The 71,594-nt window shown below is 39.4% G+C and overlaps 1 protein-coding gene across 2 annotated transcripts; it reads left to right on the top strand.

Annotated features, from left to right (window-relative positions):
- Positions 1-45,562: 45,562 nt before the first annotated feature.
- On the top strand, positions 45,563-70,866 carry PRRG4 (proline rich and Gla domain 4). 2 transcript variants are annotated; one of them, XM_033208029.1, is made up of 6 exons: positions 45,563-45,686; positions 46,712-46,836; positions 53,023-53,186; positions 55,803-55,851; positions 56,935-57,067; positions 67,278-70,866. In XM_033208029.1, exons 1-6 carry the CDS (start codon positions 45,586-45,588, stop codon positions 67,507-67,509), a joined length of 804 nt encoding a protein of 267 aa, XP_033063920.1. In that variant the 5' UTR covers positions 45,563-45,585; the 3' UTR covers positions 67,510-70,866. The 2 variants fall into 2 exon arrangements, with proteins under 2 accessions (XP_033063920.1, XP_033063921.1); XM_033208030.1 differs by lacking the exon at positions 45,563-45,686 and adding an exon at positions 46,239-46,382.
- The last annotated feature ends 728 nt before the right edge of the window (positions 70,867-71,594 follow it).

Genomic DNA, 71,594 nt, shown 5'->3' with positions numbered 1-71,594 from the left:
TAGTGAGTACAGTGAAGGATAAGGTGAAAGGGCTAAAATACAAAAATCACTGAGTTTCCAAAGAGATCAATTATAAAATCAAGTGTAAACCTGACCTTGTTAAATAAATTTCAAAATACCAGAACAAAGAAGAAACTTAAATCCTGAAAATATTAATGTAAGTAAATAAAGGAAACAAAGAAAATGTATTTGTTCATTTAACAAATGTTTATTAGTCTCTTCTATATTCAAAATGTAATTGATTTTTTTTTTTAAATACAGATATCCAGGCTGGGGGTGTTGGCTCAGTTCTGTAATCCCAGCACTTTGGGAGGCTAAGGCAGGAGGATCGCTTGAGGCCAAGAGTTCAAGATCAGCCTAGACAACATAGTGAGACCCACGTCTCTACAAAAAACAGAAAAATTAGCTGGGCATGGTGGTGCACACCTGTGGTCTCAGCTACTCAGGAGGCTGAGGTGGGAGGATGGCTTGAGCCAGAGAGGTAGAGGCTACAACTAGCTATGATCGCACCAATACACTCCAGCCTGTGTGACAGAATGAGACCCTGTCTCAACAAAAAATAAACACAGACACCTTTTTCTCAAGGAACTCTAGTAGAGAGATACAGATATACAAAATAATTATAATACAATGTGATCATGTGTGAAGATGGACACCCAGCATGAGAAAATCAGGGGTGGCTTGGGAAGGCCAGTCAGCCTGAGGAAGGTGACTTCTGGGCTGAGACTTAAAATCTTAAAAGACAAGACATTAGTAAAATGAAAAATTAGATAACAGTATTTTAGAGGGAAAAACAGCATAAGTAAAGGCACAGATGGAAGAAACATCATTTTAAATGAACTAAAAGTAGCGTAGGGAGATTGAAGTCTAACAGGTAAGGCTGAGAGAAGATGAGATGAGGCTTGAGAAGCAGGCAAGTCTTAGGGGGTCTTTTATGTCATGTTAAGGAGGCTGAACTAATACCATCACATATTCTGCTCTATTATACCAAATGCCTTGCCACATATTCTTTGTTTAAACATATTTTAAAATCAGATCAAATTCCATCTCCTCTGTGAAGATTTTCTTACAAATCCCATTCACACCAATTTCTCCTTTTCTGAACTATACTTACTGTCAGATCATATGGTTAGCACTTTATTGTGTATATTGCCCCATTCTGTTATTGTCTATTCCACATACTTTTGCACTTTATTTTATCCATTTATAATACTGCCCATAAATAATGTTACTTTTTCATTAACTGCTTCATGTTTGAAGAAGGCTTATTAACCTCCAAGTAGGGAAAAACCTTGAGAGCATAGTGAATACTTGATAAACATTTTATTAAATTGATATAAATTATATAAAATTACAAAAACCACTTTTAGTTTCTTAAAATATTTACACTATTATGAGTAAAACATTCTCTATTCATACTAAAATCTTTACCAAATTGCTCCTCGTTTTAAGAAACAAAGGGAAGATTATATATATAAATTTTAGAAATTTAGAAATAAACAAAACATTAACTGTATGATATGTGTGAAGAGATTGAGAGAATTAGATATTCTGTCCACAAAGATCATTATGAAACCATAACATAAAATAAGCTACTAAATGCACTGTAAATTCAAACAATCTAAGGCAACATACTAGAGACCTTTGGATCAAGTACATAAACACTAATTTTGGCCACCTTATAAATAAAACTTAGGAAAATTCCTTTAAGGATTTTATAAAACACTTACAACTTTGAACTAAACTCCAATTTTTTTTCAAATATGAAACAAGAATTGCCAAATAGCTTAATAAAAGTTGATTCCAACACAGCTACAAATATACAGCTCATTGAACTTAACTGAAAATAAGCTTTAGTTTTTTTTTTTTTTCTTTTTTTTTTTTTTTTTTGTTGAGACGGAGTCTCGCTCTGCCGCCCAGGCTGGAGTGCAGTGGCCGGGTCTCAGCTCACTGCAAGCTCCGCCTCCCGGGTTTACGCCATTCTCCTGCCTCAGCCTCCCAAGCAGCTGGGACTACAGGCGCCCGCCATGTCGCCCGGCTAGTTTTTTGTATTTTTTAGTAGAGACGGGGTTTCACCATGTTAGCCAGGATGGTCTCGATCTCCTGACCTCGTGATCCGCCCGTCTCGGCCTCCCAAAGTGCTGGGATTACAGGCTTGAGCCACCGCGCCCGGCCAGCTTTAGTTTTATATGAAATTAATCAGTGCCAGAAAATCTCATAAAGGTTTTTCTTGTTACTAACAGAAAATTTCCATAGGTCATCAGGAAATTAAGAAAGCTGAATGACTTCCGATGTGTTTCTCTGTCATGTCAACATTAGCAAATAAATGAATTAGGAAAATGACATGAATAATTTACAACAAAAATTTTCACCTAAATGTACATTACAACAAAAACATTTCTGCCTTAATTATCTACGTGATTATTTGCCAAAGTATGTTCTTTTTTTTTTTTTTTTTTTTTTTGAGATGGAGTCTCGCTCTGTCGCCCAGGCTGAAGTGCAGTGGCCGGATCTCAGCTCACTGCAAGCTCCGCCTCCCGGGTTCACGCCATTCTCCTGCCTCAGCCTCCCGAGTAGCTGGGACTACAGGCGCCCGCCTCGTCGCCCGGCTAGTTTTTTGTATTTTTTAGTAGAGACGGGGTTTCACCGTGTTAACCAGGATGGTCTCGATCTCCTGACCTCGTGATCCGCTCGTCTCGGCCTCCCAAAGTGCTGGGATTACAGGCTTGAGCCACCGCGCCCGGCCCCCAAAGTATGTTCTAAAGGGCACAAGGCCCACAAGATACATTTCTAAAAACAGGTTCCACAGTCAAATAAATCTGGGAAATCCCATACACTAACTCCCCATTTCAGAGATAAGCAGTCCCATTAGCTTTGTTAGAGCCTTTTTAACTTTAATCCACATTTCCCAAGTTTACCTTGACCATGAAACACTTTTTTTCATAATTCAGAAGACAAGCCAGTATTCTGGAGAACATGTATTCCAAAGAACATACTTTGGAAAATTCTAATCTACAAAATTGTTATATGTTCTTCCTTCACTAGTGGCCTAAACTGATTGTAAAGAATAATTTCCCAATTAAAAAAACACCGTTCTCAGACAGGTGTGGTGGCTCATGCCTGCAATCCCAGCACTTTGGGAAGCTGAGGCAGTGCAATTGCTCGAGCTCAGGAGCTCAAGACCAGACTGAGCAACATGGTGAAATCCTATCTCTACTAAAACACAAAAACAAAAAGTATCCACTTGCGGTAGTGTGCTCCTGTAGTCCCAGCTATTCAGGAGGCTGAGGTGGGAGGATCACTTGAGCCCAGGAAGTGGAGGCTGCAGTAAGCCAACACTACGCCACTGCACTCCAGCCTGGGCAACAGAGCCACATCCTGTCTCAAACACACACACACACACACAATCCCCACCACTGTTCTCATTCAACTGTTACCAGGACTGATAAAAGAACATAATCCATCAACAAAGACATTTACCATTGCATCAATGACTTATTTCAACTATAGCCCTAACACAATTTCCCATAGTGTGTTCCATTAATAAGTACAACACAAAAAAAGAGGACCCCACGGTCTAGTGCAGTAAAACTGTAGACTGTGACTCATTCATGAGTCAAAAAAATCAATAGAATGGGTCTTGACCAGAATTATTTTTAAATGAAAGGCTGGACTAGTAAAAAATAAAATAAAAAACATAGGTGTACACTGCTTATGGAAAAGGTAAGTATTGACTCATGTGTAAGTATTTATTCATATGGTAAAGGTAAGTATTACCTCTTCATGTCGGCTGTAATCAGAGAAGTTTAAGAATGTTCAAAAAAAGTTAGGTTAAACAAGTTCCTTTACCGCAGGACATTTTAGAGCCCTTTAGAGTGCTTATTTCTGGCCACAGAAACCTTTTTTTATTGAAGCATCTCACAGGACTAGTGCTCCCTGGAATACAATTTAGGAATAATGCGTTTTGGAAACGGTGTACCTCCAACTGTCTTGAGGTACACTATATAAATAACAGTGCCCACTTTTCACCTCCTTCAGAAAACTCACAATCAGACTTCTCATCTTACAGCATCCTTCACAATTTGGTCAAACTTGCAATAACTTTAATTTGGTTAGCATGAAGTGGTAGTTAAGCATCTGGGTTTCAATTCTAGTTCCACCACTTGTCGGCTGTGTAATCAGCCTTGCATTGTTATTTAATCTATTTCCCATGGTTTTCTCACGAAGTGTAAGGAGAATACTGGGAATCCCTACGGTACAGGGTTTGGGGTTTGTTTTCTTAGGATTAAATGAGATAATCTCCAGCCCCTGGCATGTAATAAGCATTCCATATATGATATCTATTGCTATTAGAATAACACTATCGCCGCACCTGTACAGTTATTACGGGATACACGGCCAGAGCGAAAGAAACTAAAAACACTATGCTGCCGCCTAGTGGACACTCGGAATTTAAAAATCTTTGTCATTCGCTTCCTTCCTGACACTACGATATGAGGTCGTATGGATATTAAAACGTTTTCTCAAGCTGCATTAACACATTTTATAAATCATCAAAGTGGGGAATCTAATTTTCCAAAACTAAACAACTACCCCAAGACAACCCTGAAACCAGGGAGGGTTGTAAAGACTCAAATTGGCCGAAGAAATGGCTGAGAAAAGACACCAGTGAAGGACTACAGAGGAAACTCCACCCACAGAGTATTTGCTGATTCTCAGGTTGGGGTATGTCAGTATAGGTTTTTTCTTCAAGGTATAATACAAAGACAGCCATTGGAATTTATCACAACTAAAGCAAAATAACTAATAATCATCAGTTCGAGGATCTCAATGTAAACAGAAGACTCCGTGGAATCTTCACATTTTCTTTCTGAAAGAACTGCAGTGACCGTAAAGGTTCCCATAACTGACTTAAGGGTTGTCATTTATTTTCAAATCAAAGTGAAGTGGAAGATTGCAGCAATGACATAAGTAATTTATTTTATTTTATTTTTTAGACAGAGTCTTGCTCTGTCGCCCAGGCTGGAGTGCAGTGGTGTGATCTCAGCTCACTGCAACCTCCGCCTCCCGGGCTCAATCGATTTTCCTGCCTCAACCTCCCGAGGAGCTGGGATTACAGGTGCCCACCACCTCGCCCGGCTAATTTTTGTATTTTTAGTAGAGATGGTATTTTGCTGTGTTGACCAGGCTGGTCTCAAACTCCTGACCTCAGGAGATCTGCCCACCTCGACCTCCCAAAGTGCTGGGATTACAGGCGTGAGCCACTGCCCCGACCAAATAATTTATATTTATAATTCAGCATTATCAGTATTAGCATGGCAGTCATCTCATTCCCAATAAGATTCCATTTAAATTTGCTCGTGCAAGGAACTTCGGGGGAAACAAAATTACCAGCAGAATGAAGAAAAAAATAGAGAAATGTTCTTGGGAATTTACACACTTCTGCAACTGCACTAGAACTTTCGCACTATACTTAAAACATTCTGCAAAGTAAGGTTCACCAAAGAAAAACTCGAGATTCACCAATAACAGTTCCAAATGTTGCCAACTCTGAGCGGTCAGAGTTGGTTGAAAATTTGCACAAGAACAATCGACATTACTACATTGCATTCATAAGGCAAACATGAGGTTTAAAACAAAAACCACCAATACGCAAGGCAGATGTACAGAAGGCGCTTCTCCACGATGAACAGACGAGACCCTCATGACTCACCCACAGTCTCAATCCTGCCCAAGCAGAGATCCAGATGGAGGCCTGAGGGTGGCTGCTTCTCCTGGGTCGGGAGCGTGGAAGATTCTAGACACAGCCCAAAAGTCAGAAGGCTCCAGGCCAAAGCAGCCCCTTGGCAAACAGAGCAAGGAAGGGTAGGTTAGGCAGCTGGAGGTGCAGGGCAAACCCCTAAGTGGACTCAGGATGAAAAGATTAGGGCTGCTTCCTAAACAGCCCAATTACACGCTTGTGACTGCTCCGAGTTACCTCAGTGAAGCGCGCCACTAGCTCCTGTCAGCCCTTCCGGTTCACCTTTTCCCGCGCTAGGACACTTCCGGCTTGAAGGTCATTAGTCCAAGATAGGTGGGTAATCTTGAGCATCTGGGGCAAAATATGACTGATTTTATTTTCTTTTTAAATACAAGCTTCGGAAAAGATCCCTGGATATTTGATGTTTTTCCTTAAGTATAACATGTATTGGCTTATATATTCGGATTTTGTTGTTGTTGTTGTTTGTTTTGACACGGAGCCTTGCTCTGTCGCCCAGGCTGGAGTGCGGTGGTGCGATCTTGGCTCACTGCAAGCTCCACCTCCCGGGTTTTCACGCCATTCTCCTGCCTCAGCCTCCCGATATATTCGTTTTTTCAAAAACGTCTTTGGAAAGATGAAAGAAAAACGAATTAAGTGTTACCTGTGGAGAGCAATGGGAAGCATGTGCATGAGAACAGGAGAGAGAGGGAGACTTCACTGAATGGCTTTTTATACTTTTTGATGTTTGCTTCATGTGAATGTGTTATTAATTCAAAAAATAAATGTTGGCCAGGTGTGAAGGTTCATTGGCTCATGCCTGTAACCCCAACAATTTTGGAGGCTGAGGCAGGAGGATTACTTGAGGTCAGGAGTTCGATACCAGCCTGGGCAACATGGTGAGACCCCCCCCCATCTCTACCCAACAAAAATTAGCTGAGCATGGTGGCGTGCAGCTGTAATCCCAGTCACTTGGGAGGCTGAGGCAAGAGAATAGATTGAGCCTGGGAGGTCAAGGCTGCAGTGACCCGAGATGGCACCACTGCACTCCAGTCTGGGTAATGGAGCAAAACTCTGTCACCAAAAAAAAAAAAAAAAAAGTTGCTTAATTTTTAAAGTGAAATATAAGAAAAAAAAGCTATAGTTCTAGTTATACTGATAATCACACCTATTTTAAGCACCTAACTAATGATATGTTTCAGTATGTTGTGTTGAATAGTCATTCAATACGAATGTAATATGTTTCAGGCCCACATTGTTTTTGCATGCTGCCAAAATGTGAAAGAACTGTTCCCTACCCTCAAAAATTTTTTTTTTTTTTTTGGTTTTTGTTTTTGTTTTTGTTTTTTTTGAGACAAAGTCTCTTTCTTGTCCCCCAGACTGGAGTGCAATGGCACAGTCTCAGCTCACTGCAACCTCCACCTCCTGGGTTCAAGCGATTCTCCTGCCTCAGCCTCCCGAGTAACTGGGATTACAGGCGCCTGCCTCCACTCCTGGCTAATTTTTGTATTTTTAGTAGACAGGGTTTCACCATGTTGGCCAGCCTGGTCTCGAACTCTTGACCTCAGGTGATCTGCCTGCCTTGGCCTCCCAAAGTGCTGGGATTACAGGCATGAGCCACTGCACCCAGCCCCCCGCCCTCAAATTTTTAACCATGTTTTCCAGTAAAAATCTGTCTGAAATTCTTTTTGCTCCTTCCCTTTCTCCAGGCCTTTGCCCAGATGTCACCTTTTTAGGGAGAACATTCCTGACTACTCCATAGTAACACCCATGCACATCTCGTACTTTAACCCCACCTTGTTTTATTCTCCGTAGCACAATCACCATCTCATCTGGTATATTTATTAACTGTATCCTAGGACACAAGCTTCATGAAAACAGAGATACATTTTGTTCACTTGCTTACCAGATTCTAGCACAATGCCTGGCACGCAAATGCCAAATAAATTCAAATGACTGAGTGAACAGACTATGACCTTTCAATCTGGTATTTACTAACCATAACAGCTATACTCTAATAATAAACAATATTTATGATAATTTACTATGTGCCAGACAATGAGCTAAGTGTTTTTACATACATCATCTCCTCTTAGTCTCCACAACAATCCTATAACTATGTACTTTTTGCATATTAGAAAACTAAGGTGTAGGAAGGCTAATGAGTTGAATGTCATCACCTCTGAATGACCTTCTAACTCTATGCAATTTCCCTAATGATCAGTGCTATGGTTTGAATGTTTTTGTCCTGTCCGCAATTCATGTTGAAACTTAATCTCCAAAGCAACTGTGTTATGAGGTGTGGCCTTTAGGAGATGATTGAGTCATGAGGGGAGAATAGGATTTGATGCCCTTATAAAAGGGTTTTCAGCCAGCTGTGGTGGCTCATGCCTGTAATCCCAATACTTTGGGAGGCCAAGGTGAGTGGATCACTTGAGGTCAGGAATTCGTGACCAGCCTGGCCAACATAGAGAAACCTTGTCTATACTAAAAAATGCAAAAATGAGCCAGGCATGGTGGCAGGTGCCTGTGTAATCCCAGCTGCTCAGGAGGCTGAGGCATAAGAATCACCTGAACCCAGGAGGCAGAGGTTGCAGTGAGCCAAGATCACACCACTGCACTCCAGCCTGGGTGACAGACTGAGACAGCCTCAAAAAAAAAAAAAGTAACAACTTAAAAACTTAAAAAGTTAAAGGACTTAACCATTATTTTCACTTTGGGGATATCACTTTCAAGTCATGGTACATGTGAACATTTAAAGAAACCTAACTGTTTCTATCAGTAGTTAGAAACTGCACATATGAGCCAGGAATGGTGGCACACATCTATAGTCCCAGTTGCTTTGGAGGCTGAGGCAGAAGGATCACTTGAGCCCAGGAATTTGAGACTGCAGTGAGCTATGATTACGCTACTGCACTCCAGCCTGGGTGACAGAGAGAGACCTTGTCTCAAAAAACAAAAAACAAGTTTAGAACTCTGTACATCTTCCTCCACTTGCCTGGCATATCCTGACTCTGCCACAACCAGCAGTTCCCTTCACGTTTCTTTATACATGCTGCTTCCTCTACTTGGATGCTCTTTACTGTCACTAGGCCTATCTAAAAACACTTTCTCATCCTTTAAATTCCAGTTCACAGGTCCCCTCTTTGAAATTTCATCAACTCTCCACTCCCATCTAAGTAGAACTAATCATTCCCTGCTTGGTGCAATCACTCGACTCTACATATCTTTATTGTAGTATTTATCATAGGCCCTTGCAATTGTCTGTATACACTTTCTCTCTCCTAATAGACTGTGAACTTTTTGAGGACAGGGACTGTCATATTTACTTTTAAATCCCCAATGGCTAGCATAGTAAATGGCACATAGCATAGAAATTAAGAGCAAATGGCTTGGTGCAAATCCTGACTCTGCCATTTACTAGCTCAGGACATTGGGCAAGGCATTTGACCTCTCTGTGCCTCAAAATCCACATTGGTAAAATGGGAATAATGATACAGTATGATCATCCCTAATCCAAAAATCTGCAATCCTAAATATTCTAAAATCTGAAACTTCTTTTTTTTTTTTTTTTTTTTTTTGAGGCGGAGTCTCGCTCTGTCGCCCGGACTGGAGTGCAGTGGCCGGATCTCAGCTCACTGCAAGCTTCGCCTCCCGGGTTTACACCATTCTCCTGCCTCAGCCTCCCGAGTAGCTGGGACTACAGGCGCCCGCCACCTCGCCCAGCTAGTTTTTTTTTGTATTTTTAGTAGAGACGGGGTTTCACAGTGTTAGCCAGGATGGTCTCGATCTTCTGACCTCGTGATCCGCCCGTCTCGGCCTCCCAAAGTGCTGGGATTACAGGCTTGAGCCACCGCGCCCGGCCAATCTGAAACTTCTTGAGCACCAACGTGATGCTACAAGTGGAAAATTCCACACTGGACTTGATATGACAGACTGCCATCAAAACTTTGTTTCATGCACAAAGTTATTAAAAATATTGTATAAAATCACCATCAGGCTATGTGCATAAGGTGCATAGGAAACATAAATGAATTTTGTGTTTAGATTTGGGTCTCTAACCCAACATATCCCATTGTGTATGTTCAAATATTTCAAAATCCAAAAACACTGAAATCTGAAACACCAAAGCATTTCGGAGAAAGGACACCCAACCTGTAGTACCTACCTCTAAGATATAAATATGACAGATAAGGTGCACAAAGTGCATAGCACTGTGCTTGGCCGATAGTAAGCATTCAAAAAGTATGAGCTGTTGTATTAGTATTAGTATTTTAGAAAGGTCTCGCTCGCCAACCAGGCTGGAGTGCAGTGGCACAATCACCACTAACTGCAACCTCACCCTCCTGGGCCCCAGGGGTTCTGGGCCCCAGTGATCCCCACCTCAGTCTTCTGAGTAGCTGGGACCACAGGTGCACGCCACCATGACCAGCTATTTTGTTTGTTTGTAGAGACAGAGGTCTCCCTGTGTTGCTCAGGCTAGTCTCAAACTCCTGGGCTCAAGCGATCCTCCTGCCTTGACCTCCCAAAGTGCTAGGATTACAGGCGTGAACCACTGTGCCCGGCCTTATTATTATTATTCATTATTATTGTCATTACAATTTTTAGGAACTCAGTATGTATAAATTGGTTAAATGAATTCATGAATGAATAAACAAAGATATTTTCAGTGGCTAATCAGGCATCTAGTTTCAAGCACAGGTAATGGAAGTTCTTCCTCTTTCTACCGCGTGCTCTCTTGTTTCCCTTTTTTCTGTCCCCATTTTCCCCTCTTAGTTAATCTAATGTAACTTTACATATATGCAAATTAAATGCTTTTTTCCACTACAAAGTCTGTGGGTTTTTGTTTTGTTTTTTGCTTTTTGGGTTTTTGTTTGTTTGTTTTGTGGGGGTTTGAGACAGGTTCTCATTTTGTCACTCAGGCTGGAGTGCAGTGTTGCAATCTCGGCTCACTGCAGACTTACCTCCTGGTCTCAAGCGATCCTCCCTCCTCAGCCCCACAAGTAGCTGGGACCACAGGAGTGCATCACCAACCTAATTTTTTTTTTTTTTCCAAGACAGAGTTTCAATCTGTCACCCAGGCTGGAATACAGTGGCACAATCTCAGCTCACTGCAACCTCTGCCTCCCAGGTTCAAGTGATTCTCCTGCCTCAGCTTCCCGTGTAGCTGGGATTACAGGCCTGCACAACCACACTTGGTTAATTTTTGTATTTTTAGTAGAAATGGGTTTCAATATATTGGCCAGGCTAGTCTCGAACTCCTGACCTCAACTGATCTGCCCACCTTACCTTCCCAAAGTGCTGGGATTATAGGCATTAGCCACCATGCCTGGCCCCATTTTTTGCATTTTTTTGTATAGATAGGGTTTTGTCATATTTCCCAGCCTAGTCTCAAACTCCTGAGCATAAACCACCATGCCCGACCTGTGAGTTTTTTTAATGAATAGAATGTGAATCTGTATTACAATTTGGAATTATTTTTATACTTAACATAGATTAAAGCCTCAGACTGTCTTAATCCAGTCCTAACCATAATCGTCAGAGTGAAAGTATGTCATTTTTACTTGATGTAGTAAAGGGAGTAAGCACATTTACATGTCTCCCAAACTAGGTTCTCTATAATCACAGTTTTCACATCCTACACTATTAGATCTAGAGCTAGTTAGAATTGGTTGTGAATAAGCACAGTGACTCCCTAGGAGAATAACATGAGATAATATCTACATCAAAGAATAACTTATATACATGAAGTAAACGAATAGGTTTCTGCAGCCTACTTAAATGCTATAGTAAAAACAAGTGAGTGCTTATAACTTGTTATAGTGACAGCACTTATCACATTTCATTATAGTTATTTCTTTCCATGCTTGTGGGCAGAGAATGTATCATATTCATCTTTGTATCTATAACCTCAGCACAGTGCTTGGCACATAACATACATTTAATAAATATTAATGCACAAATATTTAGAGTCAGAGTGGCATATAACTTTAAATTTTTCATGTAATAATCGGTAGGACCACAAATTGTAGTTGAAATCTTTTTGAAATTTGTTGTATGTACTGAATTTTCACTCTGGTTTTTACTTTGTATATAATATAGTAACATGTCAATTAGCTATTGAATTTTAAGTGTCAATATTAGTATGATGGATTAATCAACTACAAATAATTATCTAGAAGATGTACTACATACACCGTGGGAGAGGTTTTATGTGAACTTATGATTTATTTATTTTATTTAACCTTATTTTAGATATAATGTACATGGGAGAAAAAACGTTACTGTTGAATTCAAAGTTGCAGTGGGCTATGATCAAGCCACTACACTTCAGCCTGGGCAACACAGTGAGACTTCATCTATATATTTTTAAAAGTTATTCTTATTATAAAATTAAGAGTAGGCATACTCTTAATAAGACTTTTGCTTTTTTCTTAATAGAATAGGTTTTCTTTTGGGCTTCTAATCCAAAATTTAATGAAAAGCAATTAAACAAACTCAACACATTTATAAAATTTCTCTTTTTTGGCCCCCTCAACTAACTCCTCTTCTGGACCCCTTTACTTATGTTAATGATGGCACCATCCTTTCAGTTAATTAAGATGGAAACTTCAGAGTAATAGTATACTTCTCTTTCCCTCTCTCTTATTCCTCTCCTCCAAGTTGTAGGCCTAGTCAAGGATTTTGGATGAAGTAGGAGAAGAACAGTGAAGTAATGAGTCCTGGGGTTCCTATTTAAGCACTTGGGTAGATAGTATCATCATTTAATAAAATTGAGAAGGAAAGTCAACACTTTAGGGGCAAAAATTGTTATCAGGATGCCTTTGGCTGCAAGTAACAGAAATATTCAACTTAAATTGAGTTGTCAACAAAGTTATTATCTCAGATACTAGGAAGTCAAGAGATGGAGGATTCCTGATGTGGTTTGTGAAATCATTTGCTCTATTCCTTAGTCTCTTTGTTTTGCCCTCCTCCAGTGTTGGCTCCATCCTCACCTAGGCAGCGAGATTGCTTTTAGTTCTGAGCATCTCATTCATACACAACAACATAAAAAGGAAGAAGAAGGCTGAGTAGTCTAGTGACTACTTAAAAGGGAGAAAAATCTTTCCAGAAACTTCCCAGCAGACATCTGCTCATATCTCATCGACTCAAACTCATTCACATGCCTATCTTAAACCAATCACTGTCAAAAGGAATGGGATATCCATGACTGGCTTATATAAATCAAGATTTACTCCTAGAGCTGGAGACAGAGCCGTCTTCCCCAATCCACATGGTGGGTAGGGGTATAGAAAACCTAACTGGCTGGGTGCAGTGGTTCACGCCTATAATCCCAGCACTTTGGGAGGCCGAGGTGGGCAGATCATGAGGTGAGGAGTTCGAGACCAGCCTGGCCAACATAGTGAAACCCCATCTCTACTAAAAATACAGAAATTAGCCGGCTGTGGTGGCACACACCTATAGTCCCAGCTACTTGGGAGGCTGAGGCAGGAGAATCGCTTGAACCTGGGAGGCAGAGGTTGTGTGAGCAGAGATCACACCACTGCACTCCAGCCTGGGCAACAGAGCAAGACTCCATCTCAAAAACAAAAAACAAAAAACAAAAAAACAAAAGAATTATAACTCTGACAATAACAAAGAAGGAGAAAATTGAGTTAAATAGACAACCAATAGCATCTGCTACAAAAATCAGTGGTTCTATTTTTGCAGATGTCAAGTTTAAGGATTTATGAGACATCCACATGGAAAAGTCAAAAAGACAACTGGAAATGTTGAGTCTGAAGCTTAAAGAAGGGTCTCAGCTAGAAATACAAATTTGGAAGTGAATAACATAACGTGTTTAATCCATGGAACTAGGTTAGATCACCCAGGAAGAAAACAGAGAGAAGAGGACCTTAAATTATTCATCTTTAAATCAGAGATAAAATATTATATGTTTTATTGGATTATTATGAGAGTCACTTGAGACAATGAATATAAAGCACTAGATACACAGTGAAAATTCAATATCTATTAATCATATGCAAATCAATATCTCTGATAGCCACATTTCAGTCACAGTAACAGCCTATAAAAAAGATATTTTCTCTTAGGTAGGTCCTTCCAAATGTCATACTTTATAGATGACTGCCTACAGCACTAACATTTGTTGTTCTCTCATTCTCTTTTTTCTGGTATTATTACGATATGAAATGTCTAATTAATTCAAAGTTTTATTTATAAAAAGTTACTAGTATCATGAAGACATGACCAAAAACACAGGAAAATGTTCTTAAAATATAAAAACACACCAACCATAATTTAATCTTAGTGAATCAAAAATTTTGTTATAATCTTCTCATCCCTCAGAGTCTTCATTAGTATCACCAATTGTGAGAATATTGGTTAATATGACATGACACCATTTTGCTAAGATTGTACACTTCTGTAAAGTGATAGATGATCAAGGAAAAAGCTGTATACCAAAATATAAAAGCAAGTTACAAGCATCAACAAGCAATTGATGGGCTTACATATACTGTATACAGAATTCTTCCTAACAAAAACTCATCCTACATCATAATTTAAAGATTGTTCTAACAAGCAATTCCTGGTGATTATTACACTAAAGTGTGTGAACCACTCACTAATAACTACTGCTATGGAGGAGAACCTCTTGTACCTGGCTATCACAGCTTCTAATCTGAAGCTGTTTTCTGAAACTATTTACCATAATTTTTTTTTTTTTTTTTTTTTTTTGAGACGGAGTCTCGCTCTGTCGCCCAGGCTGGAGTGCAGTGGCCGGACCTCAGCTCACTGCAAGCTCTGCCTCCCGGGTTTATGCCATTCTCCTGCCTCAGCCTCCCGAGTAGCTGGGACTACAGGCGCCCGCCACCTCGCCTGGCTAGCTTTTTGTATTTTTTAGTAGAGACGGGGTTTCACCGTGTTAGCCAGGATGGTCTCGAACTCCTGACCTCGTGATTCGCCCGTCTCGGCCTCCCAAAGTGCTGGGATTACAGGCTTGAGCCACCGCGCCCGGCCAATTTTTTTTTTTTTGAGACAGAGTCTTGATCTGTTGCCCAGGCTGGAGTGCAGTGGCATGATCTCAGCTGGAGTGCAGTGGCATGATCTCAGGCTCACTGAAGCCTCTGCCTCCCAGGTTCAAGCAATTCTCGTGCTTCAGCCTCCCAAGTAGCTGAGACCACAGGTGTGCACCACCATGCCCAACTAATTTTTTTGGGGGGGGGGATTTTTAGTAGAGACAGAGTTGCACCGTGATAGCCAGCCTGGTCTCAAATTCCTGGCTTCAAGTGATCTGCCAGCCTGGGTCTCCCAAAGTGCTGGGATTACAGGCCTGAGCCATGGTATTTACCATAAGGTTTTTTTGTTTGTTTTTTTTTGTTTTGTTTTGTTTTGAGATGGAGTCTTGCTCTGTCACCCAGGTTGGAGTGCAGTAGCGTGATGTCGGCTCACTGCAACCTCCTCCTCCCAGGTCCAAGCGATTGTCTTGCCTCAGCCTCCTGTATAGCTGGGATTATAGATGCATGCCACCACATCTGGCTAATTTTTGTATTTTTAGTAGACATGGGCTTCACCATATTGGCCAGGCTGTTTTCAAACTCCTGACCTCAGGTGATCCACTTGCCTCGGCCTCCCAAAGTGCTGGTGTTACAGGTGTGAGCCACCGCACCTGGCCAGTATTTAGCATAATTTTTGATACTAGTTTGTCTTCACTAATAGACCAATGTACTAAACAGCATGCACCTTTTATTAAATATTAACAAATCATTTATCAGTTTAGTTCACAGGATTCGATTATTTAGTCAATTCCATAAGGAAACATATAAAATTGAATTTTTATACCTTTAGCTTGACTAGATCTTGAACTTTGTATAGTGCCATGAAATTGCAGCTATCCTATATTGCCATGCCGGAAATAGTATGCGTTAATCAATTATCCTAGATAGTATAATGTGACATAATGCTATAGATTTTCCTTTATATTTGAAGATTAGACTGCTAATCATGTCTGGATATCTTTAACTAAATTATGATCAAAAGGGCAGTATGTAATTACTTTGTGGGTAATTTATTAAACCTGATTTTTTTGTTTTGTTTTGTTTTTGTTTTTGTTTCTGGTTTTTTGAGACAGAGTCTTGCTCTGTCATCCAGGCTAGAGTCCAGTGGCACAATCTCAGCTCACTGCTACCTCCCCATTCCAGGTTCAAGCGATTCTTCTGCCTTAGCCTCCTAAATAGCTGAGACTACAGGCATATGCCACAGCACCCAGCTAATTGTTTTTTTTAGTAGAGACAGGGTTTTTTGACCAGGCTAGTCTCAAACTCTTGACCTCAAGTGATCCACCCACCTCATCTCCCAAAGTGCTGGGATTACAGGCTTAGGCCACCACACCCAGCCTAAACCTGGTATTCTTGTCAAATTGAAAACATCATTTCTTTTCCGGTTTTTTTTTTTTTTTTTTTTTTGTTTTTTTTTTTGAGACAGCATCTCACTCTGTTGCCCAGGCTGGGGTGCAATGACACAATCACAGCTCACTGCAACCTCTGCTTCCCCAGATCAAGTGATTCTCCTGCCTCCGCCTCCTGAGTAGCTGGGACTACAGGCGCACACCACCACGCTCCGCTAATTTTTGTATTTTTAGTAGATACAGGGTTTCACCCAAGCAGGTCTCGAACTCCTGGGCTCAGGTGATCTGCCTGCCTCAGCCTCCAACAGTGCTGGGATTATAGGTGTGAGCCACTGGTGCCAGCCAAAGATATAATTTCTAGTAACTTTTCATAGTCAAGAGTTTTCTTTACAAACTAGAAGTGAGTGCTTAAAACACTAGGGGTGGCCAGGAGATTTGAATTAGCTCAGTTTTCACATTAATAGCCAACTGACCCTACCTTTTGCCTATGGTTTCAAATACTGAACTATTCCTTTGTGCAATAAGACAAGTTTTTCCCAGAGACAGTGAATGGGTTGCCCTGAGCCTTCCATATTCTCTTCCTTCTTCTTATTTTCACACTGTGGTTAAAGCTGTAGTCCATTTGTTTTATGATAGTCTCTAATGTAAAAACGAACAAACAAGATTTAGTCTATAACCTCAAAACAAAGATTTACTTAAGCTCTGTTTGGATGCTTTTGATTCAAGGTAGGAATATTCCTCATTGAGTATTTACATTGCAATTAAAAAGAGACTCCACTAATGCCAAAGTATGTAGTGAATGTTCATCCTCTGCCCAACCTTCACCTGCTTCTTTCTCTAAAATTAGTTCAGAATATAGATTAAACACTTACCTGTTCTTTCCCTGCCTCAAACTGCAGAATAAAGGAGTGGGTACAGAGACAAACCACCTTAAGAAAACAGAAAAAAAAATCATCAGAAAGTAGTTCCATCTCTGCAATCATTGATACACTAATTCGAACATACAGAACCTTATATCTCAAAGAAGGCTCTTCCATTACTCAGCCTGAATAGAGTGAGTTACTAACAATAGTGTCCCAGCCTTAAGAGTGAAAAAATGAGGCCGTTTCCCAGATAATTAATTCAATTTCCCTTTCAGTTCTCTTCAATTAATGATATAGACATGTCTTCCACATCTTATTTTCTGCTTTTCATGTTAATGCTATTTGAACTTTTATTTGGTGTTCATAAACAAGTAATACCATTTATATACCTAAAGACAGCTTACAAATTTTCCAAGGTCACAGACTCCCTTTATTTCAATCATAGTAAATCTCTGTGACATTAATAAGCAATCCACATAAGTAAGAAAAGGATGAAAGAGCTCTTAAAACTTATACTGCTATAAAATATACTAAAATGCTTGCTGGGCCCCTTTCTTCAGAGAGTTCAGTGAGCCAAGTCAAGTGTAAGAAACTGTATCCAAAATGCAGGTCTAAGTTAAACAAAAATATAAAATACAAAGCCAACGAGGTAATTTTCTGAAGAACATTCTTCAGATCAGATTTATCTACCATACAAATTGATATTTTGGTTAAATGTGGCTTGAAACACCCATATGAAGTCAGTTAAAAATTTCACAAGACATAGCAAGAGAGACCTAGACCAGTCTTGGGAAAGCTATGGTATTGTTTTTCAGTTAATTTTCACATCTTTATGCCTCTCCCCATTGCTCCTGACCAGCCCTCTGAGCCACCAAGTGCTTCTCTGTGGAGACTCAACTGGAGCTGACCAGTGACAGGCCTATACTGAAGTATAGCATTAAAGCATTTTAGAGCCAGAAGGAAATAAAATTCTCAATCCAAACTACAACACCAATAATTAAAGCGCGAAGATTTCAAATACTTTTCCCAAAGTTAAACAAGCTATAGCTAATTCCAAATCCGTGGTTCATTTTGTGGCCTTTGTAGGATCTAAGACCCATTTTTGGAAAGTCCTCTTTTCTTGTTATGAAGTAGTAAACTAATTTGACCCAAGATAATAATAGGTTTAACTCACATTGCCCTATGTGAACTTCCTAATATATGTATAATCTTTGCTGTAAGCAGAAAACTAGTTAAAGGAGGTTAAAAATTCAAGTTTATTTCCATTATTAGTTGTAGCTATTTTTGTGAAAGCCAAACCTCTTAAAATATCACTTGGATTCCTGTTGATTTGTGTTGACACAAAGGGGACACAGGAAAAATCATGGAGAAAAAAGCTCGTCACTGGCCAGGCATGGTGGCTCACCCCTATAATCCCAGCACTTTGGGAGGCTGAGGCAGGGGGGCATCCGTTGAGCCCAGGAGTTCAAGACCTGCCTGGGCAACATGGTGAAACCCCATCTCTACATAAAATATAAAAATTATCCAGGCGAGGTAGTGCACACTTGTAATCCCAGCTACTCGGGAGGCTGAGGAGGGAGGATTGCTTGATCCTGGGAGGCAGAGGTTACAGTGAGCCGAGATCATGCCACTGCACTCTATCCTGGCAGCCTGGGTGACAGACAAGACCTGTCGCAAAAAAAAAAAAAAAGAGAGAGAGAGAGAGAAGGAAAGAAAGAAACAAGAGAAAAGTCTTCTAAGCAGACTTTTTTCAGGTGGTTAGCCTCCCCAGGTCCAAATCACAGAGCTGGCCTTAAAGGCAAAATGGTTAGGAAATTCTTAGTCAGGATTATGTGAGGTAAAAGGCTGGCACAGTTAAGAATTCTGATCTGATAGGTCTAACATGGGCCCCAGGCAGACAGAATTTGAAAAAGCATCTGTTTGATTCTGGTACTAACCTGCCGCAGTTTGCCACAGTTACTACGGGACTGAGTGAAGGAGACGAACACAGAAATGAAAACTTAAGACAAAATAATTTGTTTTAGGCCGGGCGCGGTGGCTCAAGCCTGTAATCCCAGCACTTTGGGAGGCCGAGACGGGCGGATCACGAGGTCAGGAGATCGAGACCATCCTGGCTAATACGCTGAAACCCCGTCTCTACTAAAAATACAAAAAAACTAGCCGGGCGAGGTGGCTGGCGCCTGTAGTCCCAGCTACTCGGGAGGCTGAGGCAGGAGAATGGCGTAAACCCAGGAGGCAGAGCTTGCAGTGAGCTGAGATCTGGCCACTGCACTCCAGTCCGGGCGACAGAGCGAGACTCCGTCTCAAAAAAAAAAAAAAAAAAAAAAGACAAAATAATTTGTTTTAAAGAAGGGGTCCAGGGAAGAAAAGGGCTCCCTACTTCTAGTGAGCAAGGGCAGCCACCCTGAGCTTCTACAGCCCTTTGTATTTATTGGGTAGAAAGAACAGGGAGGAGGAGGTAACAATTGGTCAGCTGCTTGATTGATCACAAATTCATATTATTGCTAACAGGCTTCAAATATACCTAATCACAAGAAACACTGCGCTTGGGCGTGACTGCCCTCAGCATTCCTTCTGGGCAGCGGACGCAGTTTGTCAGTTTGCCAACATCCTACATTTATGAAAACAGTTTGCTGTTTACTCATATAGCTTCTGGTGGTATACTGAGTTGATCACAACCCTCACTCTTTTGGCTTGCAACACTAACCCCTGCTGATAATGAAAGGAAATAAAGGAAAATATCTAAACCCGTGGAAAACATTCTGAAATTCAAGAGTAAGAGCTACCTAGGAATTAGGCCAAAAAATTTTTTCTGGAAAGGACCAGATAGTAAATATTTAGGTTTTGCATGCCATACATAAAGCTTGTCCAACCCATGGCTTGCAGGCTGCATGCGGCCCAGGACAGCTTTGAACGTGGCCCAACACAAATTCATAAACTTTCTTACAACATGATGGGATTTTTTTTTGCAACTTTTTTTTTTTTTAGCTCAGAAATTGTTGTTAGTGTTAGTATATTTTATGTATGGTCCCAGATAATTCTTCTTGTTCCAGTGTGACCCAGGGAAGTCAAAAGATTGGACACCCCTGCCATATATCCTCTGTCACAACTCTGTCCTGCATTGTAGCAAGAAAGCAACTACTGTAGCCTGAATTGTGCAAAAGTAGCCACAGGTACTATGTAAATGAATGGATGTGGCTATATTACAATAAAACTTAGTGCAAAAAGAGGCAACTTTAGTTTGTCTGCCCTGACCAAGAATAATCAGAAGAATGGCTCCCTCTAAAATAAATTCACTAGAAAAGCATGTTTAGAGAAAAGTTTAGAAAATTTTCTGATTCTTTTTCTCAATAAGATCCAATAATAAATTGCATTTATGAGAACAAAATAAACATTTATAAAAATGAAACAATTTGAGAACAGAAAAGATTGGATTTAAACCATGATTCCCAAAATTAAAAGCATGTGTACGACAGTTGGAAGCAGAATTAGTAGATCAGAAGGCAACTCAGAAATTTAACCAAATTAAAGAAAGGATAAAGGAAAAAACAATATGAGAATAAGGAATAGATGTGTGGAAGAAAAAGTCGCTGAATAAGAATTCCTAAAAGAGAAAATAATATACAGAAAAGAACAAATAACCAATTATAAGAAAAAAAGTCTTTCCATGCTGATAATTTAGCATGAGTGGGGAGTAGGGAACATGTCGAATAAAACAAGATAGGCCATGTGGGCCGGGCGCAATGGCTCAAGCCTGTAATCCCAACACTTTGGAAGGCCAAGGCGAGCAGATCACTTGAGGTCAGGAGTTCGAGACCAGCCTGGCCAACATGGTGAAACCCAGTCTCTACTAAAAATGCAAAAATTAGCCAGGCATGGTGGCATGTGCCTGTAGTCTCAGCTATTCAGGAGGCTAAGGCAGGAGAATTGCTTGAACCTGGGAGGCGGACGTTGCAGTGAGCTGAGATTGTGCCATCATACTCCAGCCTAGGAGACAGAGTGAGACTCCGTCTCAAAAAAAAAAAAAAGGGGGGCCATGAATTGATAATTGTTGAAGCCAAGCAATGAATACTATTCTTCCTGCTTTTATATGATAAGAAATATTTTTCTACCTTTGTAAGTTTATCTAAGAAAAAAACTTTTAAATAGTTATGGTTTCCTATAATTATGAAATAGTATATGTTAATTGTTTAATGCCAAGTAAAGTACACAAACTCTAATTTATAATCCTACTACTCAGACATTACTCCTATTAATATTTTCATTATCTATTCTGCCAGTACTTTTTTCTATTCACATATAGGTCTATAAAATTGAAATCATTCTATACATACTGCCTTGTATCTTGCTTTTCCTTGCATCGTATAATAGATAGAATTCCATTTTAACCTTATTAATTAGGCCCAGTAAAAAATATGTGTTTGGGCCGGGCGCGGTGGCTCAAGCCTGTAATCCCAGCACTTTGGGAGGCCGAGACGGGCGGATCACGAGGTCAGGAGATCGAGACCATCCTGGCTAACACTGTGAAACCCCGTCTCTACTAAAAATAAAATACAAAAAACTAGCCGGGCGAGGTGGCGGCGCCTGTAGTCCCAGCTACTCGGGAGGCTGAGGCAGGAGAATGGCGGGAACCCGGGAGGCGGAGCTTGCAGTGAGCTGAGATCCGGCCACTGCACTCCAGTCCGGGCGACAGAGCGAGACTCCGTCTCAAAAAAAAAAAAAAAAATATGTGTTTGACATTCTCCTAAAGGCCATATTTACAGGCTCATTATGATTTTGCAGCTAAACTTCAACTAATATGGTAGAGAAACATTTATGTAATGCAAAACTTAAACATTATAAGCATCCAGGACTATTTAGGGATAAAATATGATGCCTTCAACAGAAGTAAGGTTAAGGGAACGTGCGTTCTTGGGTGCAAGCAACTGAAATCAGCTCTGGCTAACATAAGCAGAATATAATTTATTGGAAGGATATTGTGAGCTCACAAAATAAGAAGGCTGGAGGAATAGATCCAGAAAATGGCAGAAGCTAAAGGAGCCTGAGCAGCAAGAGCCACAACCCAGACAATAATAGAGGAAGAGTCTGGTTAGGACGCTAGGGGGCGGAGAGGGGTCACACACAGGACTGAACTGTAGACTTGCTGTCTTGAGCATTACAAGTTTGTGCATCTGTATGTCAATCCCTGGGTTGGAGTTTCCAGATCCTGGCGCCTAGATAAGGTGCCCTTACCCTTGCTGCCACAAACCAGGGAAAAGAAACATCACCCCTCTTTGGTTTCAGTAGTGGAAGGCAGACCCTGCATCCCACTAGAGTTAAACACAACAGAGAATTGCCCCTAAATAGGAAGGAAGGTGGATGGGGGAGGAATATATACATTTCTTTGGTTCTCGTCTTAATATTCATGACAAAAAAATTACTGTGTGATCATGACCTAATCCTTGACTTTTAATCTTCTCCTTTAAATAATAAAAACAATACTTGCTCCTACTAGCTTCATTGATATGTTGTAAAGATGAATGATTTAATATCTGCTTACCATCCTAAATACCTTAGGAAAAGCATGCATCGTAGGTACAAGTTATTTTAATTAGGGAAATTATAATTAGTAAAGATCACAACATCTGCTGTGCTTCAGACACAGGTAGTAATAAATGTTACTTACTCAAAGATACTGGACACTGCAGATATTTTGCTCTAACTTCATTATATTGTATGTAAGCTGCAGTCTTAAAACTGTATTAATTTTTAGTTAACTTTTAAACTTTTTAATGTAAAATACAGTTCCAAGGCTTGGAATTGGAGAGGGGAAGAAAGATGCATAGATTGTTCAGTTGGTTGGATCTGTTACATTAATTTCACAATCTGTGAAGGAGTGGATTGCCCCTTGAATGGTAATGGAAAATTAGTTTCTTTATTTCTTCATTAAGACTGTGGGAGGAAAATTAATACTGTCTTCAGCTTTTCCAAATTAATAGAATATATCTTTATTAAAATGATGAATGTACATGACTACTTGCTTTTTGGTTGAGAGACTCTCTAACTCATGGAATAACTGAACTTAAAGCTAAGCTTTAGAAATATCTTTTTAGAAAACTGAGGTTCAATTAGGCTAAATTATTTATCCAAAGTCACACAATTCATTAAAAACAGAGCAAAACTAGTAAATTGGGTTTCTGACTCTTAATCCAGTGCTCTTTCTAATTCAGCACGCCCTTTAAAGAGGGAAAAAAGAAATTACTTTATTATCATTTTCACCCTTTTATGCCCTGAGGAGTAGAAACCCCTAATATAGAATAATAAGAGAAAATATGTAACTTTGCCTGATTTTCTTTTTGTGGGATTCAGGTGGAAAGAAATAGAGCCACTATCTTAGAAATGGCCAACTTTGGATACAACCCTTAAATCAAGTCTTTCTTTAACTCCCCCTTTCTCCATTTTATACTCCTACACAACCCCAATTCCCTGTTAACTCATTCCTCTCCCAGCATCCTTCTTCATTAAAACTCTTCTGAGGCCAGGCGCAGTAGCTCACGCCTATAATCCCAGCACTTTGGGAGGCTGAGGCAGGTGGATCACTTGAAATCAGGAGTTTGAGACCAGCCTGGCCAACATGGTGAAACCCCATCTCTACTAAGAATGCAAAAATTAGCTAGGCATGGTGGCACACTGGCATGCTCCTGTAATCCCAGCTACATGGGACAGAGCGACAGAGCAAGACTCTCTCAAAAAAAAAAAAAAAACCTCTTCTGAGATTTTATTTACTACTTTAAGTATATGTGATGCGTACACACACACGTAGATATACCCACAACCCATTTTTTTAGGAAATAAAGCATAACATTGGAGCCTCTTCTTTATCTTTCCCTGATTACATCTTCTGTCCCTTGCTCAGAAGTTAACTAGTCACTCTCCTGTAATTTCTCTTCTATCATTTTTTTGCTTGTCCTTACATGTGAATGTATTCCTAATCAATACACTGTTTAGTTTGTGCATGCTTTCAAACTTTACATAATATTGGCATAAACATACATGTTCTGAACTTCCATTTTCACTCAATATTTCATTTGTTAAGAATTGTTATATACATTGATGCATACTGCCTTAGCATATTTGTTTTCAGTACTGTATTGAATGCCATTAGATGTGCGTTAGTCTGTTTGCATTGCCCTAAAGGAATACCTTAGACTGGGTAATTTATAAAGAAAAGAGGTTTATTTGGCTCGTGGTTAGGCAGGCTATCCAAACAGCATGGCACCAGCATCTGCTTCAGGTGAGGCCTCAGGAAACTTATAATTGTGTCAGAAGGCAAAGGGGCAGCCAGCATATCATGAGGCAAGAGCAAGCAGGAGAGACAGGGAGGAGGTGCTAGACTCTTTTAAACAACCAGATCTCACATGAACACATAGAATGAGAACTCATTACTATGAGGACAGCACCAAGCCATTCAGGAGGGATCCACCCTCATAACCCAAACATCTCCCACTAGGCCTACCTCCAGCATTGCAGATCACATTTTAACAAGAGATTTGTAGGGGACAAAACATGTAAACCATATCAGATGAATCTACCAAAATATATTCCATTCTATTTCCATTCTTCTGTTGATGGTAATGGTTGACTTTTTTTTTTTTTTGGTATTACAAACAATGCTGCCAGAATATTTTTGTACCTGTCTCCTACTGAATGGAGGTGTGAGTGCTCCAGTTGCTGAGTGGTAAGTTATGGGCATCTTCAAATTTGAAATAATGACAAATGGTTTTCTGGATATATTTTTAACAATTTTGCTCCACTTAGCAGTGATTTTTAGTTCCCATTGGCCTATGTCCTTTTTAATACTTGGAAGTGTCAGATTTTTTAATTTCTTCTAATCAACAGTAGTTTTATTTTATTAACACATTGATCTAATGCATGGCAGGGTGCGGTGGCTCATACCTAGCACTTTGCAAGGCCAAGGTGGGAGGATCGCTTGAGGCCAAGAGTTCGAGACCAGCTCGAGCAACATGGTGAAACTCCATCTCTACCAAAAATACAAAAATTAATCAGGCATGGTGGCATATGCCTGTAGTCCCAGCTACTCAGGAGGTTGAGGTGGGAGGATTGCCTGAGCCTGCAAGTGGAGTTTGCAGTGAGCCAACATTGTGCCACTGCACTCCAGCCTGGGCAACAGAGAGAGAGCCTGTCTCAAAAACAGAAAAAGAAAAAAAACCCAAACTGTAACTGAAATTTAACAAATCTTTCACTTATGAATGTAGGCAACAAACCACAGTCAAATACCTATGGCTTTGTCACCAAAGAAAATCCCATTTAGAAAAAAGGGATAAGGATATTCCTTATTAGAAATAAGGAATAATAACATTTAGCATGTTTTTACATATTTATTGGCCATTCTGAATTTTCCTCTCAATATTTTAATTAGGTAGTTTGTCTTTTTATTGATTTGTAGTTCTTTATATATTTTGAACATCATTGTTTGCTAATTTTCTGTTTTGAAACTATTTCTTTCTTTTTGTGAATTGTCTTTTCAATTTTTTCAGTTTGTCCTTTGCTGAAAAAATATCATTTATCAATATTTTTCATTGAGAACATGTTTTTAGTGTCTTAAAAATTCCTTCTTCCCTTGATGTCATATATGAATTTATAAATATTCTTGTATATTTGTTTCTAAATGTTTTAAAGTTTTGCTTTTCACATGAAGTCTCTTTTTTTTCCTGCAGCCTCAATCTCCTGAGCTCAAGCAATACTCCCACCTCAGCCTTCTGAGTAGCTGGGACAACAGGAGTGCACCACTACATGCAATGAATTTTTTAATTTTTTACAGAGATGGAGTCCCACTATATTGCCTAGGCTGGTCTTGAACTCCTGGCCTCAAGCAGTCCTCCCACCTTGGCCTCCCAAAGTGCTGGAATTACAGGTATGAGTCACTGTGCTTTGGCCTACATGAGGTCTTTAAGCAGCCTAAAATTTATTTTTTTATATCATATGAGGACTGAATTTTTTCCCATATGGATAACAAATTGTCCCAGGATGATTTCTTAAACAATTCTTTAATCCTTATAATTTGCAATGCCAAATCTATTCATATGTAAATTATAAATTGTCCATGTTTCTGTTACCAGCTTCTATATTCTGTTCCACTGATTATTAGTCTAATATCACACCATCTTAATCACTATAGCTCTGCAAATCATGTGATTATCTGGTAGAGCAACTCTCCCTCAACCATATTCTTCTTCAGGAGTGTCTTAAGTTATTCTTAGCCTTTTACTTTTCTAATCAATTTTAGAATTATTTTATCAAATTTACATGAGTAGTTCTGTTGAAATTTTCATTGTATTATACTGATTTAGATTATGTTAAGGAGAATTGAATCTTCCTATCCTTGAACATGTTATTTCCATTCATTTATTTAGGTCTTCTTTGATCTCTTTCAGTAAAGTTTTAATAATTTTCCTCATAAAGTTTCCATGCCTGCCTCCTTAGTTAGATATTTTTAGAGTACCTTATTTATTGCCCTGAGATTCAACATTGACAATTAAGTTATGTCAGATGGCTTTAACTAGGAGCCTCAAATTCAGTTATCTATGGAGCCAAGTAAAAAAGATAAACATAAAAAGCAGCTCAGGTGTAAGACAGTGGAAGATGGTGAACACTGAAGGGCTCTACTAATTTCCAACCAATTGTTGCCCAACGTTTCCAGAACTTCCAAATATTCCAGGTGAGCTAGAAATTTCCGGATTCTTAAAACACTGTGCAGCCTGCCAGTTTCAATCACCCTCAGATTATTTAAAATAGAGAATGAAAAGTGAAATACTAGGTTTCAACCAGCAAGTGAGGTAGGACTTCTGAGAGCAGAAAAGAAAGAAAGCCCCTGAGATGGCCACAACAACACAAAACAGACAATAACAAGTGTTGGCAAGGATGTGGAGAAATTAGAATCCATGGCTAATGGGAATGTAAAATTGTGCAGCCACTTTGGAAAAATAGCTCGGCAGTTCCACAAAAAGTTAAACACAGAGTTATCATATGACCTAGCAAGTCCCCTTGTAGGTATATATCCAAGAGAAATGAAAGTATACGTCCACATAAAAACTTGTAAACAAATGTCCATAATGACATTATTCGTAACAGTCGAAAAATGAAAACAGCCCAAATATCCATCAGTGATGAATGGATAGATAAGAGGTAGTATATCCACAAAATAAAGTATTATTTAGCCATATAAAGGAATGAAGTACCGATGCATGCTACAGTGTGGATGAACCTTGAAAACACCATGCTAAGTGAAAGAAGCCAATCACAAAAGACCACATATTGTATGATTTCATTTACATGAAATGTTCAGAATAGCCAAATCCCCAGAGACAGAAAGATGATTAAAGTAGTTAATAGGGACTTTGTGGAGAGAGAGAGAGAATGGTGAATGACTGCTAATGAGTGGGGGTTTTATTTTGAAGATGACAAAAATGTTCTGGAATTACTTGATAGTTTCACAACCTTATGAAAATACTAAAATCACTGAATTGTATGTGTAAAAAGATGAATTTTATGGCATATGATTTATATCTTAAATTTTTAACATAGAAAAGGAGAAGAAAAAAGAAAGCAAGTGTGTGTTGGGTGTTCCTCCAACGTTAAAATCTGCCAACATAAAGCCTTTGAGATTAAAAAAATTCACTCATAACTAAAAGTGAACATGTGTGGTTATATTATTTTTGCCTTTTTTTTTTTTTTTTTTTTTTTTTTAGACAGAGTCTCACTTTGTTGCCCAGGCTGGAGTGCAGAGGCACAATCATAACTCATTGTAACCCCAAACTCTTAGCCTCAAGTGATCCTCCTGCCTCAGCCTCCCAAAGTGCTGGGATTTACAGGCGTGAGCCACTGCACCCAGCCTATTTTGCTTTTCTAATAGGCGCCCAGCCTATTCACAACCGTAATACTTTTGGTAATGTACACTTAGCAAGACCTATTCTTCTGGGTGAGAAGGAAAAAGGTTTGTTACCTCTTTTTGCTTATTAAAACTGTGTGTTATGTTTCCTTTGGTTGGTATCATCTTTCCTTTGCTAGAATTTTGGAAAAGAGATGGTAAGTGTTTGCGCCAGATCTCTACATAGGTTCTCACCCAAACTTGCCACCTTAACTCTTGAATCCCATCTTCTCCCATTTTCTAAGGAACATTTTTTCCAGCCTCATCTCCCTGAAACCACGTAGACTTACCAACATTACACACCTGCAGTTTCCCCAGACAATCCATCTCTTTTAGATCTCTATGCTTTTATACATGCTATCCTTTCTGCATGGAAACTTCTTCTGGAGTGGGCTGAGGAATGAGTATGAAAAGAGGTGGATGACTGTATTTTGGAGGCAGTGCTAACAGACTTGTTAATCAGTTGGATATGGAAAGAAGTGCAAAAGAAGGAAAGAACCAAGGATGCCTACTAAGCTTCTGACTTTAGTAACTTTTCAGATGGTACTGCCATTTTCTGAGTTTGGGAAGACTGGAGGGAAGAAGATGAGGACTAGGTTTAATGCGGCAAGTTCCAGGTATCTATGAGACATCAAGTATAGATATATTAACCTAAAGTGAGGTAATATGTCTGGAACACAGAGGAAAGATTTGTGCTAGAAATGTAAATTCGAAAGTTGTCAACACATTAGTCATATCTGAAACCATGGAAATGATCACAATTACTTAGGGATTCTCATGTTGCCCACGAGAGCCAAACAAGTTTTAGGTAGTAACAAGTTGTACCAAAATGTATTTAACAAATCTCTCCTCTTCTTCTAACATATAACTGTTCCCAGTGTTTTGTGAAACTCATGAGTAATTTTTATATTTTCCACAAATATTTATAATAATTTTTTCTAAAGAGAAACTGGCTTTTTTTAAAAAGAGGCCTGTTCAGAATAGACTCTGATGCCCAAAGTCAAGTGGAAAAAAGTAACTGTACAGTGAGAGAGAGAAGAAAAGAAGGATAAGGACTAAGTACTGTGGGGAGAAGGGTCACAGCAATGAGGATTCCAGCTCAGTGCTGTGGAGAGGGAAGACACATCTAAGGAACTTCTTCAAGTTGTGTACTGAGCACAATGTTATTAAAGCCTCTTTTACATCTCCCCTATGTAATCTTTAGTACATTCTACATTGCTGACTAAATGGTTTTCTTTCTTTTTTATTTTATTTTATTTGAGATTGAGTTTCACTCTTGTTGCCGAGGCTGGAGTGCAATGGGGCGATCCCGGCTCACTACAACCTCTGCCTCCCAGGTTCAAGTGATTCTCCTACCTCAGCCTCCAGAGTAACTGGAACTACAGGCACCTGCCACCAAGCCCGGCTAATTTTTTGTATTTTTAGTAGAGATGGGGTTTCACCATGTTGGCCAGGTTGGTCTTGAACTCCTGACCTCAAGTGATCCGCCTGCCTCTGCCTCCCAAAGTGCTAGGATTGCAGGCGTGACCCACCACACTCAGCCCTAAATGATTTTCATATAGTGAGTTCTCTATGGTGAATGTAAGTAATTGCCAAGTCTTGATTCAGGTCAGCTGGTGACGAGAAGAGACACTGCGCAGCCAGTATCTGAGCTACATTTGTTTTTTTAAAATGGCAATGCAATGAACATCTTCAGAGCTACATCTTTGCATACATCCAGGCTTACTTTGGTAGCATAAGTTGCTAAATACTGGGTTAAAAGGACTGAATCATTTTTAAGGCTTTTTACATGTGTTGCCAAATGGCCCTCCAGAAAAGTTGAACCAATGTATCACCAGTAGACTATTTGAGTATTCATTTCCTCTTACTACATTTTAATCTTTATCAAATTAATGGGAAAAAGTGGTTGTCCCCTGTTTTGACCAGGTATCATCCACTAAATTTTTTTAACATTGCCTTGAACAGTCTCTTTGTCTCCATTCATTCACTACATCAATTCATTCTGTATGCCCCTGCCAGATTAATCTTCTTAGAGTAGGGCTCCTATGACACTATTCCCCTGTTAAAAAATTTTCCATGACGCCTCAATACCTACTGACTCATGTACAAATTCTTCAGTCTGTCATTTAAAACACTCTGCCATACAGCCTCACCACATGTTGCTAACTTATTTAAGCCTCCACTTTCCCTACACATGCCCTATGATCCAGTCAAAATCATACAGTCATTGCTTTCCAAAATATGACCCACAATTTCTCATCTCCATGTCATAATAGTCCAGTGATGAAAATTCATATCATGAGTGCTACAAATCTCCCCTCCCCTGCCCATGGCAGATATTGTTAATTAATCATCACAGACTTTCCCACTGAGCTGGGATACAGTATCTCTACATAGTGCTACTCACTGCCACTACCAATAAACTGGAACTGGCACTTATGGTGAAACTAACTTGCCAATCCTGTAATAGTCCTTTCACCTAGTTGGCCTTTACTCCAGGTCCTCTTCTTGAATTTGTTCCCACCAATTGAGGTTCACTTCAAATGCTCCCTCCTCTGTTGCACTTTCCACATGGAATTTTCTAAGTACATTACATGGCTCTTACAATTCTACGTCATTTGGCCTTGTTTGGTTACTTGTGTGCTGTCCTCTGCCCTTTTGAGTCATAAGTGTATTAAGTCAGTAAAAGTAGTAAAGAGTTCAGATTCTAGAGCCAGACTACATTAGCTCAAATCCTGGCTCTGTCCTAACTAGCTGTCAGCCCTTGGGCAAGTTGTTTAACATCTTTGAGCTATAGTGCCCTCATCTGTAAAATGGGCATAATAATTGGATCTACTGCAGAAAGTTGTGAGAATTCTATAAGAAAATGCAAGTCAAGTGCTTAGCCAAGTGCCACACACATATTAAGTCTTTAAAATGTCACATATTTCTCAAAACATAAACATAGAGTTACCATATAGTCCAGCAGTTCCACTCCTAGGTGTATATGCTCAAGAAAATGGAAAATATAGGTTCACACAAAAACTTGTACATGAATGTTCATAGCGGCATTATTCATAATAGCCAAAAATTAGAAACAGCCCAAATGTCTATCAGCTAATGAAGGTTGAACAAAATGCCGTATATCCACACAATGGATTATTTAACCATAAAAAGGAGTGTGTACTGATACATGCTACAATAAAGATGAACTTTGAAAACATTATATTAAGAGAAATAAGCCAGTCACAAAAGACTACATATTGTATGATTCCATTTATATGAAATGTCCAGAATAGGCAAATCCATAGAGACAGAAAGTAGGTTAGTGGTTGACAGGGGCTGGGGGAATGGGAAATGGAGAGTGACTACTTAGTCACTCCCCATTTTGGGGGCCATGAAAATGTTCTATAATTAGATAGTGGTGTTGGTTGCACAGCATTGTAAATATACTGTAAGTTCCTGTGTTGTACTCTTTAAAATGGTTAATATGGTAAATTTTGTTATGTAAATTTTATCTCAGTTAAAAAATGTTTTTTATATTACCATTCATTCTTATGTCCCCCAGAGCACTTAAGGAGATATTATTAGGACAGTGATTTTTTTTTTTTCAGGAAAAGATATGTAATATGGTCTTAAATGCAAAGAGGAAACATTTGAGTAACCTCTGTTATTCAAATTATCATGATTACGATTTCCATACAGGACAAACCATAGATAAAATGATTATTTTTCTGTAGGAATTCCAAGAATAGACTAGGCCCAAATGAAAACAAGAGTTTCCACAATCTTGGGATTACACTTGACTGAAATGCAACTCAGCAAAAAACAGAAATAGGGAACTTAAAAAAAAACAACAAATAGCCAATGAGTGTGTAAAAATATGCTAATTAAAACAATAAGGGGTTCCTTTTTTTTTTTTTTTTGACCTAGGTTCTCACTCTGTCACCGAGGCTGGAGTGCAGTGGCTGGAACACAGTTCACTGCATCCTTGACCCCCTGGACTCAAACAATCCTCCCATCTCAGCCTCCCAAGTAGCTGAGACAACAGGTGTGTGCCGCCACACCTGACTAATTTTTGTATTTTGTAGAGACAGAGTTTCGTCATGTTGCCCAGGCTGGTCTTGAACATCTGGGCTCAAGTGATCCCCTTGCCCTAGCCTCCCAAAGTGCTGGGATTATAGGCGTGAACCACTACACATAACCAAGAGGCTATTTTTAAACCATTTTCTTAAAATGTTTATGTCCACTATTTGAAAAGGGACAATGCTTGTCATTTATCATTATATGGAGGTGGCCATATACATTTATAATCCTTTCTGGAAGTTCATTTGATAACCTGTATAATACATACATATGTGTATGGATGGGAGAAGGCCTGGAATGATGTACTGCAAGTGGTGAACTAGGAAGTGGAATTAGGCATTTTTCTTCTCTTTCCTTATCTCCTAATTTTTCTATAATAAATATAAATATTGCTTTTGTAATAGAAAATAATAGAAGTATTTCTTAACTTTTCAAAAAGTCATTTGAAAGTAGAGGGGGAGTCAGTTCACTTTGTTGAAGTCAACTTGTTATTTTTTAAAAACCAAAGAATAAACTGGAACTTTTTTTGAGACACAGTCTCACTCTGTCACTCAGGCTGGAGTGCAGCCTCGATCTCCCAGGCTCAAGCAATCCTCCCACCTCAGTCTCCCAAGTAGCTGGAACTTGGGCATGTGACACCATGTCCCACTAATTTTTCTGGTTTTTTGTAGAGATGAGAGTCTCACTATGTTGCCTAGGTTGGTCTCAAACTCCTGGTATCAAGCAATCCTCATGCCTCAGCCTCCCAAAGTGGTGGGATTACAGGTGTGAGCCACCACACTCATCCTGAACTTTTTTGATATATGTAGAAAATGATAAGTAAAATACAGAAATAACTGAAGAGGCATTAAATATGTTATTAGAGAATGATCATGAAATATCTTTATAAATCAGCAACACAAAAGTGCAATAGTTAAGTTCCTGAAAATAGATGAGGCAATAATCTCTTACGTTTAAGAACAGAGTCTCCACACTTATTGAAGTGAATTACTAAATTGCCTTCTAAAGTGGTTATTCCGGTAGTGAGCAGAAAGTGCCCTTTTCACCATACCCTTCCCAGCACTGAATGTGTCATTATTTTTTTCTCTTTGTCAATCTAACTGACAAAACAAAACAAAACAAAACAAAAAAACTTATTTAAATTTTTATCATTTTGATTGCTAGTGAAGCTGAACATTTTCTGAGGTTTACTAATTGGCTATTTTTATTTCTTCTTTTGTGAATCATCTATGTGTTGTATCTGTTTTTTAACTCATCTTTTTTCTTGATTTGTTTTAGTACTTTAAAGAGTAAAGATCTCTACCTTTTATCTATCATATATGTTGCAAATATTTTCCCGATTTGTCATTTGCTTTAATAGTGTCTTACCATGTCTGAAAATGTTTAATTTTGATAAGGTCAAATTTATCAATCTCTACATTTGTAATTTTTCTTTTGCTTTTGTTATTAGAGAGTTCTTCACTCCAGGAGAAGATATTATCCACACATATTTTCTTCTCGTTCTTTTATAGGGTATTTTTTCATTTAATTCTTAAAGTCATCTGGAATTTATTTTGAAGTAAGATGTGAGAGTGGCAACAAACTTTTAAAAATGTAGTTTTACAACATTACGCATTACAACAGACTCTATACAAATAAAATATTCTCAATATTAAATGTGTCCAAAAAAATCATTAACTTAATACGACAGAATTTCCTGACATAAGTATTTAAATGATTCTATAGAGTTCATTTTTAAAAGTCTTGGGCTTTGTGCAAACTTATGTTAACAGTTTTAAAAAGTCCTTTTACTTATTTTACTAATAAACTTCTATATTATTTGGATGTCTTACAAGGGTACAAATTGCACTGCTATTTAAAAATTGCAATTTTCTTTTTTAAAAAGAAAGAAAAAAGTATACCTTTTATTTCCTGAAAAGGTGATACCATATGTCAGAGTCAGATCTTGAATTTCACCTTTTCATGACTGAAAGAGAACAAAAGAATCTCTTCATAAGTCATAGGGTATGAATCATAAGTGCAGTTACTGAATGATTAAGTAAATTCAGATGCTAAGGGGGTAAAGTGGAAATCCTATTGGATAGAAACCAGAAACCCCAGTTACAATGCTCCTCCTGATTCACTTACTAAATTTCCTTGTAACTCAGGAAACCCGAAATGTTTCCATAATTAATACTTCTCTTCTTCAGAGCTCAGCTGTTATTTCAGTGTGCATCAATTCTCAAAGGCCCATTGAAGGGAGGGGAATACCAGAGGTAAATGGTTTGGGAATAACACATATGTCATTTTACTGCTAATGAGATTGAAATAGAAATGTATTTTAAGAAACTTAACCTTCCTTTCAATTTCCACAATGTCTGAACAAACTTTCTTTTCTCTTTTTCCATAGTTCAGCTTCTTGAGATGTTAACTGTATACAGAAATGCTCACAGAAAGATGCATACTCCGTAAATTGATGTTACTAACATTCATGCAAATACATACAGAATAACATTGATGTAGGTAACCACATGCTTGCTCACAAGAGTATGTATCGTCAGGTTTATCTGTAGCATGTTGATGACATGGACTAACAGAATCAGGTAATCAGCACATTTGGGAAGATCATTTATGACTAAAGAGTTCTGAGTCCACAGTTGGTAAGGAGCCTTTTGCCTAATGCTATCTAGGCCCTTGGGCTCTGCAATATAAACGTCCTGGAATAGTTTGACCAAAAATGATGAATAGGAGGATTTATTTATTAATTCATTCAGTAAGTATTAATTTAGCATCTGCCAGGTCCTGAGGAAAGCAATTCTGTTGAATCATATGAAATTGCTGATATTTGGCTGTTTTTTTTATTTACATAAGTGACAATTTCATATGATTAAACCTAAGAAAATTATAGAAACTTCTTAGGGAAAGAAAACAAGAAAACGTTGAGAATCATAAGAAAAAAAAATTTTGGGCCGGGCGCGGTGGCTCAAGCCTGTAATCCCAGCACTTTAGGAGGCCGAGACGGGCGGATGACGAGGTCAGGAGATCGAGACCATCCTGGCTAACACGGTGAAACCCCGTCTCTACTAAAAAATACAAAAAACTAGCCGGGCGAGGTGGCGGGCGCCTGTAGTCCCAGCTACTCGGCAGGCTGAGGCAGGAGAATGGCGTAAACCCGGGAGGCGGAGCTTGCAGTGAGCTGAGATCCGGCCACTGCACTCCAGCCTGGGCGACAGAGCGAGACTCCGTCTCAAAAAAAAAAAAAAAGAAAAAGAAAAAAAATTTTGAAGTAATGACTTAGAAGAAATAAGAGGGAAGGAAAAGAGACAGAAACATAAAATTGTGAAATAGGAACAGGGGAACATACAAACAAAAATAGAAGAAAATAAGGAAAACATATAACGATAAAAACTGGTACCATCTTAAGAATTAATTTAATTTATTCAGTATTTATTGTGTCTATATAAACAATCTCATAGTAGATTCAATACATCCCTCAAAATAAAGAAAAGACATTGTTCTCTTTGAAGATGAAAAACAGGGCTAGGCATGGTGGCTCATGTCTGTAATTCCAGCACTTTGGGAGGCCAAGTTGGGAGGATCAGTTGAAGCCAGGTGTTTGAGGCCAGCCTGTCCAACATGGTGAAAACTTGTCTTTAAAAAAGAAAAAAAGAAAAAGAAAAAAGAATGAAAGACAGATCAATATTCCCAATATTTTAAGATTATAAATCTTAAAATATTGAAAATAGGCTGGGCATAGTGGCTCATGCCTGTAATCCCAGCACTTTGGGAGGCTGAGGAGGGTGGATCACCTGAGATCAGGAATTCGAGACCAGCCTGACCAACATGGCAAAACACCATCTCTACTAAAAATACAACAATTAGCCAGGCATGGTGGTGGGCATTTGTAATCCCACCTACTTGGGGGGCTAAGGCAGGAGAATCACTTGAACCCAGGAGGTGGAGGTAGCAGTGAGCCAAGATCATGACATTACATTCCAGCCTTGGCAACAGAGCAAGACTCTGTCTCAAAAATAAATAAATAAATAAATTCTGAAGATAAAGAGAAAATGAAAAAAAATTTGAGGCAGTGGCAGAGCTAAAACAGGGAAATAATAGTAGATATACTACAAGAAAGATACATAAATTCAATACAAACCCAAGAAAAACATAGCAAAATTGGAAAGAAATAAAGTAGAAGTTCTGATAACAGAAAAATTCTGCAATAATATCACCTGATAACACAGAAATCAAATCAAATTATCAGAGTACAGAGGCCAATTACAGTATATCTAAAAAAAAAAAAAAAACACCTTTTTATTTTTTAATTTTTTTTATTATACTTTAAGTTCTAGGGTACATGTGCATAACATGCAGGTTTGTTACATATGTATACTTGTGCCATGTTGGTGTGCTGCACCCATCAACTCGTCAGCACCCATCAATTCATCATTTATATCAGGTATAACTCCCAATGCAATCCCTCCCCCCTCCCTCCTCCCCATGATAGGCCCCAGTATGTGATGTTCCCCTTCCCGAGTCCAAGTGATCTCATTGTTCAGTTCCCACCTATGAGTGAGAGCATGTGGTGTTTGGTTTTCTGTTCTTGTGATAGTTTGCTAAGAATGATGGTTTCCAGCTGCATCCATGTCCCTACAAAGGACGCAAACTCATCCTTTTTTATGGCTGCATAGTATTCCATGGTGTATATGTGCCACATTTTCTTAATCCAGTCTGTCACTGATGGACATTTGGGTTGATTCCAAGTCTTTGCTATTGTGAATAGTGCCGCAATAAACATACGTGTGCATGTGTCTTTATAGCAGCATGATTTATAATCCTTGGGTATATACCCAGTAGTGGGATGGCTGGGTCATATGGTACATCTAGTTCTAGATCCTTGAGGAATTGCCATACTGTTTTCCATAATGGTTGAACTAGTTTACAGATCCACCAACAGTGTAAAAGTGTTCCTATTTCTCCACATCCTCTCCAGTTCCTGCTGTTTCCTGACTTTTTAATGATTGCCATTCTAACTGGTGTGAGATGGTATCTCATTGTGGTTTTGATTTGCATTTCTCTGATGGCCAGTGATGATGAGCATTTTTTCATGTGTTTGTTGTCTGTATGAATGTCTTCTTTTGAGAAGTGCCTGTTCATATCCTTTGCCCACTTTTTGATGGGGTTGTTTGATTTTTTCTTGTAAATTTGTTTAAGTTCTTTGTAGATTCTGGATATTAGCCCTTTGTCAGATGAGTAGATTGCAAAACTTTTCTCCCATTCTGTAGGTTGCCTGTTCACTCTGATGGTAGTTTCTTTTGCTGTGCAGAAGCTCTTCAGTTTAATTAGATCCCATTTGTCAATTTTGGCTTTTGTTGCCATTGTTTTTGATGTTTTAGACATGAAGTCCTTGCCCATGCCTATGTCCTGAATGGTATTGCCTAGGTTTTCTTCTAGGATTTTTATGGTTTTAGGTCTAACATTTAGGTCTTTAATCCATCTTGAATTAATTTTTGTATAAGGTGTAAGGAAGGGATCTAGTTTCAGCTTTCTATATATGGCTAGCCAGTTTTCCCAGCACCACTTATTAAATAGGGAATCCCTTCCCCATTTCTTGTTTTTGTCAGGTTTGTCAAAGATCAGATGGTTGTAGATGTGTGGTATTATTTCTGAGGGCTCTGTTCTGTTGCATTGGTCTTTATCTCTGTTTTGGTACCAGTACCATGCTGTTTTGGTTACTGTAGCCTTGTAGTATAGTCTGAAGTCAGGTAGCTTGATGCCTCCAGCTTTGTTCTTTTTGCTTAGGATTGTTTTGGCAATGAGTGCTTTTTTTTTGGTTCCACGTGAACTTTAAAGTAGTTTTTCCAATTCTGTGAAGAAAGTCATTGGTAGCTTGATGGGGATGGCACTGAATCTATAAATTACCTTGGGCAGTATGACCATTTTCATGAGATTGATTATTTCTATCCATGAGCATGGAATGTTCTTCCATTTGTTTGTGTCCTCTTTTATTTCATTGAGCAGTGGTTTGTAGTTCTCCTTGAAGAGGTCCTTCACATCCCTTGTAAGTTAGATTTCTAGGTATTTTGTTCTCTTTGAAGCAATTGTGAATGGGAGTTCACTCGTGATTTGGCTCTCTGTTTGTCTGTTATTGGTGTATAGGAATGCATGTGATTTTTGCACATTGATTTTGTATCCTGAGACTTTGCTGAAGTTGCTTATCAGCTTAAGGAGATTTTGGGCTGAGATGATGGACTTTTCTAAATATGCAATCATGTCATCTGCAAACAGGGACAATTTAACTTCCTCTTTTCCTAACTGAATACCCTTTATTTCTTTCTCCTGCCTGATTGCCCTAGCCAGAACTTCCAACACTATGTTGAATAGGAGTGGTGACAGACGGCATCCCTGTCTTGTGCCAGTTTTCAAAGGGAATGCTTCCAGTTTTTGCCCATTCAGTATGATATTGGCTGTGGGTTTGTCATAAATAGCTCTTATTATTTTGAGATACATCCCATCAATACCTAATTTATTGAGTTTTTAGCATGAAGGGCTGTTGAATTTTGTCAAAGGCATTTTCTGCATCTATTGAGATAATCATGTGGTTTTTGTCTTTGATTCTGTTTATATGATGGCTTACGTTTATTGATTTGCATATGTTGAACCAGCCTTGCATCCCAGGGATGAAGCCCACTTGATCATGGTGGATAAGTTTTTTGATGTGCTGCTGGATTCAGTTTGCCAGTATTTTATTGAGGATTTTTGCATCGATGTTCATCAGGGATATTGGTCTAAAATTCTCTTTTTTTGTTGTATCTCTGCCAGGCTTTGGTATCAGGATGATGTTGGCCTCATAACATGAGTTAGGGAGGATTCTCTCTTTTTCTATTGATTGGAATAGTTTCAGAAGGAATGGTACCGGCTCCTCTTTGTACCTCTGGTAGAATTCGGCTGTGAATCCGTCTGGTCCTGGACTTTTTTTGGTTGGTAGGCTGTTAATTATTGCCTCAATTTCAGAACCTGTTGTTGGTCTATTCAGGGACGCAGCTTCTTCCTGGTTTAGTCTTGGGAGGGTGTATGTGTCCAAGAATTTATCCATTTCTTCTAGGTTTTCTAGTTTATTTGCATAGAGGTGTTTACAGTATTCTCTGATGGTAGTTTGTATTTCTGTGGGATCGGTGGTGATATCCCCTTTATCATTTTTTATTGTGTCTATTTGGTTCTTCTCCCTTTTCTTCTTTATTAGTCTTGCTAGTGGTCTATCAATTTTGTTGATCTTTTTAAAAAAAAACCAGCTCCTGGATTCATTGATTTTTTGAAAGGTGTTTTGTATCTCTATCTCCTTCAGTTCTGCTGTGATCTTAGTTATTTCTTGTCTTCTGCTAGCTTTTGAATGTGTTTGCTCTTGCTTCTCTAGTTCTTTTAATTGTGATGTTAGGGTGTCAATTTTAGATCTTTCCTGGTTTCTCTTGTGGGCATTTAGTGCTATAAATTTCCATCTATACACTAGTTTAAATGTGTCCCAGAGATTCTGGTACATTGTATCTTTGTTCTTATTGGTTTCAAAGAACATCTTTATTTCTGCCTTCATTTCGTTATTCGTTATGTACCCAGTAGTCATTCAGGAGCAGGTTGTTCAGTTTCCATGTAGTTGAGCAGTTTTGAGTGAGTTTCTTAATCCTGAGTTCTAGTTTGATTGCACTGTGTTCTGAGAGACAGTTTGTTATAATTTCTGTTCTTTTACATTTGCTGAGGAGTGCTTTACTTCCAACTATGTGGTCAATTTTGAAATAAGTGTGATGCAATGCTGAGAAAAATGTATATTCTGTTGATTTGAGGTGGAGAGTTCTGTAGACATCTATTAGGTCCACTTTGTGCAGAGTTGAGTTCAATTCCTGGATATCCTTGTTAACTTTCTGACTCGTTGATCTGTCTAATGTTGACAGTGGGGGGGTTAAAGTCTCCCATTATTATTGTGTGGGAGTCTAAGTGTCTTTGTAGGTCTCTAAGGACCTGCTCTATGAATCTGGGTGCTCCTGTATTGGGTGCATATATATTTAGGATAGTTAGCTCTTCTTGTTGAATCTGAAAATTTTGTTTGTTTTTGTTTTGCTTTGTTTTGTTTTGACACAGTCCCGCTCTGTTGCCCAGACTAGAGTGCAGTGGTGCAATCTCGGCTCACTGCAACCTCCACCTCCCAGGTTCACATGATTCTCCTGCCTCAGCCTCCAGAGTAGCTGGGATTACAGGCATGCATTACCATTCCCAGCTAAATTTTGTATTTTTAGTGAAGACGAGGTTTCACCATTTTGACCAGTCTGGTCTCGAACTCCTGACCTCAAGTGATCCGCCTGCTTCAGATTCCTAAAGTGTTAGGATTACAGGCGTGAACCACCACGCCTGGCCCCTAAAAATGTTTTCCTATGTCTTTTGTCACATAGAGATTTCCCATCAACTTCCCATTTTATATAATTGTGAGTGAACCATTTATAAAATATATAATTTGTGTTTAAGACAAATTCTAAAATTTTTATTTGTATATGATTGATTTCCTTTTATATAATATACAAATTATATAAAAGCAAGTAATTCAAGACTATCCAGGGTGAGAAAGAATAATTAGAACATTACTTAAATAGAATTTTAGAACAGGAAGGAATCTTAGAGTTCATGCAGACCAAACTCCCAATGTCTCAGAAGAGGCAGAGAGAATTCAGAGAAGTGACTTGTTCAAAGTCATCTACCCAGAGAGAAGCAGACTTAGGATTAGAACTTATTGTTTCATTCACTTAACAATCAGGAAGTCCTGCTACATGCCAGCCAAGTGAGGTACTAAGCAGCAAAAATACAAACATGGGTAAATTTTGCTCCTTGGCTCTCAAGGGACTGTCAGGATTAAAATGTCGAGGGTGGGTAAGGAACATCCATAAACTTTACTAAAGCCATTAGTAAGCATCAGTAAAAGAAACCATGCTTTAAAATCCACATTTTATACTTCAAAACTCAGTTAAGCCTGGTGCCGTGGCTTATGCCTGTAATTCCAGCACTTTGGGAGGTCAAGGCAGGAAGATCACTTGAACCCAGGAATTCCAGACCAGCCTGAGCAACATGGCAAAACCCCTGTCTCTACAAACAATACAAAAATTAGCCAGGTATGATGGCATGTGCCTGAGGTCCCAGCTACTCTGAAGGCTGAGGCAGGAGGATCGTTTGAGCCCAGGAGGTTAAGGCTGCAGTGAGCCATGAAACTGCCACTACACTCCAGCCTCAGCGATAGAGTGAGACCCTGTCTCCAAAAAACAAAACAAAACTCTCAGTTCACACTTCATTTGAGAGTGTCAAGCCAGGGCAGTACATAAAATAATAAAGGAGAATCCTTCACCAAAGGAGGATACACAGATCCTGGTTGGTATATTTCCTAATAGAACTTCCATGTAATGTGTGTCTTTCAGTCAGTACCAACATCATTAACACTTCATTATTGTCTTTCTCTGATGCAGATTTTTTTTTTTTTTTCTGAGATGGAGTTTCGTTCTTGTTGCACAGGCCGGAGTGCAATGGCGCCATCTCGGCTCACCACAACCTCCGCCTTCCAGGTTCAAGCAATTCTCCTGCCTCAGTCTCCCAAGTAGCTGGGATTATAGGCATGCGCCACCACGCCTAGCTAATTTTGTATTTTTAGTAGAGATGGGGTTTCTCCATGTTGGCCAGGTTGGTCTCGAACTCCCGACCTCAGGTGATCCGCCTTCCTCGGCCTCCAAAAGTGCTGGGATTACAGGAGTGAGCTACCACGCTCAGCCTCTGATGCAGAATTAACCAGTGATTCTTAAACACTGTCAATTGCATAGGTAGAAATGCATAATTTGTTTAAACTCCTTTTTCACATGTTGTGTTTGGAAAGTACGGTTTTGCAATTGATGCCAAATAATCTTTGCTTAGAATATCATGATTACCTGAATATGAGTTTACAAAAAAATAGGCCAAAAATTGTGTGGCACTCAGAAAGTAAGATTATGATGAGAAAATAAGGCTGATAAGTGTATAATAGGTGTAAAAATGCCAACATCAGTACAGAGTGACAGTTCTGTGGCCAGCCATGACACAAGTCCCTGTCATAGGTCCCTGGGGGCAGCTCCAGTGCACTCAAAGAGCTATGAAGATTACTATATTTTCAGCATGACACGTAGGCCTTATTACTACTCACAGTGTGACATGAAATCAGATGATCCCTCACAGTGTTCTTTTATTTAATTTTTTCATTATTAACAATCATTGTTCTTAAATGGTAGAATTAAATAAAAGTTCTGTTCAAAAGTGTCCTTAAAGGGCTTTAAGCAAATGTTTAAAATAAAATTCTTAACCCCTTTACTGATTTGTTGAATCTGAGAATACCTGCATATAGATATATAATCAACCTGGAATAGTAGGAGTCTTTCATTTCTCACTTGCTGAGTATACTGAGATAAACTAAAACAGCAAACAATTGATGTTGAAATGTCAAGGCTAAAATGTCACGGAAACAGCAAGTTCAATAAAGTTGCATCTCCTGAAGAGGCTAATGATAGTCATCGATGTGTCTTTAACGATGTGGATATGACTTTACTTACAGAGCTTCATGGCTGCAACCTTAACATCTCCTGTCACAGTCCTTGAGTCCACCCTCATGCCCACACAGTAAAGTGAGTTTTCATTTCATTCTTGAATTCACACAGGTAAGTGGGTGGGTATGTGCTCAAATTCAGAGATGCATTATCACATTAATCCAAGTCCATTAATCTCATTGCTCTGATTTTGTTCTTATTTCCTCTGAAACTAAATAAGTCTTTACCTACTGCCCTTTATCACTTGATAACAACTCAAAAAAAAAAAAAGAAAAGAAAAAAAGGCACTGGAGTCAAGAACCAGGCTACTACTTGGCCGATGACTATTCATTTACTTCATGCTTCAGTAACCCTCTTTGTAAAATGAGAATTATAATATCTAGTCCAACTCCACAGATAACCAGAATAAGAAAAACACTATCTGTGAGAACACTTAAAATGCTTTGGAAGAAAGGCATAAGAATATTATAACATTATTATTATTATTATTATTATTATTATTATTATTGAGATGGAGTTTCGTTCTTGTTGCCCAGGCTGGAGTGCAGTGGCGCGATCTTGGCTCACTGCAACCTCTGCCTCCCAGGTTCAAGTGATTCTCCTGCCTCAGCCTCCCGCGTAGCTGGAATTACAGGTGCCCACCACCATGCCCGGCTAATTTTTTTGTATTTTTAGTAGAGACGGGGTTTCACTATGTTGGCCAGGCTGGTCTCGAACTCCTGACCTCATGATCTGCCCGCCTAGGCCTCCCAAAGTTCTGGAGTTACAGGTGTGAGCTACCGTGCCTGACCAAGAATATTATAACTTTAAATAGCAGATGGCACAAAATAAAATGAATACGGCAAGGAAATAATAGAAGAAATCAGCCATCTTGGGCACTGTTGTTACTGGTTTTTCTCATTTCTCTCTTTGCCATCTAACCTCAAAATATCTTGCAGCTCCGTAGCAACTGAAGTCTGTGTGCATGCTGCCAAATGCTGTAACATTCTCTAGGACTCAGTGTTACAGGGAAACACACAGGGATGTAATTCACTGCTGAGAAACAGACTTTCATTTCTCTGTCTGCCTCCCTCTCTGTCTATAAACTCTGATGTTTGATGTAAGCACAAGGCCTCATTTGTTTTGGTCCAAATATCCAGATATGTGGGCGGACTCATTTTACCAAGGAATGTCATCAAAGTTCACAAATGCTGATTCCATAGCATGAGGCATTTGACCATTGGCCTCTCCCCAAAGTAGTGGGAAATGAAGCACTTTTCTTACCTGAAAATAAATTGCTTTTGCTCCATTGAAATGTATTCAGCATGAACAACGTAGAAAGCACTCCCCTGGGTACTATGGAGGATGCAAAAATGAGTAAGTCAGTTCTTGCACTTGATGAGAATTTTACAGGCCCACATTCTCAGACACAGGTCTCAGCCAGATTAAGTTCTCCTCCATAACAGATGCTGTGGTGTCCATCTCCCCACCAGGAGGTCTCAGTGCTGTAGCTTAACTCAATGAATAAACAGGAAAATGGGTGTTCTAGTGAAAATGTTTCCTATTCTTGTGTTCAACCACAATAAACCATGTCTGGCCTCTTCATAGTCTGATCTCAATTGCTTGAATAAGAGAGAGGGAAGAATCCATCATAGAAATAGTTTAGACCACGAGGCAGACAAATGGAAAGTGAAGAGGGATTGGAAGAAGGAAAAGGAAAAGCACTGCCTAGAAGGAATCAGTGAAAACAAAATTTCTGCAGAAAACTTAAGAAGAATTCAGTTGATTATCAATAATCATAATAAAATAGACAATATCCTTTCGGAGGAAAAAAACAGAATTTGGTAAAAATTGCATTAGTCAAAAATTTGAGTCCAGGAACGGTGGTTCACGCCTGTAAACCCAGCACTTTGGGAGGCTGAGGTGTGCGGATCACATGAGGTCAGGAGTTTGAGAACAGCCTGGCCAACATGGTGAAACCCCCTCTCTCCTAAATGTACAAAAAATTAGCCAGGCATGGTGGTGGACGCCTGTAATCCCAGCTACTCAGGAGGCTGAGGCAGGAGAATCGCTTGAACCCAGGAGGTGGAGGTTACAGCGAGCTGAGATTGTGCCACTGTACTCCAGCCTGGGTGACAGAGCAAGACTCTGTCTCAAGAAAAAAAAAAAAAAGAAGGAGGAAAAATGTTTCCCTTGGCCCCCATCAAGTGCCAGGTCACTTTGACCAAAGCATAAATAGTGTTTCAAAGAATTGTTAAGCATGTTCTTTGGATAAAGAAGGTTGTGACCATCACCTGGCATAGGTCCTCTGTCCACCTGCTGCATTCATTACTTGATGCAGCAGTTCTTGAAGTCTTTAATCAAGACCTTTTTACACTCTTTTACATTATCAAGGACCCCAAAGAGCTTTCACTTATGTGAATTGCATTTAATGATATTTATTATCTAACATTAAAACTGAGAAATTTTCAAAATATTATTTGAAATCAAGACAACATAGCATACTTTTTGTTATGTTTATGCATAGACTCAAGGAAAAGATCAAGATTTCAAGATAATTATTTGAGAAAAATGAGGTTATAGCTATCCTAGTAGATATGAACAAAGAGAACTAATCAAAGTGCAAAAGCAGTAGCCAAGAGAGTTGGTGGACACCTGTAGTTCCAGCTACTCTGGAGGATGGGACAGGAGGATCTCTTGAGCCCAGGAGTTTAAGGAGTCAGCCGGAGCAACAAAGTGAGACTCCCTACTCTGAAAAAGAAAAAAAGAAAAGAAAAAAATTAAGTTCAGAAGTACTGAGAATGAATTTTATTAATCTCTATAAATCTACATAAATCTCTATAAAATGTACGTACTGATACATTAAACATACTGCTCTGGAAAATACTAGAAAATACAAGCACGCGCACTCAGGTATTCTATTAGGAGACAGAGTGATGACGTTATTACACGTCAAATAGCCCCTGGAAATTTCCACTGTACACTCTTGAGAGAATGAAAGTGAAAATGGCAAATCATGTATTGTTACTATGATGGAAATCGTTTTGCCCTTAGAGACTCCTGGAAAAGATCTTGGAGACATCCCAGACCTGGCACACCACCATTGGAGAACCAATGTAATCAATTACTTGTAAGTCCATTCCCATTTCTTATCACGCATAAAGGGTATTTTGTCTGATGAATATCTTGTCCTCGTCCCCGGACCACCCTTTTGAGAACAGTTGACCTAATGTAACCACAGGACTCCTAGCCCAGTGGGACCCAAAGCGAAAAGCCCTGGACTCGCCGAGGGCGCTCTGCTTAGGACTGAGAACCGAAATGCTCCCTGAATTAGGAGCATTGAGAACGCCGAGTGCAGACACAAATCGAAAAGCAGCGACCCGTGCCGCCAAGGCGGGGCCAGAACTGGTGGCAGGAGGCTGGCCCGCCTGGGGCTGGGGCAGAAGTTGGGGCGGCTGAGAGCGTAGCGTGGGCTCCGGGGAGACGCCGGCCCACTGCCCGCCCGCTCGCCGCAGACAGGCCCGGCCTCCGGGAGGTGGGGCGCGGCCAGGTGTCCCCAGGTAGCCGCCTCCTCCCTTCCTCCGTCGGCCGCCTCCCCGGACCGAGGCAGGACCTCGCGCCGCGCTTGTTCCCCGGGCGCCCCTCTGCGGACCCCAGGCGCTTCCCGGGTTTGAGCGCGGAGGCCACCCAGACCCTGCGGAGAGCGAGGCCCGGAGCGTCGCCGAGATTTGAGGGCGCCGGAGACCGAGGGCCTGGCGGCCGAAGGAACCGCCCCAAGACGAGCCTCTGGCCCGGGGGCTGCTGGAACATGTGCAGGGGGACACAGGTGCGAGGCTTGGCGGCGAGACCTCGGCGGAGTGGGGGTTACCTGAGGGGGCCACCTCGGCGGACTGGGTTGGATTCCAACACATAGCCGAGGGTTGCCTGCGGCGACAGGTGCCCCATCAGCCCTCGGCAGGGTCCCGGGGCGCGGCGTTTGTCCTAGGCGCTCTCGGGGGCTGCTTTCTGGGCGTGCGTTGGGTCCCGGCGACCGAAACCGCGCGCCGGCGCTCTTGTGCCTAGATTTTGAGTACAACAGGTTGGTGATTCAGTTCGACAGAAACTCAAAGTGCTGAGCTAGGGGCCTTTTTTAAATGTGTTTTTTGTTTGTTTTAGTTTGTTTGACAGTTGCCAGACTATGTTTACATTTCTGGTTCTACTCAGCCAACTGCCCACAGCTACCCTGGGGTTTCCTCATTGCACAAGAGGTCCAAAGGCTTCTAAGCATGCGGGAGAAGAAGGTAAGCACGAAAACGTCCCTGGAACCCGGAGCCGCGTAGCACAGATCTCAGTGAGAAAGTGTAGTATTTGAAATTACATACCCCCATTAATCATAGAAATACTAAAATATCCTTTAGTTTAATTTGTGGTATATTTGGCAAAGTTGTGGTTTTTTATGTTCTTTAACTGCAATTTGTAGGACTTGATTTCTGTGAGTTTCCTTTAATAAGTATATATGTAAGACCTCGTTTGTGGTTAACTGAATGGAAAACCTACTTCAGCTTCTGAAAATCTGTCAGTGACGTTTCTCTAGATGAAGCTGTGTGGCGATTATAATGAGCGTAATTACTTGTTCTTCCTGGAAAGGCGAACGGGGTAGTCCAGGATCTAGTCTGGACTTGTTGTGAGACCCTAGGCGAGATAACTTAATCCCGTTTGGGCTTGAATGTCTTCATCTGTAAAGGTGATGGGGGTGGGGCGTAAAATGATCTCTGAGGTCCTTTTTGACTTCAGATGGTCTAGTTGTCTAGATAAAAGCAGCTAGTTGAGAAAAGATTAGGTTTGGGGCTTGCTAAGTTAGAAGTCCACAGTTTTTAGGTTTCAGATCATTAACAGTTTGTTTCCTGCCTATATTTTAAAAGCCTAACCTAGTAAAACCAGAAAAGAAAAAAAAAGAGCCTCTAGCTCTCAGCATCCTTCTCCCTGACTATTCATGGTGCTTCCCCACCCAGTGCCAATACTCTGGGTCCACGTCCCCACACGTTCCTGTCTCTTATCCCTTCTCATCAGATCCGATTCTCAGCTCATTTTCATTTGGGAAGGATCTGTTACACTAATACTCCTAACTGACTTTATTAATGATTAATACAGCCGTGTGTGTGTGTGTGTGTGTGTGTGTGTGTGTTGAGATACAACAATCCATTAACTCAAAAGCATGAAACTCTGATGACAGAATTCTAAGCAACTGGATAGGCTAGCTAGAGGGATAGGGAAAGATTTTGGAAGAGGATCCTTTTTAGTCCCTCTCAAGCTGCACCGTATATGTAAGTCCACTTAGAAGATTGCACTTTTGGCTGGTCGTGGTGGCTCACACCTGTAATCCCAGCACTTTGGGAGGCCGAGGTGGGTGGATCACGAGGTCAGGAGATCGAGACCCTCCTGGCTAACACAGTGAAACCCCGTCTCTACTAAAAATACAAAAAATTAGCCGGGCATGGTGGCTGGCACCTGTAGTCCCAGCTACTCGGGAGGCTGAGGCAGGAGAATGGCGTGAACCCAGGAGGCGGAGCTTGCAGTGAGCCCAGATCGCGCCACAGCACTCCAGCCTGGGCAACAGATTGCACTTTTAAGATTCCATACTCAGATGCTCTTCTCTAAAATGATTGTGAGTGCAATCATTCATTAACATGACACAGGTATAAGAGACACTGTCGCCGGCATGGTGGCTCATACCTGTAATCCTAGCACTTTGGGAGGCCTAGGTGGGTGGATCACCTGCGATCAGGAGTTCGAGACCAGCCTGGCCAACACAGTGAAACCCTGTCTCTACTAAAAATACAAAAATTAGCCTTGCGTGGTGGCACGTACCTATAATCCCAGCTACCCGGGAGGCGGAGGCTGCAGTGAACTGAGATCATGCCACTGCACTCCAGCTTGGGCGACAGAGTGACACTCCATCTCAAAAAATAAAAATAAATAAATAAATAAATAAAAGTCTCAAGGACACTATAAGCTATGGAAGGAATTTAGAGATCATACTTGAGTGTGGAGGGTTGGAGATGTCTATGGAAATGTGAATGAGGGATCTGACACGTTTGAAAAGACAGCTTGTTCAGTCAGTCACCACTTGATGAATACATGCTAAGTGCCAGGCCCCATGCTATTGGTGGAGACATAGAAATGAAAGACTGCAATCTCTGCCCTGGAGGACATCTTCATCTGGTTGCAGGAGGCAGGGTGTTTGTTAAACAGATGATCTCCGTCAACTGTATAACAGAAGCCAGAACAGGGAACTGAGAGCAGAGGAAAGAGTGAGTAGCAGTAACTCAACCTCAAGAGAGTTGTATAGCAGAGAAGTCAATGCCTTCCATCTGCAAATGGGCTATAATAAATGGAGATATGAAGAGTAACTGGAAATAGAGGACCTTTGGCGAAATTCTTTTTTTGTTGTTGTTGTTTTTCTGGAAACGGAGTCTCACTTTGTCTCCCAGGCTGGAGTGCAGTGGCACAATCACAGCTCTCTGCAACCTCCGCCTCCTGGATTCAATCAATTCTCCTGCCTCAGCCTCCCGAGTATCTGGGATTTACAAGTGCATGCCACTGTGCCCAGTTAATTATTTTGTATTTTTAGTAGAGACGGAGTTTCACCATGTTAGCCAGGCTGGTCTTGAACTCCTGACCTCGGATGATCCGCCCACCTCGGCCTCCCAAAGGGCTGGGATTACAGGCGTAAGCTACCGTGCCCAGCCCTAAATTTTGATAAAGCATGAGGGTGGAGTTAAAATGACTGAAAAGGAGCTTGTTTAGAAAACACGAGGAGATAAAGGAGAGGAGGAGAATGGAATATCTGGGTTGGTGAATTTATAGCAGTGAAATGCATAGACAGCCTCTTACGATAGTCTAAGACAGGAAAAATAAAGAAGGGTAGAGAATCCAAGGAAGCAGAGCCAAGGCCATTGCATCCTCCAGCCATGGTCAAGGGGAAAACAGGAGCTCTTGCTGAAAGCCAAGGGTGTTTCAAGGGCAGGGAAGTTTACTTCCTTTCAATTAAAAGCAAGTTCAGACTTACTTAGAATCCAGTAGCAAAAGACAGTATTTTTCCTGAGATCATAAGGGATGCAGGGAAAAATCTGATCTGGCAATAAAGGTCAGTCAGTGACAGAATCAGAACTTGCACACTCAGGGAAGTGGCAAACAGCAGCCCCTGGAAGGCACATTTAATACAGTATTAATCATAATATGATTAATCATAAATATCATATTTATGATATTGGCATAAATATTATTTCAGGAAAAATAAAAATATTTGTGGCTCTCCTTTTTTTTGTTTCCCCTATCGAAGTAGCTTTTGAGTTCCATGGGGGTGTATTTTTAATAACTCAACCTACTGGAACAGAAGACTGTCATGAGAAATTTGGCACTGCTCTTTTTAGCCAATAAAATGTAAGGATCTGGACGTATTTGAGAAGTATGCAGAGGCAGATATCTACTTCTCCATTCTGAACTTAGATTTTGTGAAGTACGTATAGCTAAGTGAGGCAGGCCGTGGGTTGTTTCATCAATAGTTTGATACTTTAAACCTATGCCGAGCTGAGAAACACCAGACTATACCTATGAATTGCTTCAACTGGTAGACTTTAGGTCCAAGAGTTTCCTCCCACTATAGCAAAGTTGAGTTTGTTCATTCACTAAGTAATTTTTTGAGCACTTCTTATAGGCCAAGAACCAATATCCCTGCTTTAATGGAGCTTTCCTTCTAGTGAGGAGAACAGAGTGGTAACAAATATGTAAAGCATATAGAAAACCAGATGGTGATGAATACTATGGAGAAAGGCAGAGTGTGGACAGGGAGTGCCAGGGGTGGGTGGGTAGGGATGGGGGTTCAAGGTAGCATTGAACAAAATCCTGAAGGATGTGAGAGAGCAAACTGAAAGAATTAAGTTCTGTTCAGAAGAAACAGTAAGTACAAAGGCCAGAGAGAACCAGGTGTGTTGGAAGCCAGCATAGCTACAACAGAATATGTGAGGGATAGTGGTAGGAGATGAGGTTAGAGGGGTCAGGGCTTGGGGACCAGACCAAGAAGGGCCTTGTAAGCCACCGTAATGACTTTGGCTTTTACTCTGCAGGATGTGGAATTGCTGTTAGAAGGTTTTTAAGAAGCAAAGTAGGAACAAAGTGTATCTTATCTTTTAAAGGGCCCTCTTTGACTGTTATGTTAAAAACAGACGGTAGAGCAGCAAGGAGACCCTTGGAAGACCATTGTAGGGATCCCAATGAAGGGTGACAGAGGCTTGGAAAATTTTTCATTCTATTTCCATTTAGTGGTAATATAAAATCTATAAAAAGACAAAGGAGGAAACAGAATAGAAATATTTCATCACACTAGCCCCTCTATCTACCTTTTAGAATACTTTTTAAAACAACAATCACCAATTATCCCATTGTAGCTTCCCACTTGGTTCAAATAGCCCATATCTGTTATTTATAACATAAAAATGGACACTGTAGAATAGTGCTGCTCCCCCAAAATATAAAGTGAACTACCTACATAATTTAAATTTTTCTAATAGCCACATTTTAAAACTAAAAAGTAATAGGTGAAATTAATTTTAAGAATGTATTTAATTTAATCTAGTATCTGAAATATCACCATTTTAAAATATAAGCAATATAAAACATTATGGAGACATTTCACATTCTTTTTTTTTACACTAAGTCTTTGAAATCCTTATGTGTATTTTACACTTACAGCACATTTCAATTCAGACAAACCACGTTTCTTATTTATTTATTTATTTAGAGATAGGCTCTTGCTCTGTCACCCAAGCTGGAGGGCAGTGGTGTGATCTCAGCTCACTGCAACTTCTGCCTCCTGGCCTCAAGTGATCCTCCCACCTCAGCCTCCCAAGTAGTGGAACTACAGGCATGCACCACCACACCGGACTAAGTTTTGTATTTTTTGTAGAGACGGGTTTTCACTTTGTTGCCCAGGCTGGTCTCCAACTCCTGGGCTCAAGTGATCTAATCCACCTGCCTCAGCCTGCTGGGATTACAGGCGTGAGGCACCACTCCCAGCCACAACCTACATTTCAAGTGCTCAATAGCCATCTGTGGCTAATGGCTATCGTATTAGACAAAGTAGTTCTAGAACATTTGGACCTGTTTGGAAAGATAATTCATTTGTGGAAAAAATATCTTGGACAAAATGTGACTGTCCTCAAAGGGCCAAAAATAAATGTACAACTTGAGGTCCCTCACAAATCAGTATGAGTTTTCCAGACCATGATCTCTCATGAACAGTCTTTCAATTGCCTACATTAATACATTCTTTCTTTAGAAATGGTGAGCAGTGAAAAGTATCTGCACTTTTAAATTCTTTTAAGCATTGTGATGTAGTTCTCAGTTTCTGAATTCCAGTCTCAGTAATATGATCTGAAGCAAAATCTCTTAAGCTTTGTTTGTGTGATACCAGAACAAGTTTAAAGTTTGTGGGTTTTGAAAGTACTGCCATGGTTGGATGCTTTGGTTTTGTGTCAACCTGTTCTTAACCTGTAGTGTTTAGAAGTTTAGAATTGTATGTTTTAGCATTAACTTGACTATAGTAATTTTAATATAAAAGTATTAATTTGTAATTTAAGAACTTGGCAGGGTGCGGTGGCTCACACCTGTAATCCAAGCACTTTAGGAGGCTGAGGTGGGTGGAACATGAGGTCAGGAGTTCAAGACCAGCCTGGCCAAAATAGTGAAACCTCATATCTTCTAAAAATACAAAAATTAACTGGGCTTGGTGGCACATGCCTGCAGTCCCAGCTACTTGGGAGGCTGAGGCAGGAGAATTGCTTGAACCCAGGAGGCAGAGGTTGCAGTGAGCTGAGACCATGTCATTGCACTCCAGCCTGGGCAACAGAGTGAGACCCTGTCTCAAAAATAATAATAATAATAATAATAAATAACTTAAAGAGATATTAGTGATTATTTAATTTAATTCTCAATGTTATAAATGAGGAAATGGTAGCCCAAAGAATATAAGTGACTTATCTCAGAATACACAGCTAATAACTTAAGCTAAATCAAAACCAAAAATCTGTCTTCTAACTCTCAATTCAATATGTTGTCCATGATGCCCCACTAATTTTCCTCAGTCAAGATAATAGGGAACCAATTCTTTAGAAATAGACCTGTCAATGATTGGAAAAATAATTATCTGGAGGGAAAAAGAGATATTTAAATAATTTTTATTTATACTACTAATTTTGGACATAATCAACTCCTAATTATGCTAATTTTATATTTCATATTTATCAGAAATGATCTTCACTGATGCTTTTTCTTTCTTTTTTTTTTTGTGGTTAGATTTTAAAGCTTTACAAAAAAGTTTGGTATAATTTAGCCATATCAAGAGAACGATTCACTTTTTTCCACAATTAAAACAGGAATTTTTTGACTATTTTTCATCAATGTTTAAGTCTTTTTTATTACTTTATTAGTGTTTACATCAAAAGAAGAAGCAAACTTTTTCATACGTAGACGCCTCCTGCATAATAGATTTGATCTGGAGCTCTTCACTCCTGGCGACCTAGAACGAGAGTGCAATGAAGAACTTTGCAATTATGAGGAAGCCAGAGAGATTTTTGTGGATGAAGATAAAACGGTAATGTGGTTGATTATGTTAATTGGCTGCAAATGTTAAATTGTACTCAGAAAGTGGCACTTTGAGTTATTAGAGATGCTATGCTTTAAACAAAATCAGGATTATGTACCTGTTATCTCTTTCTACTTCCTTAAAATGATAATTAACCTATTTAGACTTGGCTTTACATCTAATTAACTTTACACCTAATTCATAGTAGTTACTAAATTATTGACTGTTGTGATTTTGTGTGTTTAATGTTTGTTATATTTAAAATTAATCATGGGGGCCGGGCGCGGTGGCTCAAGCCTGTAATCCCAGCACTTTGGGAGGCTGAGACGGGGCAGATCACGAGGTCAGGAGATCGAGACCATCCTGGCTAACATGGTGAAACCCCGTCTCTACTAAAAAATACAAAAAACTAGCTGGGCAAGGTGACGGGCACCTGTAGTCCCAGCTACTCGGGAGGCTGAGGCAGGAGAATGGCATAAACCTGGGAGGCAGAGCTTGCAGTGAGCTGAGATCTGGCCACTGCACTCCAGCCTGGGTGACAGAGCGAGACTCTGTCTCAAAAAATAATAATAATAATAATAATCATGGGGCAAAGTGAATTTCACTCCAAGATTTTGTGGTTAGTGCTCTAACTCAGGCTTCAATCATTTATGACTGAGTAATTTGTCCTATCAGTGACCTTACTTTTTTGATGACCCATATTTGTATTTGAGGTATTTACTGGAAGTCTGCTATGTGCCAGGTATTCTCCTTGGCACTGAGGATACAAAATATATAGCCCTTGTATTCGGAAGTATATTATTTCGTCTACCAGTGTAATTTAAGGGAAATATTTTTTAAAGTTCTTTCTTAGAATATAACTAAATTCTGTTCATCTTGATAAGGTACAAAATAGATAGCATTGTTCCTGTGATAATCTGGCATAGTCTTGAAAAATGTTAAGTAACTGAGATGATGATGATGATGATGATGATGATATTATTTGGAGACGGAGTCTCGCTCTGTCGCCCAGGCTGGAGTGCAGTGGAGCAATCTCGGCTTACTGCAACCTCCACCTCCCAGGTTCAAGCTATTCTCCTGCCTCAGCCTCCCAAACAGCTGGGACTACAGGCACATGCCACCACGCCTGGCTAATTTTTTTGTATTTTAGTAGAGACAGGGTTTCACCATGTTGCCCAGGCTGGTCTCAAACACCTGAGCTCAGGCAATCCGTCCCCATCGGCCTAACAAAGTGCTAGGATTATAGGCATGAGCCACCATGCCTGGCCCTAAATTCTTTACTTTTGTAGATTTCATAACCCTGGCTCCTTTTTCCCTTTCTTAAGCGTCCTATTTTACTTTTTGGTTAATAAGAACCTCCCCAGGTATCCTTCAGATGCAGGTGGTAATGGAACCTAGTTGTTGACTTTTCCATAATTGTGCCCACCCTCCCATTCCCTACAAGTATTTGCTGTTTCTATTAAGGAGGAAAACGAAGCATATACTGTGTAGTTGTGCCTGTTGGAATTTCATTCTGTTTTCCACAAACCTTTTATAATTTTATCATAGTTCCTTAAAATTCATTTATATTCTCTCAAGTAGCACTAAACTTAAAATTGTCTCAACAATGTCTTCCCAAATCAATAAATACCTTTCTTTTTTTTTCTTTCTTTTTTTTTTTTTTTTGAGGCGGAGTCTCGCTCTGTTGCCCGGACTGGAGTGCAGTGGCCGGATCTCAGCTCACTGCAAGCTCCGCCTCCCGGGTTTACGCCATTCTCCTGCCTCAGCCTCCCGAGTAGCTGGGACTACAGGCGCCCGCCATCTCGCCCGGCTAGTTTTTGTATTTTTAGTAGAGACGGGGTTTCACCGTGTTAGCCAGGATGGTCTCGATCTCCTGACCTCGCGATCCGCCCGTCTCGGCCTCCCAAAGTGCTGGGATTACAGGCTTGAGCCACCGCGCCCGGCCTATACCTTTCAATAAGATCTCCCAGAAGGGCACAGTGGCTCATGCTTGTTCGAGACCAGCCTGGGCTTCATAATGAAACCCCATCTCCACAAAAAAGAAAAAATTACCTGGGTGTGGTGGCATGCGCCTGTAGTTCCAGCTACTCAGGAGGCTGAGGTGGGAGGATTGCTTGAGCCTGGAAGGTCAAGGCTGCAGTGAGCCATGATCACACCACTGCACTCCAGCTTGGGCAACAGAGCAATCTGTATGAAAAGAAAAAAAAAAAAAAGTCTCCAGAGACAAACTGAGGGCTTACCTCCCATGGAAAACTTCAGTCTCCTTTTCAAACCTGATAGTGGGTCCATGGCATCAACTTCTACCTTTGGTACTTTCACCTACTCTCTAATGGAATAATTTCCCCCAGTGCCTTAGTGGGGGCTTCAGTCAGGTGAAGGGAAAATAGCAGGCAAAGTAGTAAAGAGGTGGGACTGGCAGTAATCCCTTGACAATTAGATGGCAGAGGCAGTTGTGGGTGGTAATGCTTTAATTAGAGTGAGTCACACCCTCCAGCTTGAAGGAACTGGTCTCCTACCTATGGTGCATGCCAAGAGCTTACTACCCCTAGTCTAGGTCATTAGGACCAAATGAAATATGATAATACAGATATTGAATAAACTTGGGAATTTTACCTTTTTTTTTAGATCGCATTTTGGCAGAAATATTCAGCTAAAGGACCAACCACAAAATCAGGTAAAACAAGAATTGATCAAATTTAATGCTTTTCTCACCCTCTCTCTATTGTAATACATTTTAGTTTTATTGTTTGAGTTTGGTTGTTGCTCAACATACATACCTTATAAACCTAAGGAGATTTCTCAACTATACACTGGGCTATCTCAGACAGAAAAGGACAGATTCATCTATTTACATACTGAAAATCAAGTTTGGTGAGATACTAGGGAAATGAGATAATGGGCTTAAAGCTGTTTTAAACAGCTCAGCTAAGTCAAGACTTGCACAGAATAAAAATAGATTCTATTCGTTTCAAGATGTAAGCTATTTTAACTTTTTTCTTTTTTACCATTAAAGGCAGATGGAACATTTATGCTAGATAAATTAAGATTGTTGGATGGAATTCAGTAACTTGTAGATGGGGGAGATCCTTTATCTCATCTGTATTGATCATCTTTAGCTGCATTTTAGTCAGGTGTTTTTTTTGCCAGCTATTCTTTCATTCCTCTTAGGTAGGGCCCCCTCCATAGCAGGTTATATTGCATAGCTACCCTGAGTTGCTTAATAAATATTATCTCAGTGGTTAATACCAAAGTATGTCTAGTTGAGCAGCGAATATGTTTATCCCACTTAATGCTGAATATTATTCATTTAATAAATGGATATTTTAATAAATAATTTTTAAATAAATAAACTTAAATGAATATCTTTTGAATATTATTAAAATAAAATAGTACCTTTTAATATTATTAAAATATAAATAGTACCTTTTAATATTATTAAAATACAAATAGTAACTTTTAAATATTATTAAAACATAAATAGTACATTTTAAATATTATTAAAACATAAATAGTATATTTTAAATATTAAATAAATATATTTATATTTTAATAAATAAATGAATAACCATAACTAGGGCTTTTACAAGTGACATTTAAATTTTTTTCAGGTAGATTCTCTAGCACAAGGAATTGAAAGAAGTCAACATCAATGATTAGATGCTGTATAATATGTTTAGACCCAGGATTAAATTTGTTGAAATCATAGGTGATGCTGTATAGTGGTTATATTTATGTTATTTTAATGATTTATTTTAAGATGGCAACAGAGAGAAAATTGACGTTATGGGCCTTCTGACTGGATTAATTGCTGCTGGAGTATTTTTGGTTATTTTTGGATTACTTGGCTACTATCTTTGTATCACTAAGTGTAATAGGCTACAACATCCATGGTAAGTACTAAGTAAAATTATTCAACTCATTACTAGACATTCTATATTATTATTTTAACAATGGTTCAAGCAAATGGCTGCCTATTTTCTTAAATAAGCCTTTTATTTTGGAAGAATTTTAGATGTATAGGGAAGTTGCAAAGGTTAGTACAGAGAATTCCCATATATCCATCACCCAATTTCCCACATTGTTAATATCTTATATTACCATAGTAGATTTATCAAAACTAAGAAAATGACATTGGTTCATGACTATATAACTAAACTCCAGACTTTGATTTCAGCAGTTTTCCCACTGGTGTTTTCTTTCTGTTGCAGGATCCAGTCAAGGTATCACATTGCATTTAGCTGTCATGTCTTCCCAGCCTCTCTAGTCTGTGACAATTGTTTGGTCTCCTAATTTAACATTTACATAAAGTACCTAATGATGCTATTTCTAAGGTCCTTCGAAAGAATACAAGAAGTTTCACATATGTTGGCTTCATTTTTCAGTATTTCCTTCTTAAGCAAGAGGCAGATACCAGGGTCTTCACATTATTTCCAGAGGCAAGAAGTCCTGTAGTTTACTCTGAGCCACAGAGTTAACAGATCCACATGGCTACCCAAACAGAAACAGTGTAACTGGCTTTTAAATTCAACTATTTTTATTAACACTTTAAATTGAAGTTAATAAAATAAAATGGTTACCAAATGAGGATCACAGCACATTGATAAAGCTTCAAAAAGATTCATAAAGGCCGTAATTGGTTGCATAATAGAAGCTCAGCATCCTGATTGAAATAAAAAGTACTGATTATCTTCCCAGTAAGTATGGCTGAGTAGGCGTAGAAACAATCTTATTTAAAAAAAGAAAGAAAGAAAGAAAGAGCAGCAGATGCTAAACAGGCTATTAGAAATTGATACTTATTTATCCCTATTCACACTTTCAAATTCTATGAACAAGCTCAAGGTGGTGATCATGTGTACTTTTTTTTATGATAACGATCATTTTACTTATCTTTTCAGCAAAATGGGCAGTGTTTTTGTATCCCTCCAAAAGAATGGAAAGTATTGTTTATCATATATATTAGAAGACTCTTTGTCTTCTGAATTAATAGTTTTCAATTCATATCAACTAAAATTTAAATTTTACATAACAATTGACCTGTATTGTTCAGAAAAATGTCAGTGTCATGAAAGACACAGACAGGCTAAAGAACTCACTGTTCCAAATTAAAGTAAATGACATGACAATTAATGCAATGTGTGATCCTGGTCCGAATCCTAGACCAAAAAAATAAATTGCTAAAAAGGAAAATTTGCCCAGTGTGGTGGCTCACACCTATAATCCCAGCACTTTGGGAGGCCAAAGTGAGAGGATTGCTTGAGGCCAGGAGTTCAAGACTCAAAACCAGCCTGGGCCACATAGTGAGACTCCTATCTCTATAAAAAAAAAAATTTAAAAATGAGCTGGGCACGGTGGCCTGAGCCTGTAGTCCCATCTGCTTGCGGGGCTGAGGTGGGAGGATCATTTGAACCTGGGAAGTCAAGGCTGGAGTGAGCCATAATTGCACCACTGCACTCCAGCCTGGGCAACAAAAAACAAAAAAAAAGGAAAATTTAGGAGAAAATTTGGATATAGCTACATATTAGATAATAGTAATTAACCAATGTTAAATATTCCGAATTTATGTGAAGATCTTTTCAAAATACTTAATTCTATAGTGGTTCTAAAATTCTATTGGCAGTCACAGTAAAAAACAGAAGCTAATTACAACAACATGGCATCAAAAATTATGTTTAATTGGTTAAATATTCAGAGTTTTTGTCCATTTTAAAAGAGGACAGTACAACTATTCAAGTCTAAATACAATATAAAAATGGCCTATAAGAAACTAGAAGACTTTAATCATAACTGTTTAATTGGTTTAAGGTTTTTCTTCATTGTTTCATATCAGATATAAATTGAAAATAAAATGACATGTATAGGAAGGGCACCAAATTCAGAATTTGGAGGCAAAAACTCTCATGTTAATTTTGCCACTACTTATGGAGCTTGAAGCAAATTCATTGATTTTTTTAAGATCTTTCCTCATCTAAAAGAGGAATGAAGGGAATAGACTGTGATTCCTCTTAAAGTTCCTTAATATTTTTTTATTTTGCCAAAGATGAGAATAAATTTTTTGCCCTTGATTATATTCTCAGAACTAGAGTTTTTAAAATTATTTATTAAAAAGAAGCTTGGCCGGATGCAGTGGCTCACACCTGTAATCCCAGCACTTTGGGAGGCCAAGCCGGGTGGATCACCTGAGGTCGGGAGTTCAAGACCAGCCTGACCAACATGGAGAAACCCCGTCTCTACTAAAAATACAAAATTAGCTGGGCATGGTAGCACATGCCTGTAATCCCAGCTACCCAGGAGGTTGAGGCAGGAGAATCACTTAAACCCGGGAAGCGGAGGTTGTGGTGAGCCAAGATCAAGCCATTGCACTCTAGCTTAGGCAGCAAGAGTGAAACTCTGTCTCAAAAAATTAATTAATTAATTAAAAACTAAAAAGAAACTTTTACATATATACACATGTAAATGAAATTAGTAAATATAAAAGATACATTTTCCTCTAAAATTTAATAAAAATATTTTCTCTTGAAGAAAGTTTATTATCATTATCATTATTATTATTATTTTGAGACAGAGTCTTGCTCTGTTGCCCAGGCTGGAGTGCAATGGCGTGATCTTGACTCACTGCAACCTCTGCCTTCCAAGTTCAAGCAATTCCCCTGCCTCAATCTCCTGAGTAGCTGGGATTACAGACGTGTGGCACCACACCCAGCTAATTTGTGTATTTTTAGTAGAGACGGGGTTTCACCATGTTGACCAGGCTAGTCTCCAACTCCTGGCTTCAAGTAATCCATCTTCTTCAGCCTCCCAAAGTTTTGGGATTACAGGCCTGAGCCACCACGCCTAGCCAGAAGAAAGTTTAAAGTAGGTTGTTTCATTTCATCTAGTATTAATTGCTTAAAAAATCATTTCCATTGTGATAAGAGCATCTGAAGATGTGCTGATTATGGAGGCTAAGGTCTTTAAAAAGATTTTATCCTGTTTTTTGCCTACAAAAGTAATACATGCATTATTTTAAAATTCAAATGTTATAGAAAAATATAATATAAAAAATGAAAGTCCTCATAATCCTACTTTTCAAAAATTACCACTATTATCAATTTGGTATGTAAAACTCCAGATTTTTTCCTATGCATTTACTATTTAATTGGTGCAAAAGCAATTGCGGTTTTTGCCATTTAAAGTAATGTCAATTGCTTTTGCACCAACCTAATAACATATTTTATGTTTTAAAAAGAAATATTTGTTACATGTCCTCCTTTGCAACTTGCCTTTGGCACTGAACAATATAATTTAAATATATTTCCAGTGCAGTACATTTTTAAAAAATAGTAAAATATATGTAACATAAAATTTACCATCTTAACCATTTTTAAGTATACAGTTCAGTAGTGTTAAGTAGATTCACTGTTGTGTAACCAATCTCCTGTTTTTCTTTTCTTTTTTTTTTATTTTGCAACAGTGAAGTTCTGTGCCCAGTGAACAAACTGTTTCCCATTCTCCCCTCTCCCTAGGCTCTAGCAACCACTATTTTACTTTTTGTCTCTAAATTTTACTACAATAACACCTCATATAAGTGGAATCATACAGTATTAGTCTATTTTTGACCAGTTTATCTAGCACAGTAATTCTAAACCATTCTAAACCATTAATAGAGTCTCTTCAAAATGTTTTATTGCAGCATTTCATTTATGTTTGATGAAGTTTTTTTAAATTCTAAAATATAGTAAGATGTGATTCCTTTCTAAAATACGTTAGTCCTAGCCTAGCTCCTGTTTCTGGGAGAGACCACCAAGGTGTATTCTCCCTATCCTAGAAATAGATACGGTATAGTGGTTCACTGTGTGAGCTCTGGAGCCAGACTGCCTGGATTCAAAACCCTGATACACCACTAACTAGTCATTTAACTTTGGATATGTTACTTAAACTTATACTCTGCCTCAGTTTCTCTGTGAGTAAATTGAAGGTAATAATCTGAGCCACCACATTACATAGTTCCAGAGAGTTGTCATTCACATGGGCTATAGTATGAACGGTACCTTCTGGTTTTGTGCAATATGGTAGCTCAGATAATAACAGTATGTATCTCATAAGGGACTTATGGGATTTAAATGATGTGATACACAAAAAGTACTTAAGAGAGTGCTTGGTAGCAAGAGTAGCAAGTACTCAATAAATGTTAGCTATTATTATTATTATTATTATTATTATTATGAGACGGAGTCTAGCTCTGTCACCCAGGCTGGAGTACAGTGGTGTGATCTTGGGTCACTGCAACTTCTGCCTCCTGGGTTCAAGCTATTCTTCTGTCTCAGCCTCCCAAGTAGCTGGGATTACAGGCACCTGCCACCACGCCCAGCTAATTTTTGTATTTTTAGTAGAGATGAGGTTTCACCATGTTGGCCAAACTGGACTTGAACTCCTGACCTCAAATAATTCTCCTGCCTCGGCCTCCCAAAGTGCTGGGATTACAGACATGGGTCACCACGCCAGGCCCAGCTATTATTATTATTATGAATTTGCAAACTAAGATTTTTCTAAAAGCTTTCACTGGAATGTTTATGTATTCCCATCCAATGTTTGTATTTCTTTAAAAATATGTCTGGACTGGGAATGAACTGCAGATTCTCCAGTGTTCATAAAAAATTAAAACATATTATCAGAAGGTAATATAGGTAATCAGAAAGTATTATATTGCAAATAAGTTTTCTTCAAATTTGGTAGATCTACAAAAATTTTATTTGGCATATGAAATCTCCCTAGCTTACCTGACCTTTATGATCTTGTAAAAAAAAAAAAAACAAAAAGAAAAAAATCTCCCTAAGCTGTATTTATAACCGTCTTCCACATCACCTGCTGTTGCTAATCATATACTGTACACCACTTTCACACTACCTTCTCTTTAATACTCTCACTATTTGTATAGTGTATTATGGCACATAAAGGAGATTACACGGAGAGATTACCATTTGAGTGACACAACTACATAACAAAAAAGCAACTTGGATATAAACTTGTAAGATAGAGAACACTCTTCTTATAAATGGCTAGGAATGTCAAGCAGGCATACCACAAGTGTGGGATATAACTAGTCACTTTGGCAGACATGGGTTTTAGAGGAATTAACTAGGAAGGGGTGTTTCAAGAAAGTGGACCCACAGGAGCAAAGATGGGTACTACCAAGGCTCAAATAGGAGATGATAGGCAAAAGAGTCTTGACCAAAGATTTTTTTTTTAAATAATTGTAGGCCAAGGCCAGGCACAGTGGCTCGTGCCTGTAGTCCCAGCTTTGGGAGACCGAGGCAGGAAAATCGCTTGAGCCCATGAGTTTGAGATCAGCCTGGGCAACATGGCAAAACCCCGTCTCTACTAAAAATACCAAAAAAAAAAAACAAATTAGCCAGGTGTGGTAGTGCGTGCCTTTATACCCAACTACTAGGCGGGCTTAGGTGGGAGGAGCACCTGAGTCCAGGAAGTGGAAGCTACTGTGAGTCGTGATCATGCCATTACACTCCAGCCTGGACACTGGAAGAGAGATCCTGTCTTCATAATAAAAATAATAATGATAATAATAATAATAATTATAGAGATAGGATCTCACTATGTTGCCCAGGCTGATCTGGAACTCCTGGCCTCAGGCAATGTTCCTGCCTCTGCCTCTCAAAATGCTAGGATTACAGGCATGAGCCATGGGGCCAAGCCCTTGACCAGAGATTTAAGAGCTGCGATAAAGAGTAGTGAGTGACTGGGGAAATTGTTGGATCATTGGAATGGCAGCCATGAATTTACATTTGAGTTGCCAGACATGAGGTGGACCACTTAAGCAGAGGATTAAAAGGAAAAATAGCCTTTGGGGAAGGTTTTTGAAAATGTGGTAATATGCTAGGTTCTAGGAACACAGTGGTGAGTAAATCAAGCATAGTGCCTGCCCCCATGGTTCTTATACTCTGGTTTTCTTAAGTAATGTGTACTAGAGCTGGGAGAAACTGGAAGACAGAGGAAAACCAACAAGGATGTTAGTGTGGTAATTCAGATGTGAGATCATGAGTTTGGACCTGTCTTCAAGGAAAAAGAAGCTGAAGAACTTGATGCCTGATTAGAAAGAACTTGGGGCTGCACACAGTGGCTCACGCCTGTAATCCCAGCACTTTGGGAGGCCGAGGTGGGCAGATCACAAGGTCAAGAGATTGAGATCATCCTGGCCAACACAGTGAAACCCCGTCTCTACTAAAAATACAAAAATTAGCTGGGCGTGGTGGCACACGCCTATAGTCCCAGCTACTCGGGAGGCTGAGGCAGAAGAATCGCTTGAACTCGGGATGCAGAGGTTACAGTGAGCTGAGATCGCACCACTGCACTCCAGCCTGGCGACAGAGTGAGACTCTGTCTCAAAATAAATAAATAAATAAATAAATAAATAAATAAATAATTTGGGAGTGTTGGAAGAATATGACTTGAACCTAAGCTTCTGTGCTGAAGAAATATATATGGAAGCTGGTAGAAAGAAAACAAAATTTGGATTTGACAGGACAAAATGGTTCATATTTAATTTATTTTTTTGAGACAGAGTTTCACTCTTGTTGCTCATGCTGGAGTGCAATGGCGCGATCGCTCACTGCAACCTCCGCCTCCTGGGTTCAAGCAATTCTCCTGCCTCAGCCTCCCAAGTAGCTGGGATTACAGGCATGCACCACCATGCCTGGCTGATTTTATATTTTTAGTAGAGACAGGGTTTTACCATGTTGGTTCAGGCCACTCTCGAACTCCTAACCTCAGGTTATCCACCTGCCTTGGCTTCCCAAAGTGCTGGGATTACAGGTGTGAGCCACTGCACCTGGCCAAAATAGCTTATATTTTAAAGATAGCTCAAGAAAGGATAAAACAACAAAGAGACTAATAACCCACATTTTTTTAATGAAGGACTTGAATGGACATTTCTCTAAAAATATATGAATAGCCAACAAGCACTTGAAAGGTATTCAACATTGTTAGACATTAAGGAAAGGAAAATTAAATCAAAACCACAGTGAGAGTCAGCTGCAGTGGCATGCACCTGTAATTCCAGCTATTCCAGAATAGTTGGCATAATAATTTTTAAAATAACAAGTATTGGCGAGGATATGGAGAAATTGAAACCTCATATGCACATTGCCAGTAGGAATGTAAAACGGTATAGCCACTGTGGAAATCAGTTTAACAGTTCCTCAGAAAGTTAAATGTAGAATTACTATATGACCTAGCAATTTCACTTCTAGATTTGTATTCAAAAGCATTGAAAACAGGAACTCAAACAGATACTTGTACACCAATGTCCATAGTAGTAGTATTCAAATATACAAAAGGGTTGATAGAAATAGCCCAAGTGTCCATCAAAATGTGGTGTATCCACGCAATGGAATATTCAGCCATAAAAAAGAATGAAGTTCTGATGTGTGCTACAATATGGATGAACCTTGAAAACATGATACCAAGTGAAAGAAGCCAGACACAAAAGAACAACTATTGTATGATTCCACTTATATGTAATGCCTAGGATAGGCAATATCTAGGATAGGCAAATTCATAGAGACAAAAAGTAGATTAGAGATTACCTGGGAGGATAGGGATATCTTAGTCTATTTGTGCTGCTATAGCAGAATACTTGAGACTGGGTAATTTATAAGGAACAGAAATTTATCTCTCATAGTTCTGGAGGCTGGGAAGTCTAAGATCAACAAACCAGTAGGTTGTATGTCTTATAAGAACCCAGTCTCTGTTTCCAAGATGGTGCCTTGAACACCATATCCTCTAGAGGGGAGGAACATTGTTCCTCACATGGCAGAAGAGCAGAAGAAAGAGAGGGCACTACTCCTGCAACCCTTTCTTACAGCAGCATTAATCCATTTATGAGGGCAGGACCCTCATGACCTAAAAGCCTCCCAAAAGGCCCCACCTCCTAATACTGTTGCATAGAGGATTAAGTTTCAACATGAGTTTTGAGCGAGGCTGAAACGGGTGGATCACCTGAGGTCAGGAGTTCAAAACCAGCCTGGCCAACATGGTGAAAACCTGTCTCTATCAAAAAAAAAAAAAAAAAATTAGCCAGGTGTGGTGGCGAGCACCTGTAATCCCATCTATTCAGGAGGCTGAGGCAGGAGAATCACTTGAACCCGAGAGGTGGAGGTTGCAGTGAGCTGAGATCATGCCATTGCACTCCAGCCTGGGCAACAGGAGTGAAATTCAGTCGCAAAAATAATAATAATAATAAGCCAAGAAATTAAAAACAAGACCTTTTCATTTCTTAGTTCCTATATTTTTTGGAGGAAAACAGGCATCATAGGATGTTGCCAGTTGGAGATGATATTAGTGCATAGTTTCTGATTTCAGTCATGTGAGATTGTGACGTGTAAGAAAACACTGTGTAGCTACTTAATAACTGATGTAATTATCACATTGTTTCCATATATTACATTTTGAAAGTCAACATGGAAAAATTTATTTATTCAAATGAAATATCTGTCTCCTCTTTTATCCTGTAAGCCAACAAATAGAACTTTTCGTCATGAGCTAATGAATGTGGCAAGTGACTGCCTACCATGAATACATTCCAGACTTCTGACAGAGGAGGAATTGTGTTGAGCCCTCTAAGTAAACTTCTGATCCTCTCAGTCACCTCTCAACTATTGAAGGGCCGATTATCCAGTTCCTGGATTTACACAGACCTTTTGCTTTTCTTCTTTCTCTGCAATTTTTCTCTCTCCTTCCCTCCAAATCAGATCTCTTTATTACCTCAAAAGGAGAAATGGTGCTCTAAGAGACGTATTGACTGATTTAATTTGGAAAAGTGGGCAGTATTTTGGGCCTGCTAAACTATTTCTTGATGGGAAGAATATTGTAAATATTGACTAGAAGTTAGGGGTTATCTATGCATTTTTCCCTTCTTCCTTTTTTTTTGGAGTACATAGTAGGTATATGTATTTATGGGGTACATGAGATGTTTTGATACAGGCCTGCAATGTGAAATAAGCACATCATGGAGAATGGCTTATCCGTCCCCTATGCATCTTAATTATTTCATTAGCCATAACTATAGGAGGTTAATGTATGTGTAGATACTTTATAAACAGCCTAAATAGATCGATTTATTAATGTCTAAATCATAATTTGTACTTCACAAGTGAGAAAGGAAAGCCATAGGTTTAAGACCCCAGACCCATGTTGCATTTCATTGGCTGACAAGGTTTAGTGAAAATGGTGAGACTTGAACTAAGCCATATATTTTTTTTAAGTGTTAGGCTTAGATTAGAGGGGAGAAAAAGATAATATTTCGAGAAAGGAAATGATACCAGTGAAAGCACAGAGAAGGGCTGAGAACTTACCGCCCATACAGGGGAGTGTAAAGAAGCTGCCTTGGTAGGGCAGAGAGCTGTAAAAAATAAGGTGCGGCTGCAATAAAAGAGGCTTTGAAGAGAAGGCACAGGACTTAGAACTTGACTCAGCTGGAAGTACGCTGCAGGTTTGGCTTCTGAGAAGAATGACATGAAGAAAGTACTGCTTAGGAAGGACTGGCCAGGCAGCAGGACTGCAGGAGGGAATGGAGGAGAGGGACAGGCATCAACCTGTTGTGATTACCTCTGTGACATCTGTTTCCTTGGTCTGGAACTGTGCCACCTTTCAACAAAGCCTGAATTTGGTTTTGGTTTCACATCCTACTTTCAAAAAGTTTTAATCCAGGAGTAAGAGAAAAGGAAATTCACTTGTTTTGAGTCCTTATTCTAGTGCACCAGACACTGCTAGAAGCTTTCCATGCATCTTGCTCAATCCACACAAACCAACTCTGTGGAGACAGCTGTTATTAGCCCCATTTGAGAGAGGAGAAAATTGAGGTTGGTAACTTGCCTTTGGTCACATAGCTAGGAAATGACAGGATCAGATTTCAAACCCATGTCTGACTTCAAAGCTCTTTGTCTTTCCACTGTACCAAGACTTTCAGAGTCTGGGGGTAAAATAAAACTGCTGTGTTAATACGTTGTGTTTAATGTTTATTAAAATAGTCAGTTGGATTTTTAAATATCATCATCTCAACCTAAAAATGCTGCCTTTCCTAGACCTAAATGTTGTCTCTCTGCTTAGCTCTTCAGCCGTTTATGAAAGGGGGAGGCACACTCCCTCCATCATTTTCAGAAGACATGAGGAGGCTGCCTTGTCTCCATTGCCGCCTTCTGTGGAGGACACAGGATTACCTTCTTATGAACAGGCAGTGGCACTGACCAGGAAACACAGTGTTTCACCACCACCTCCGTATCCTGGGTACACAAAAGGATTTAGGGTATTTAAAAAATCTATGTCTCTCCCATCTCACTGACTACCTTGCCATCTTGGTGTAAGAAATTTGTGTTATTTGATAGGCTGGGCGCGGTAGCTCATGCCTGTAATCCCAGTACTTTGGGAGGCCAGGAGTTCAAGACCAGCCTGGTCAACATGGTGAAAACCGTTCTCTACTAAAAATTCAAAAATTAGCTAGGCATGGTGGGGCATGCCTGTAGTCCCAGCTACTTGGGAAGCTGAGGCAGGAGAATTGCTCGAACCTGGGAGGTGGAGGTTGCAGTGAGCTGAGATCACGCCACTGCACTCCAGCCTGGGCAACAGAGCAAGACTCCATCTCAAAAATAAATAAAAAAAAGAAGAAGAAGAAAGAGAAGGAGAAATTCATGTTGTTTGAATGGTTTGTTGTCCCGAAACCAAAAAAGACATGACTATCCAACTTTTTATTACAAACTGCAAGGAATAAAAGAAGAATAAGTCCATGTACTATACCACAGAAGTTCTGTCTGCATCTTGGACCTGAATTTGACCATTATCAGCTTGATAAGAGATTTTTTGACTTTATATCCTTGCAGTTAAGAAGAAAGCACTTTTTTGTAATTTTTTTTAATAGTTCAAAAAAAATCTTTGTTATAAAGAGCATAGGTAGAATTAGTGAACTCTTTGGATCCTTTGTACAGATAAAGGTTGTAGATTTCTTGTGTTGAATATTAAAAAAGCAAGAATGTCCAACCATTAAGATTATCCAAAGTCAGGCTGGGTGCAGGGGCTCATGCCTGTAATCCCAGCAATTTGGGAGGCAGAGGTGGGTGGATCACCTGAGGTCAGGAGTTTGAGACCAGCCTGGCCAACATGGTGAAACCTCGTCTCTACAAAAATACAAAAAAAATTAGCCAGACATGATGGTAGGTGCCTGTAATCCCAGCTACTGGGGAGACTGAGGGGGGAGAATTGCTTGAACTCGGGAGGTGGAGGTTGCAGTGAGGCAAGATTGCACCATTGCACTCCAGCCTGGGCAACAGAGCGAGACTCCGTCTCAAAAAAAAAAAAAAAATTATCCAAAAATATATTGGACTCTTTCTTAGGATTTTTTTGGCGGGGAGTTAGAAATACTCCACAGAATTTGACGTTTCAGTATAAATCTGTGACCTTAATATAATCACTTGGTTTTATATGTTAAATTATTGCATAGCAGTCATCATATTTTGCAAGGTTTAATTCTTAACTCTTGCTGTCAGACATGTTTTATTATAGATAGTGGGGTCAGTAGTTTTCTTGTTCTAAAAAATACTATTTGCTATGAAGTTAGTTCTTCAGAGGTACAGGGTTGCAATGAAAAGGAGTTGTAAGGGTTGTTATGCTATTAAATAAACACACAGACCTCAAATCTAGAAGACACTAGAACTTAATGAAGTTGCCCCCGTTACTGATTAGTAAATACTCCCATATTTGTTGCAAAATTATCTCCCTATATAACTACATATGATTATTTTGAAATTTGTTAAACTTCATAAATAATAGTTTGAGAATCTGGAAAAAGTAATTTGCTTTTCTCCTCTTAAAACAATATTGATTAACGTTACCAGAAACCTTTTGCATCTCTTCATATGTCTGAACACAAAAGGAAAACACCATCATCATTTAAACCCCATTCTTTTTCTCTTCTTCTAAACCATATGTATAAGCAGTTTTTCCTTAAGAATGTAGCAGCATAGAAGCTATACATTTCTGCAGCATGTGCACACAAGTTTATCTGGGTGGCTATGTAGGTATATGTGACTTTGTTTCCTCTTCCAGGAGCTCAAGAAATAACACACTCCTGGAAAATAGAATAGAAATTTCTGTGCTTTATGTTTTTTCCAGGCATTACACTTTCTTATCATTTAAGGATCATTTATAAAAGATCATTATTTATTTTGTTTTATAATTTTTACAAGAGTGAGACTGCAAACCCACATGTTGGATAACGCCTACCAAATTAAAAGTTTAGAAAGTATAAATCAGATGACCGTGCATGTGTGAGTGTATGTCTCTCTTTTAAGATGCATCATTTTAAGGCAGATAAAAGTAAATCCTTAATCATTACAGACTGCCAAAGACTTTATCCTTTTAGATTCTCAGTCTCTTTGTTATGTGCTGCAAGTAAATCATCTAGCAACATTTACATTTAATTAGGAAATCTAACTTGCTTTTAAAAGTTACCCAGGTTGCGTATAAAAATCTTGCTATTTGTTGTGTCTTGGCTTTACATAAGCACTTTTGCTCATGTGACTTCGCACTTTGCACTTATTTTAATCCTCTTTAAAGGGCTACAGGCAAATTCTACTTTGCCATAATCACACTAAGGCATGGAAGAATAGCTTGCCCAAAATCTAGCAGGTTGGTGACAACTGGGTTTAGAATGAGTGAGCATACTTTTCTAGTCCCATGTCATGCATATAAAATTACACTGCCTCAAATTATGAAATTCAGGGATCTTGTACATAATTCTAAGTTTGGGACAGAAATTTACAAGCATTTCTCATATATATGTACATTTATATGTGTACATGTTACATAAATTTAGATGTATTCTCATATACATATGAAACACATTTATGAATAGAATTATAAGATATGTATGTATCTTTTACTGAATCATAATTTGAAATATTCCATGAATTCATTTACTTCTATTGACTCCCAAAATTCTAACTGCAGGCTAGCTTCAGAACCTGTGACAATGCCACCCACCCAAGCAGCTGCCTAGATTTGTCTACTGCTATCATTTTGTGTAAAGCAGTTGCTCTAACTTGAATGAGTCTAGAATTCATCATTAAGATTGTGATATTTATAAAGCATCCAATGTGGAGATCATGATACTTTAAATATAAAAAGGAAAATATGATAGAAATGTTACTGACAAATGCTTGTAATGATTGAAGGAAAGTATCTCAACATTGTATCAGTCACATATATTTCTGTTGCTTTTACCATTTGCTATTTCTGTTGTAAGTTTGGTGGTAGATTTGTTGTTTTGTTTGGTTTATCTGTTTTGTTTGTGTTCTGTCTCCCGGCAACTGATTAGTGTTAATCATTAAATCTATTTTGACACAAGGTTTTATATGTAATTAGATCAGTTTTCCACTTTATTACAATTAAGAAATGAGTAAAATGTGGATATAAAAGGAGAACTGGATTGAAAAAGACAAATACACATTTACGAGGTTATACTTTCGGTAGGACAGACAATCCTATATAGAATATTCTCTTTTGATAACGAAAAAAAGTTAAAGAGAGCGCAAACTTTGGCTATGTCAAAATATTTTTATTTTTAAGTTTTTGCGACAAGGTCTTGCCGTGCCACCCAGGCTGGAGTGCAGTGGTACAATCACAACTCACTGCAACCTGAACCTCGAGGCTCCCGTGATCCTCCCACCTCAGCCCCCTGAGTAGCTGGGACTACCAGTGCGCCTCAATACACCTGGCTAATTTTTGTATTTTTTGTAGAGACAGGGTTTCACCATGTTGCCCATGCTGGTCTCCAACTCCTGAGCTCAAGCAATCCACCCACCTCGGCCTCTGAAAGTGCTGGGATTACAGACATGAGCCACCACACCGGCCTGCTGTGTCAAAGTTTTGCATCTTTTTTTTTTTTTTCCAGAAGTCTCGCTCTGTCCCCCAGGCTGGAGTGCAGTGGGGTGATCATGGCTCACTGCAACCTCCGCCTCCTAGGTTCAAGCGATTCTCCTGCCTCAGGCTCCTGAGTAGGTGGGATTACAGGCACCTGCCAAAACACCTTGCAAATTGTTGTATTTTCAGTGGAGACAGGGTTTTGCCATGTTGGCCAGGCTGGTCTCAAACTCCTGACCTCAGTTGATCCGCCCGCCTTGGCCTCCCAAAGGGCTGGGATTACAGGCGTGAGCCACCATGCCTGGCCCCAAGTTTTGCATCTTTTAATGCCCTCTGGGCGAATACATAGAGAAAACTCTTAGACCAATTAAAAATTGCAGAGCAACAGTTCTTCCATGTCTTAGGTTTCAAGTTTGCCTCTAAAATTCTAATCCATAGTTTTCTACTTCTCAGATAATTCATATGTGTATACTCTTCCTAGACGTACAGGAGACTTTTTAATGCTAAAAGGTT

This window comes from Trachypithecus francoisi, unplaced genomic scaffold, assembly GCF_009764315.1.
Source record: "Trachypithecus francoisi isolate TF-2019V2 unplaced genomic scaffold, Tfra_2.0 Lachesis_group8, whole genome shotgun sequence".
Taxonomy (NCBI): Eukaryota; Metazoa; Chordata; class Mammalia; order Primates; family Cercopithecidae; genus Trachypithecus; species Trachypithecus francoisi.
The sequence above is the reverse complement of the archived record's forward strand: the minus strand, read 5'-3'. Positions and strand labels throughout refer to the sequence as shown.

Bases quoted from the DNA above. Each gene is read 5' to 3' on its own strand.
- PRRG4 (XM_033208029.1), top strand. From the start codon at position 45,586: ATGATGGAAATCGTTTTGCCCTTAGAGACTCCTGGAAAAGATCTTGGA. The intron at 53,187-55,802 runs GTAATGTGGTTG...CTTTTTTTTTAG, and splicing joins TTGTGGATGAAGATAAAACG to ATCGCATTTTGGCAGAAATA. The intron at 57,068-67,277 runs GTAAGTACTAAG...CTCTCTGCTTAG, and splicing joins AATAGGCTACAACATCCATG to CTCTTCAGCCGTTTATGAAA.